Below are 72,089 nucleotides of genomic sequence, written 5' to 3' on the forward strand. Positions count from 1 at the left end.
GAAAATCTTTATTTCTTTCTTTTAGCATACTGTTGGGTTCATGGGGTTCATCATGGATCATGTTTTGATAATCCGAACCATTTAATATGTAAAGCTCGTTAAATACTTCATGCTTGCAAAAAATCACATTGATCAGATATCAGTAACCTTTTGATCACAATATTTTTTTTTTATCAAAGGCTATCGATATTCGATCAACGTGATTTTTTTACAGATATAAAGTACTCAACAATCTCTATATATTGAACTATTTAAATCAACAAAATGAAATATGGGATGAATCCCACAAATCCAACGATATGCATCTCCTTTTTCTATTCTTCCATAAATTCAAAAGTTTTGAGTAATAATTACACTATTTGGTCCCAATCGCTTATAGTTGATCGACTTTTCGAGAAGGTGGATCATGAATTGAGTGGAGCCTCGAATTTAATTTAGGGCTGGGCTTCCCTCATATCACGGATGGGAGGGTATTGTTGAATTTGTGGAGGCCCACTATAGATCTTATTTTAATAATTTAAATTATTTAATGTGTAAAATTTGTTGAGTGCTATATTCGTGTAAAAAATTATGTTGATCGAATATTGATAGTTATATCATCGAATCAGATTTCTATTAACTGTTTATTTTTTCACCGCCTATTTTTTTTTATACAAAACTAATTTGATCACATAACTATCGATATTCGATTAACGTGATGTTTTACAGATATATAGTACTCAACGAGTTGTGCATATTGTACGATTTAGATTATCAAAAAGGGAACCGTGATAGGTCTCCATAAACCCAACTGTAACCTCTAGTCTGATCACAGACTAGACAACCCCTTTAATTTACTATAGGAAAAATAATATGTATATAAAAAATTTATACTAAAAAAATATATAGAATAATGAAACGATAACATTTTTAAAATTATGAAAGTAAGCATTTTTATTGAAAATAAAGAAATCAAAAAAGTTCACATCATTTTTTATGAAAACTTTGTACAAAAATTTTATCTATATATTATTATTCTTTTTAAGTGGCCAAATAAAAATAAGGTGTCCCAAACTGGAGTGTACACGCTATAGTTCGGATAGTTTGAGAGTAAAATTATAAATTAAATGGTGGGTTAGTAAATTGACAAATTACGAATTTGACGGTTTTTGACAGATTGGCAGAATGAAAAATATTCTAACTATTCACCCAAAAAACAATATTCTAACTAATTATTATATATTTACAATAGATAATATTAATTTGTATAATATTTTATAGATATATAACACAATGTAATTTTGCATAATATGTTCATATTTATAACCATTAATTTGTAATAAATTTCATATCTTAAATCTCTCTCACACTCATTTTTACATTGATATTTCATTAGATGCTAAAAAATATATGTATTAACTATAGCGGAGCGGATAGGTTAGCTTGACGGATTATAAATTTTTAACTTTAGACCGCGATTAGCAATTTGAGTAATACGAATTGATGCAAATCGATATGATTTTAATAGATTGAACGGTATTTTACGCTTATCCCAAACCATTGTTTAATTTTTCCTTTCTAATTAATTTTTTTTTTATACTCTTCGAGTGAGACTTTTCAGCTACCATAGTGGGATAATTTGCAGGGCTGCAATTGGACAGGGCATCAAAGATCTCAAAACTTACGCCTTTTTTTTTCCCTCTTTTTTCTTTTTAACAAAAAGAAAGGATATTTTGAAGTGTCATCATGGCATTCGTGGTCTTAATTTCAGGTAATCAATTATCAGTTTGATTTAATCCAACCCATAAGAAGAGACCCACTATCGAGGCACCAACAGAACTCAACCATACGCCACAGACGAGCCCAGGATTTGAACGAAATACAAAGCGAGATCACCGGAATGAACTACAGGAAGGACTAACATTTCCCTCTCCCCAAGAGTCGAACCTAGGTCACGCCTATGGAGAAATATGCCTTCTCCACTAGGCCACCACCCCCGGTGGTAAAACTTATGCTTCTTGCAGTCATTTTTTCTGATATATATATATATATATATATTAAACGGAATGAAAAATAATAATAATCACTCAAAATGATGTTATAATGATTTTTTTTTGAAATTATGATACATAGTGGGTGATATTTTTATTTAAAATAAAATAATCACAAATAATAAATTTTATATAAAAATTATATTTGTTTAGTATTATTAATCAAAATCAAATAATTAAAGTAACATACTGAGATTAGATTGACAAAAATTAAAGGCTTTTATAAATTGTAAGTTGTCATCTATCACATTTGTATGAAAAAAGTTAGAACATGAAGTGATTTGTGTATCAAGAAATCCAATTTAGAGGTAGACAAAGAACATGTAACACGCAATTTTTTTTTGTTTTTTTTCTCATTAGCGATTTTGACAGGTTAGACTCACTCCTTGATAAAACACATTTGAGTAGTACTTGAAAACAATCACATAGATGAAATAAGAAGTGGGACCTTCATGTGGAGGTCACTAATCACTGTAATTGTTTTTATATTCTAATTTTTGTTCTTAATTTTTCACATAAAATTTGATATATATTTCAACATATAATTAATGATTGAGGAAGGTATTCCCCCATCCCACCACCACCCCCATGACCCAATTGATATTTTAAATTTGTTGAGAGAAATAAAGAGAAGGTATAAATCAAATTACTTTTATTTTTTTAATGAGCGAATATACAAAATATATATATATATATATATATTGAGTAATGCCGCCTATTTGTTTTTATGCCATTTTCTTAGTCTAATGCAAACAAAATATAAATCCTAGAACCAAACAAAAGCGTTAAAGAATTAAAATTTTACATCTCAGAGCAGTGGCCGAGGGGGCAAGGGAACAGGCAGTCACCGTGTCCCTGAATTTTGGGATTTTATTTTGTAAATATAAAAAAAATATTTTTAACAACAAATATTATTATTGTGAAATGTCAATGACATTTTAAAAATTATGAGAATAATAATGTTTATTTTAATTGAAAATGAAGAAACTATTATAAATAATATTATTTATGAAAATTTTATAAAAATTTTTGAATGTAACTTTGATGTCATTATTATTAACATGCAAGTATAAGTAATCTCACTATAAAAATATGAAATTTATTAGATTGTTAGTTATATTTGACATATGAGGTTCATTCTCTATGTGTTTATTTACTATTAGTTGGTGATATCATATACTAATGATGACGTGGTATTACCATTATATTGAATTTTTAATCAAATTTTATATAAAAAAATAATTTACCATTACATAATTTATTTTAAGACTTATATCTATATTTTTCTATATTGTCCATAAGATACTAATTATAAACAATATTAATTTTTTTGATGTTTCTCGAAATCAATTGTAAAAACTTGCGTGAGTAAAAAAATTTGATATTGTAATTAATAAGTGCTTCCTCTAATTTAATTTTCTGGTTCTGCCACTGTCTCAGACCATACCTTATCTACAAAAAGTACCAGAAAAAAATTAATAACATTATGGGTTGATTTGGAAAGTGGGTTGGCTTTTTGGCTTTTTAACTTTTTTGACTATTTTAGCCTGAGCTAAAAAGCTTGGTTTGGGAAGGGCTTTTTGACTTTTTGACTTTTTTTTATGAGAGAAGAGTGTAATGATTATGAGTTAGATGTGATATTTTGTTTATTGTGACTAAAATAGCCAAAAAAAATCCACAAAACCACTTCCCAAATGATATACAAATTAGTAGGTATTGACTGCTACAATGCTCGCATGAAAATCTTGTTGGATCATCCCATGTGAGCTCCCATTGGAGAACCCACTTTCTCCACCCAATGGAAGTGGCTCTCCCACTCTACCAACCCCACTAGAGAGTGGAAGAGGGTAGGTGGTGACCAATGAGGCTCTCCCTCATTAGTGTATAAATAGAGGTTGAGGGGAGAGTTGAAATTGTGAGAGAACCAAGAGAGAAGAGAGTGAGAGATGTGAGGTAGAGAGACCGTCTCTCTCGGTGTGAGAGAGGGAGACGGGTGAGTGGGTGAGTGAGGAGAGTGTGAGCTCCTCCCCTATTATAATCTTTCTGTAATCTCTCCATTGTTATAGTGATAACCGGTTACTCTCCCGTGGACGTAGGCTTTAAGGCCGAACCACGTTAAATATGGTGTCTCCTTCTGTGTGGGTGTGTTTTTCTACTTGGTATAATTTCTGGAAGGTCTTGGGCGGGATCCCCGATCCCAACAAGTGGTATCAGAGCCTCGTTGGTGGCGTTTCGGAACAAAAACAGCGTGTTGTTTGAAACTGCCCAGAAATCAAGTTGCTCAAAATCAGGTTTTGAGCATACCAGGAGCAAGGGCTCGAGAAGAGGAGTCCAGAAATATAAAGCAGACACCCAACGGAGGCTGGACGCGCCGTCACGCGCCCCTAGAAGTTGGCGCGTGAATTCCAATCTCGCCACGCGCCACCACGCGCCGTTAAGGCAATCGGCGCGTGGTCCCAGTCCCTCTCACGCGCCCCACGCGCGGACCAAGGAAGAAGACGAGTGGGGGATGGCGCGTGTACGGCACGCGCAGGCCATGCGAGCCCACGTCAGCAGCGACGTGTCATCATCAGCGCCACGTGTCATCCACGTGGCAGCCCCGTCAGCAGCCCCGTCAGCAGCCAGGTCATCGACGCGTGGCAGCCAGGTCAGCACCACGTCAGCACGGTTGTGCCATGTCATCTGCCACGTCAGCGTCAAGGGAGGGATCCAGTGCTACGCGGCAATGGTGCAGCCGCATGAGGAAGGATCCAGTGCTTTGCGGCGAAGGTACAGCCGCAGATCTGAGGCGTACAAAATGTTTTGGCTAGATCGAAGCCATTTGGAGTCCGTTTTTGGTGATCCAATAGTGGTTTCCGACTATTTGGAGTATTCCGGACACATCCATACGGTCAGATTTTGGAGACGGAGTTTCTGTAAAAGGAAGGCAGATTAAAGTGGCAGACGGCGTCAGGGGCAGTGTACGGAATATTCTGTTGGTACACGGAATATTCCCTGAACTTCTGAAAATTGCAATTTGGCCTAGAATTTTCAAAAAATTGTGGTGTGGCCCAGCTTTCGGGGATAGTTTTCAGTGAGGTCCCCGGAAATGCAGCAAAGGTTGGTTCTAGCTAAACGGACCGCTCCGGACGCAACCGCGAGGTCAGAATAGTGAAATTCTGAACGGTTTGGGAAGATTGTCAAAACATGGGTGTTTGTCATCTTCAATAGTCAAAGGAAGGTTGCCGGATATTGTGGAACGCTGCGGATTCACTGAAGAGGTTAGAATGGACAGATTCTGACCAGATTGGACAACCAGATACAGATTGAGATAGATCATTGAAGACCAGAAGAGATCAGGCTTGATTAAATGGCAGATCGAGGGAGATCATGATTGGTCAGGAGTAATCAGAGGATTGCAGAAATGATTATCTCCGGAGTTCGTCGGAGGATCTGGTTCAATCAAAAGAGAAGACCATTCATCGACGGATAGATGATTTGGCAACCAGTACAGGCTCAGGGAAATACTGTGGCTGTTGGAGCTACTGTATACGAGTAGGTACTAATGGTATGTGGACATGTAGAACAATAGTTGCAGAGGAGCATACTAAGCGCAGAAGTACAATTGCAGACGTGCAACAGTGCAAGGGTACGCTAGAGTATCGTACAGAGGCGCGAGAAGAATGTGCAGCAGCGGGTTGTTGACAGTTCACAGGAACTTCCAGACAGAGAAATTGAGACAGGTAAAACGCAAGAGTGCGTGCCAAGGAGTGGCAAGTCTTATTTCTCTATGGTGGTTTCTTTAGTTCCATGGCAGCAGATGATAGAGTTGATGCAGATCTCTCAAGCAAGCTTGACGCAGGGAGACCAGAAGCCATGGGTGCGAGCACTATGCACGGAGTTGCATAGTGGTAACTTGTACAAAGCGGTGGAAGTTGTCTTGGCAGAAGGGCTAACTGTCAAACATCAGTACGGACGTACAAGTGAGACAGAACCGAACATCAGGGATTGCAGCACAGACAACGGGCGTATGAGATCGCTGGGAAGTTGTTCTGAAGTGCAGAAAGCAAAGGCTGGTTGTTCAGAAATAAGCTCCGAGCAAGGAAAATTGAGGATGTTGATGTGTCAAACTCTGAAGTTTTCTAGTTGCTCCAGTGTTCATCATGCAAGGAGTTGCACGGTAATGCAAGGAGTTGCACGGTAATGCAAGGGTATCCCGAGCAGGGGGTGCAAGACATCCAATCAGGGGGTGTCAAGATATCTTGGTTGCGCAAGTTCAAGCATAGCAAGTGAAGACATCCGAGACAGGAAGCGTAGAAGAGATCTGAGGGAGATAGGAGCAGAGGCTCTCTCCAAATCAGAGAGTGGTATAAGTTGAGTTGAGGATGTAGGATTCCCTCATCTTCTTGTATCTCTGGTGTATTATCTCTAGCTTCAGGGGATGTAGCGTCTCAATGAGGAGATGAAGATTCTGTTGAAATTTGGGCGTGACAAGATTAGCAGCAGTGTGTGCAGTTTATCACCTCACATGGGTTGAGGGGGTGATTTGTTGGATCATCCCATGTGAGCTCCCATTGGAGAACCCACTTTCTCCACCCAATGGAAGTGGCTCTCCCACTCTACCAACCCCACTAGAGAGTGGAAGAGGGTAGGTGGTGACCAATGAGGCTCTCCCTCATTGGTGTATAAATAGAGGTTGAGGGGAGAGTTGAAATTGTGAGAGAACCAAGAGAGAAGAGAGTGAGAGATGTGAGGTAGAGAGACCGTCTCTCTCGGTGTGAGAGAGGGAGACGGGTGAGTGGGTGAGTGAGGAGAGTGTGAGCTCCTCCCCTATTATAATCTTTCTGTAATCTCTCCATTGTTATAGTGATAACCGGTTACTCTCCCGTGGACGTAGGCTTTAAGGCCGAACCACGTTAAATATGGTGTCTCCTTCTGTGTGGGTGTGTTTTTCTACTTGGTATAATTTCTGGAAGGTCTTGGGCGGGATCCCCGATCCCAACAAATCTTTTGTCACTTGTGTCAGCATGAAGAAAAGAAATGGATTATTTGATCAGATAACTTCAATTATTTTAGCTATACAAATATTTTTTGTTGATTGAATTCTTTAAACACTAAACATATATATATATATAAGATAATAAAAAATAAAAAAAAAAATTGACAAGTGGACAAGACTGATGCTAAAATGGATAAACTAGTATCTAGGAGGAGGTATATCAGCGGCAAACTTTACCGTAATTTTTCAGATGACATTTCTGTGATATAACATATATATTTATATGCTCAAGTGATGATGAAAGGTTTATATACGTTTTTTCAACGTTGAAAAACAACACCACCCCAGGGCAATGTGGTAAAATACGAATGTATTTTAACTATTGTGCATTTTATTTGGTCAATTGAAATGAGATGAGATAGAATAAAATAAAATGATTATTCTTTAAGTTTATTTATCAAATGATATTTTTTTATAATGATAAATGACAATTTTATTTATAATATATAGATTTACCTTTTTAATTAATCAAACATAAAAATAGGTTACACAATCCATTTTCATTTTCCAAGTTAACCTTCCAACATAAGTTACCTAGACGTGTAATATTTTTTATGCAATTGTACGAGTGGACTTCACCTCCATCAAATGTTTTGAGAGTTAGGTTAAAAATTAATTTTTTGATTTTTTTAATTTTTTTTGAAAAATGTGTAAAAAAAGAAAAATACAGAGATGACGTGACTAAAACAAAAATCAAAAGCTAAAAAGTTAACTTTTAACCTCTTCTCCAAAGAGGCCTCCGCATAGTGTGAATACAAATCAACTTGTTTGGTTTTAGTTTAAGAAAATACTTTTTAAAAAATTCTATTTTTTTTATTTTTTACATTTTTTTGTTTTCAATGAATTTTTAAAATATTTTAAGTAATTTTTTTAAAAAAAATTTAGACACATGTAACATGAATCAACTTAAAAAGTATAATATTTGTGGAAAAAAAAAACTTTGAAAAATTCACTAAATAGAATAGAAAAAAAAAATTCAATACATTTTTCGTATTTTTGTGTATTTATTAATTTTTTCACAATTATTTTACTATTTAGATATATTTAAGTAAGGTGCATGCAAAAAGTAAAAAAAATGCTTAAAATTTTAAAAATATCACTAAAAACAAAAAAAATAGAAAAATAGAAAACTCAATTTCCAAAAAACTGAAACTAAATACACTGAATATTCTTTTTTTTTTGTCAGTAAAAATAATTACAAATATTATTTAATATATAAGAAAATTTGATGATTCCATCAGAATGTGGTCCCATCATTTTACAGTTTTTCTAGTGAAAATATTATATCTAATTTTATGATTTGATGTAATACCTTATTTTTATTTTTTATTTTTTAGATAAATGGTGGAGTTGCCAAGGTGCTATTAGTCTGGTCTCTTGACCCCAAAGTTGGACATGTACAAACTACCATCGTTATCATCAACCTCAACACCTCCAAACATCCTAATCATCCCTATAACAATACTTACTAAAAAAATTAAGTGAAAATTGTTTTATTTAGATAACCATAAGATTAGGTTCGAATGATGTAGTTGGTAATTTGTTTATTCTTTTGTTGCGGTTCTATCTCCTCCTTATTTTGTATCACTAATTAAATAAAATTGTTTGAAAACCACTGCAAAGTGAAATTGTTTGGTTGTCCAAAATATATGACTTGGTCTGTTTTAAAACTAGTTTATCTATAAATAATTAGGAAAATGTTACGGTATGCACGTTCCTAGAGGGGTGCATATGTGTAATTTTAATATAAAATTTCATAACATTAATTATAAATGCGTAATCTCGTTACAGATTAATGTAACAACAAATATTGTAATCAAGCCATAAATTTTTACAATATCAACTACAAAATTTTGAATATTTTATTATGTCAATTTGTGATGAAATTATGTATTTATAAGTTAAAAAAATAAAAATAAAAATAAAAATAAAAGGGACTTGGCTAAAATAATTGCGCTTGCCATCAAATCTTTTAGGCCAAGTTTGGCAAGATCCAAAAAAGTCAAAAAGTTACTCAAAAAGCTAAAAAGTTAACACTATTCACCAAAAGTCAACAATTACGGCTGCACAACTCCCAATTCAAATTTTTCCCTACAAATCAATTTTTACAATTTTTTATTACACATTTTTCAATAAAAAGTCAAAAAGTTAACCCAAATATCCATGTTTTCAACCTCAATTTTTTAGTCCAAAAAGACAAAAAGTGCACTTTTTTAGTCTTCCCAAACTTGACCTTAGTGCAAGTTTTGGTCTAACTTATTAAAATAACACTTGCACCAAAATACATTTGCATAAAAAAGATTCTCATAAAATTGTAATTACTTTCTCATTCTACCATTAATTTGCAATTCAATACTATTATTTGCACATAAAACTATCACAAAATCAAGCACAACACTCCCTATGGTAGTGTTTGGCAAGTGGTTTTGGGGTTAAAATAGCCACAAAAAATAACATAGGCTATTTTAGTCACAACAAACAAAACATCACATTCAACTCATAATCATTATACTCTTCTCTCACAAAAAAATTTAAAAAAGTCAAAAAGCCCTTCCCAAACCAAGTTTTTTAGCCCAGGCTAAAATAGTTAAAAAAGTCAAAAAGTCAATCCACTTTCTAAATGGAGGCTAACTATAGTTGTGTACTCTGTGATTGATTACAACTTTTTTTCCTTTTTTTTGGTTCCTAGATCTTTGTTTAATTCGTTTTGAGTATAGAACAACATAAAAATGGGCAAAACGACGTCGTTTTGGCCATTTGAGCCACTTTTGAGCCACAAAATTTGAGCTACGAGACATTTTCCTTTAATTAAAATAAAAAATTCATGACAATCAAAAAAAGGATGGCTAAGCCCAGGTAGCAATCAAAAAGGTTAGCCCAAATCAGATGGTGCTTTCATAGTAGGTAATCAGGGCCGACAATCTAAATTGGACTGGGCTTTGGAGGCCCTATGTTATCACCACACAAGATTCTTATATTTTTATTTTGAGAAAATTCGAAATAAATTGTAAGAACAAAAAAATAATAATAATAAAAATTACAAAGTCATAAATTTTTTTATAATTTTAATTATTAAAGTTGATAAGCTTTATCGTTGATTTGAAATTTATTTTGAAAACATACAGTGAATTATAATTATCCTTTTTTATTTTTAACTTCTCACACCACCATCATTTTAGTGAAAAAATTAAGTGAAACAGCTATGCCATATGAATAAAAGTAAAACTGTTATATTTAATTAATATTTTCATTAAGATTCATTTATTTTGTGAGATTTCAAATAATAGAAATACTAATTGTGTTTCAAATTGTTTTTTTTTTCTTCAAAAATTAAAAACAAATTTTTTTCATTCTATCCCATCCAGTTGGTCCCTCCGTTTTGGAAAATTTTATTAAAAAATATATATGAATGTAATAATTAAAATTTAAAACAAATTTCACTTTATTCCTATTTGGCTCATATGCCAATTATTCCCACATATTTGAAATAATCACATAATCCCTTGTGGTTTATATATTGAAATGCACCGTTAGACCAATTAACGATTTAATAAAAGAAATTAAACTACTCCCATGTATAAGTAACTTAAGTGTGTAAATTATGAATATTTTCGTCATTTATTTAGAAGATACGTTGCACTTTAACCCATGTGCTTTATTTTCCATGTGCAATTTATTTTCTTTAAATTTTTTTATATGCAATTTATCTTTTTAAAATTAAAAAATGAACATATAACCTCTTATAACTAATACATATTTCATATTTACTGTTAAATTAAACTGAATATTTAAGAGAATTTTATAATTATTTCCAAATATAATAGGGTTATTGGCATACAAGACAAGTGAAATTTGTCCTAAAATTTATAAACCTGAAGGGAAAAAAATTCAGCCTTTTATTTTTTCAATTTTCAGGCGAAAAACTCCAGCCACTCGTAACTCCACGTGGCAGTGCGTCAGTCTAACACGTGCCGTTGTGCTGATTGCGCTTCTTTCCGGCCACAAATAAAACGCGATTGCCACACACACGCAAGCAAAGCGAGCGTGTGTTGGAGTGTAGTGTGTAGTGTTGTAGCTATTGGAGGCCTCTCTTCATTGCCGGTACGTTCTTCACATTCTCTCTCCAATTTCCTCTGATACTCCCTCAATTATTGTTGGTTTGACGATGATCTTGATGTTTTTGCTTTCATCACATCTTTCCTCTAATGTGTTTGATTAAATGCGTATATGAAAATGTATAAAAAATTGAGCCTTTTGTTACTTTTAAGACCATACCCATCTAGGGTTTGTTGTTGATTCGCGCATTAGATTGAAAATTCAGCACACCCTTCAATGTGATTAATCTCTATGTAAGTATTGATTTCCCTTGGGATTAATCTATTTTCTTATCCCTATTTCTCTATGCAAAGTGTGGGCTCCAATTTTTAGTTCAATTGGTTTTTATGCATTGTTTTTTAGACAAATTATATAAGGTATCTGTTTGCATTCGGAGAACCACCCACATGCTTGCTGGGGACATTTTTCATTCAGTGTAATTAGTTCGAAGGGTGGTTTTGATTCCTCTTCTTACTTGTAACATATGTAAACTCATATAAACTACCCTTAAAACTACAAAAAGTAGCTAATGTTCAATATCAGTTTATTGATTAAAATTATCAAAGATTATGCAGCTTTTGAAAACAAAATCATCAGTCATAGTATCATTATTTGTATTATCCATCAAAATGTAAATTTTTGGCTTCTCAATGTGTAATCATCAATAAAAATAAGATTCAAAGTTCTTGCAGGGAGAAGTGTGGCTTGTGATTCTAATGTGTTTCTTGTTTGGCAGTAGGAATTCTTTGCATGGAGTGTCATTTGATGGGTACTACACGGTAAATCTTATTTTCAACTTTCAAGGCAACGATTTTTACCTTACAACTTAACTTTATTTACTTTGACAGGCCATTTGTTTGTTTTCATGTATTTGATAACAGTTGCCTTATATTTTATTTATGTCATCTACCCTTAATTTGTTACTATTCGAATCTGTTTTATGCCAATAATATGTTTTTTGAAATTCAAAAGGTGAAAGTACTGTTGGTTAACACTGGATTCAATCATAGTACTAGCATCTTAACATCTTCAATTTTTTAATAATATTTGCTTGATATTGCTGTTGGTTTCAACTTATAGCTTTGCTTAAGCACTTCCCGTTATTATGCTCACTTCCTCTGTGTGATCTTGGCAGTTGTTGTCTTCACAACCGCATACAATGGTTTCCATGGCAATTGAGAACGTTAAATTTGGAGAAGGTTAACAGATTTCACTATGATGTGGCTGAATGTAGATCAAGGACAAGAACCCAAAGGTTCATCTATCCAAATTTAGCTTCTACTGGGAAAAATTATATGCATCATATTTCTTGGAGAACAATTTCCATGCCTGTTAGTCTGGATCAGGAATCTTCATCACCACAGTTAGAAGACTACTCTAGTGATGATGAGGATGCTCCCAAGACTTCTCCTCTTGAAAAACCATTGAGTAGTGATGAGGTAAGCTTAAGGTTCCCCAACTATTTGACACTGTTCTGTATTTTATTTGAAAGAAACAGAAAGTAGTTTTCCCTATTCTTATTAAATATATTATGAATGTTGGGTTTTTGTTGTCTAGTGTACATGCACTTTAACAAGGTTGTGCATCTTGTACATTGAAATACTCACAACTTTTATATTTCAAATTCAGATACTCAATAAAATGCTTAACATGGTTCCAGAGTCCTGAGAATGTTGACAAACATTGACCACTGGCTGGTTGCTGGAACCAATCAAGTGGATTCACTCATCCATGTAGATCTTGGACTGTGGTATAATATATGATCCGATATTTTGATTCTGAGCATCTGAATAATGAGAAAGCGCAGTTTGTGATGGATCTGTGGTCTAATATTAATATAACTATTTTAATCATTCAATGTCTCAAGAGCGTAACTCTTCATTGTGAGGACTGATCTATTTGGTGAATGATACATAGGTTGGGTTATAGATTTGGAGAGCTGTTGCCTGTTGGTAGAGATGAATATATACGTTCATTTGCAAAGTTTTCATACCTGTTAAGCTCGGGTTATTTCAAAATTCAAAGACCCCATGACCTCAATTTTAACTTCAACTAGAAGTATTGTCGTACATTTTTTACACTCTGAAATGTATATATTTGAATAAATCCATTGTCCTTTTTTCAGTTGCCTTGGATCTTCTTCACTACTGTTTTCTATTTTTGTGCTGTCTGTCACATTCCTCTTAATAGTCAATACTTTTTGCTTCAAACACAGAGTTTGAATCCTGCTATGTGGTAGTAGTGTAGTTTGTCTCCATAAACTGCTGTTATCTAGATGAAATAAGCCGAACAAAATAAAGTAATTTTGCACGTTGTTTCTGCTTTCTGTAAGAGTAAAAAAAGACTGTTTTGTGCAGACATTTGCATTCTCTCTATTCTTAATTAACTGCAGTTTCGTAGTCTTAGTGAAGTAATGTTGTCCTTTATTGTACATTGAAACAACTTGTTTTTTATCAGTTGTTAAATTATACTTGATTTTTTTTTCAGTACTGAATGTTCAATGTGGGCTGGCAGATGGCCTTACTCAATTCTTCAGAGCTAATAGTTAATATCTTTAACAGTTGAAGGCTTTGATTGCTGATTCCGAAAGAGAAAAACTTATCAAGAAACTGAGTGAAGCCAATCAACAAAATCGGTTCCTCAAACGACAGGTTAGTGTATATTCTTTCCTAATTACATAGTATGTAATCAACTATGAAGCACAGGTGAGGGTGCAATATGGGTACGCCACTACGTCAAATTCTTTAAAAAGTAAGGTATGGGCACGGCTGGGTTATGTCAATTTTTTTTTTTTAAAATTTATAGCTAAACATCCAACATACAAATTAAAGTTACACTATCAAAGCTAAAAAGAGAACAACTTGTCTAAAATGCTATAGTATGTATTAGGCGTACCCGGTACACGTGCTGCTGTACCGGTAGGTACTCGTACGGCACCATTTTTAGAGTACCCATGCTTCATAGGTAATTAACAAATCTATGCTTAAAATTGATGCAAACTTTTGTTCGTAATTATATTTATATTTATATTGTATTGCTGACAAATATATATTTGAAAGTTTTGGGCTGTGAATGATGGGACTTTTAATTGCACACCATGTATTGGAATACCCTAATTGATTGAGCATTCTATCATTACCTGGATGACGTCACGCAATTTATTGTAGAAAATTTAATGTATAAAGAGAAATAGAGAATTGTATTATTGATTGATTTTTTGTTGTGTTTACAATGAGTCCTATATATAGAAGATTAGAGGAGGTAGGTATGTAGTAGGTGGAGTAGTAGGTGGAGTAGGTGAAGTGGGTGGAGTAGGTGTAGTGGTAGGTTTAGGTGAAGTGGGTGGAGTAGGTGTAGTGGTAGGTTTTGGTACATTTTAACAGCCCCCCGCAAACTCAAGGGGGATAGGAATTAACCAACTTGAGTTTGGAGAGAGTAACAAAACAAGAAAATACATAAAAATAAAAGAGGATAGGAGACACTGTATGGTCGTGTCAGACCATTGGTGAAGACACTGGATGGTGGTGTCATAACGTTGTAGAGGACATTGTATGGTGGTGTCATAACGTTGTAGAGGACACTGTATGGGGGTGTCATAACGGTGTAGAGGACACTGGATGGCGGTGTCAGACCGATGTAGAAGACAGTTTATGGGGTCATGTCGGACCGTTGTAGCAGACAATGTGGTGACAGTGGTTGTGACAGTTTACAGAGTCTTGCTGGACCCTTGTAGAAACTAACCGGAATCAATGTCGGGACAGTTTACAGAGTCTTGTCGGACCCATGAAGGAGCTAACCGGAATCAATGTCGGGACAGTTTACAGAGTCTTGTCGGACCCTTAAAAAGTCGCACCCTCAAAAGGTGTGCCTAATTTTTCAAAAGGCGTGCCATCAAAAGGCGAGCCCAAGTCATAAAAAGATGTGCCGGACATGATGGCGAGGCACGTGAGTGCCTTGGCTGGCGCGCCCGTTTGTCGTCTGGCGTCAAGTGGCGTGCGATACGCGTGGCTGCCTCGGCTATTTAACCAAGGTTGATGCTGAGGCTGAGGCAGACAAAAAACTTCTGAAAATCCTCTGAAAAAAACTCTTCCTTTGCTGAGAGAGAAACTCTGTAATACTCTGTAACCAACCCGTCTCTGAAACACTCAGCAACATGGCCTCTTCTTCCCGTCCAGCTACCCAGAACATGGCCTCCTCTTCCCGTGGTCTGCTCACGCTCTTTCCAGAACTGAACGAGTCCACAAGAGAAATAACTGGTGCGGTGGCCAGTGAACCTCAACCAAACACCTCTGGTTTTGCTCCGTTGAACTTTCCGATGCGGTCGGTGGAGCAAAAAATGGCGGTGCAAACTGATATTGAGGCCAATCAGTATACTCTGAAGTCATGTGTGGAAACCATGACTGCGGTCACAAACTTGTCGCACCGGCTGCAGAGCAGGACAAATGAGGTGCAACAGTTAAACTCCCAGCTGGCTCTGCTCCAACGCATGTATAAGGATGCGCGAGCAGAGATAAGTGTGCTAAAGACAGAAAACAAGGAGCTGAAGCGGAAGGCCACCGTTATGTTCCGATTTGGAGGTACGCCATATGCTGCAGTGGAGGAGCAGGGTGGAGTGAACGTGCTCGGTGGAGTGGGTAGTATGGAGGCAGCGCCGGTAAGGGACACCCAAGAGAAAAGCAAGAAGAAGAGACCTGCAGCAGAGTAGAGAAGAAAAATCCCACTGTGGGTGCGGGTGTGTTGTGGTGGTTTGTTTGTTTGTTGGTTTTTTTTTTTTTTTTGTGTAAAATTGTGATCGGGGTTGATCCCTGAGATGAATAAAATATGATTTGGTGTGCAAAGCTATATGGTATGAAGGGAATTGGAAAAAGATTAAAAAGAATGTGAAAGAAAAATAAAGAAAAAATAATAAAAATATATTTGAAATCAAAAAATGAAAGATGGAGGAAATAAGGAAAGTGGTTTGGAGAAAATAAATAAAAATAAAAATAAAAATAATGGAGTTGGAAATCAAACGGAGGAGAGATGAAGATTTTTTTTTTTTTTTTTTTAATATAATATAATACAAAGATATATATATATATATATATATATATATATATATATATAATAAAGAAAGTGGGGAACAAGAGTGTAAAGAAAAGAAAAAGTATAGGTTGCATCGTGGGTCACATGGGTGAGTAAAAGAAAACAATAAAGAAATGAGTGGGTGCCCCCCATGTGCAAGGATAGTGCTGGCACTTCAATAGGTGGTACAGCCTGCTGAGCATCAGCTTTGACAGGAGCTGCCTTTGGACCTTTTCTCTAATAAATGCGTCAAACTGTTGCTGTTGGTGTTATCAAGAATGTGGAGAAGAGGGGGCTTGTCTGATGGCCTCTTGGGCTGTGTAATCATATCGAGGTTGGTGGACCTCTCAATCATGTTGTCACCCTCAAAACCAGAGATGGGGACAAAAGGAATTTTGTCAGGGTTGTAACCAACCTTCTTCAGATAGGAAGAGACTTCCTGCACAATTTCATCATACCTTGCTTTTGAGTACTTAGGAGTGGTAGCATCCATCTTGTTACAGCAGCAAATCATCTGCCTCACTCCAAGAGTAAAAGGAAGGAGAGCATGTTCACGGAAGAACTTGGGCTCCTTCTCAATCTCCTTGCCAGATCGACGATCAATCTCAGCAAACTTGACAGCAATGTGGGAGGTGTGGCAGTCAAGAACTGGAGCATACCCATTACCAATCTGACCCGGGTGATTCATAATAATAACCTGGGAGGTGAAATTTGCAGCTTCCTTGGCTGGATCATCCTTCGAGTTGGATGCAACAAAACCACGCTTGAGATCCTTCACTGCAACATTGTAGATGAAGACGATCGAGACGGTGGTGTATGGGAGGACAACAGTGAGAGGAGAGGCAGTGGTGGTGGACTCGAAGAAATTTCAAGGTATGTGTAGAAAATTCTAGCAGATTAGGTTGAGGTCCGGCGGGCGGCCAAGGCGAGGTTGCCGCCCGCCGGTGAAGCGAAAAATACTAAGTGCTTAACCTTGCTCTGATACCATGTAGAAAATTTAATGTATAAAGAGAAATAGAGAATTGTATTATTGATTGATTTTTTGTTGTGTTTACAATGAGTCCTATATATAGAAGATTAGAGGAGGTAGGTATGTAGTAGGTGGAGTAGTAGGTGGAGTAGGTGAAGTGGGTGGAGTAGGTGTAGTGGTAGGTTTAGGTGAAGTGGGTGGAGTAGGTGTAGTGGTAGGTTTTGGTAGGTTTAGGTGAAGTGGGTGGAGTAGGTGTAGTGGTAGGTTTTGGTACATTTTAACAGCCCCCCGCAAACTCAAGGGGGATAGGAATTAACCAACTTGAGTTTGGAGAGAGTAACAAAACAAGAAAATACATAAAAATAAAAGAGGATAGGAGACACTGTATGGTCGTGTCAGACCATTGGTGAAGACACTGGATGGTGGTGTCATAACGTTGTAGAGGACACTGTATGGTGGTGTCATAACGGTGTAGAGGACACTGGATGGCGGTGTCAGACCGATGTAGAAGACAGTTTATGGGGTCATGTCGGACCGTTGTAGCAGACAATGTGGTGACAGTGGTTGTGACAGTTTACAGAGTCTTGCTGGACCCTTGTAGAAACTAACCGGAATCAATGTCGGGACAGTTTACAGAGTCTTGTCGGACCCATGAAGGAGCTAACCGGAATCAATGTCGGGACAGTTTACAGAGTCTTGTCGGACCCTTAAAAAGTCGCACCCTCAAAAGGTGTGCCTAATTTTTCAAAAGGCGTGCCATCAAAAGGCGAGCCCAAGTCATAAAAAGATGTGCCGGACATGATGGCGAGGCACGTGAGTGCCTTGGCTGGCGCGCCCGTTTGTCGTCTGGCGTCAAGTGGCGTGCGATACGCGTGGCTGCCTCGGCTATTTAACCAAGGTTGATGCTGAGGCTGAGGCAGACAAAAAACTTCTGAAAATCCTCTGAAAAAAACTCTTCCTTTGCTGAGAGAGAAACTCTGTAATACTCTGTAACCAACCCGTCTCTGAAACACTCAGCAACATGGCCTCTTCTTCCCGTCCAGCTACCCAGAACATGGCCTCCTCTTCCCGTGGTCTGCTCACGCTCTTTCCAGAACTGAACGAGTCCACAAGAGAAATAACTGGTGCGGTGGCCAGTGAACCTCAACCAAACACCTCTGGTTTTGCTCCGTTGAACTTTCCGATGCGGTCAGTGGAGCAAAAAATGGCGGTGCAAACTGATATTGAGGCCAATCAGTATACTCTGAAGTCATGTGTGGAAACCATGACTGCGGTCACAAACTTGTCGCACCGGCTGCAGAGCAGGATAAATGAGGTGCAACAGTTAAACTCCCAGCTGGCTCTGCTCCAACGCATGTATAAGGATGCGCGAGCAGAGATAAGTGTGCTAAAGACAGAAAACAAGGAGCTGAAGCGGAAGGCCACCGTTATGTTCCGATTTGGAGGTACGCCATATGCTGCAGTGGAGGAGCAGGGTGGAGTGAACGTGCTCGGTGGAGTGGGTAGTATGGAGGCAGCGCCGGTAAGGGACACCCAAGAGAAAAGCAAGAAGAAGAGACCTGCAGCAGAGTAGAGAAGAAAAATCCCACTGTGGGTGCGGGTGTGTTGTGGTGGTTTGTTTGTTTGTTGGTTTTTTTTTTTTTTTTTTTTTGTGTAAAATTGTGATCGGGGTTGATCCCTGAGATGAATAAAATATGATTTGGTGTGCAAAGCTATATGGTATGAAGGGAATTGGAAAAAGATTAAAAAGAATGTGAAAGAAAAATAAAGAAAAAATAATAAAAATATATTTGAAATCAAAAAATGAAAGATGGAGGAAATAAGGAAAGTGGTTTGGAGAAAATAAATAAAAATAAAAATAAAAATAATGGAGTTGGAAATCAAACGGAGGAGAGATGAAGATTTTTTTTTTTTTTTTTTTTTAATATAATATAATACAAAGATATATATATATATATATATATATATATAATAAAGAAAGTGGGGAACAAGAGTGTAAAGAAAAGAAAAAGTATAGGTTGCATCGTGGGTCACATGGGTGAGTAAAAGAAAACAATAAAGAAATGAGTGGGTGCCCCCCATGTGCAAGGATAGTGCTGGCACTTCAATAGGTGGTACAGCCTGCTGAGCATCAGCTTTGACAGGAGCTGCCTTTGGACCTTTTCTCTAATAAATGCGTCAAACTGTTGCTGTTGGTGTTATCAAGAATGTGGAGAAGAGGAGGCTTGTCTGATGGCCTCTTGGGCTGTGTAATCATATCGAGGTTGGTGGACCTCTCAATCATGTTGTCACCCTCAAAACCAGAGATGGGGACAAAAGGAATTTTGTCAGGGTTGTAACCAACCTTCTTCAGATAGGAAGAGACTTCCTGCACAATTTCATCATACCTTGCTTTTGAGTACTTAGGAGTGGTAGCATCCATCTTGTTACAGCAGCAAATCATCTGCCTCACTCCAAGAGTAAAAGTGTAAAAATTTATGTATTATTGATTGTTGTGTTGATACATATTCTGTCTATTACAAATGGTTCCTTATATAGATGTAGGTGTAGTGGATGGTGTGTAGTGGATGGTGATAGTGGTGTAGTGGGTTAGGTTTAGTGGAGTAGGTGAGGTGGTAGTGGTGTAGTGGGTTAGGTTTAGTGGAGTAGGTGAGGTGGTAGTGGTGGTAGGTGATGGTAAATTCTAACAGCCCCCCGCAAACTCAAGGAGGATAGAAACTAACCAACTTGAGTTTGAAGAGAGGAACAAAACAAGAAAATACATAAAAAAAAAAGGATAGGAGACACTGTATGGTCGTGTCAGACCGTTGGTGAAGACACTGTATGGTGGTGTCATAACGTTGTAGAGGACACTGTATGGTGGTGTCATAACGTTGTAGAGGACACTGTATGGGGGTGTCATAACGTGGTAGAGGACACTGTATGGTGGTGTCAGACCGATGTAGAAGACAGTTTATGGGGTCATGTCGGACCGTTGTAGAAGACAGTTTATGGGGTCATGTCGGACCGTTGTAGCAGACAATGTTGTGACAGTTGTTGGGACAGTTTACGGAGTCTTGCTGGACCCTTGTAGAAACTAACCGGAATCAATGTCGGGACAGTTTACAGAGTCTTGTCGGACCCTTGTAGAAACTAACCGGAATCTATGTCGGGACAGTTTACAGAGTCTTGTCGGACCTGTAGAAAATTTAATGTATAAAGAGAAATAGAGAATTGTATAGATATTGATTGTATTATTGATAGATGTATTGAATGTTACAATGATTCCTATATATAGAAGAGTAGGTGGTAGTAGGTGGTAGATGGAGTAGGTGAAGTGGAGGTAGTAGTGGTGTAGTGGGTTAGGTTTAGTGGAGTAGGTGAAGTGGAGGTGATAGTGGTGTAGTGGGTTAGGTTTAGTGGAGTAGGTGAGGTGGTAGTGGTGTAGTGGGTGGATTTTAACAGCCCCCCGCAAACTCAAGGGGGATAGGAACTAACCAACTTGAGTTTGGAGAGAGTAACAAAACAACAAAATACATAAAAATAAAAGAGGATAGGAGACACTGTATGGTCGTGTCAGGCCATTGGTGAAGACACTGGATGGTGGTGTCATAACGTTGTAGAGGACACTGTATGGGGGTGTCATAACGGTGTAGAGGACACTGGATGGCGGTGTCAGACCGATGTAGAAGACAGTTTATGGGGTCATGTCGGACCGTTGTAGCAGACAATGTTGTGACAGTTGTTGTGACAGTTTACGGAGTCTTGCTGGACCCTTGTAGAAACTAACCGGAATCAATGTCGGGACAGTTTATAGAGTCTTGTCGGACCCATAAAGGAGCTAACCGGAATCAATGTCGGGACAGTTTACAGAGTCTTGTCGGACCCATGAAGGAGCTAACCGGAATCAATGTCGGGACAGTTTACAGAGTCTTGTCGGACCCATGAAGGAGCTAACCGGAATCAATGTCGGGACAGTTTACAGAGTCTTGTCGGACCCATGTAGAAGACAGTTTATGGGGTCATGTCGGACCGCTGTAGAAGACTGTTTACGGGGTCATGTCGGACCGATGTAGAAGACACTGTATGAGTGTGTATATAGGCTGCCCAAAAGATATACATGTAGATATATATATCGAGCCCGCAAAAGTCGCGCCCTCAAAAGGCGCGCCCACTTTATCAAAAGATGTGCCCGACAGAAATCATCGAGCGGCGAGCCATCAAAAGGCGCGCCAGACACGCGGCGATGCACGTGACCGACAGAACGCGTGTCGGCCTCTTCGTCAGGGTCTTTATAAACCGAAGCGGAGGCTGAGGCTTGGAAGCATAACAAACCAGTTGAAACCTCTGCATTCTCAGAGAGCTTGTCTCGAAGAGCTGCAAATCTTGAAACACTCTGTAACCAACCCTGTCTGACAGTACCAATCGGTAATCGCTGCTTCTCTGAAACACTTAGCAACCCAAAAACATGGCCTCTTCTTCCCGTCCAGCTACCCAGAACATGGCCTCTTCTTCCCGTGGTCTGCTTACTCTCTTTCCCGACCTCAACGAGTCCACAAGAGAGATAACCGGTGCGGTTGCCTTTGAACCTCAACCAAACGCCCCTGAGTTTGCTCCGTTGACCTTTCCTATGCGGTCTGTGGAGCAAAGAATGGCAGCGCAATCAGATATTGAGGCGAATCAGTATACTTTGAAGTCATGTGTGGAAACCATGACTGCGGTCACAAACTTGTCGCACCGGCTGCAGAGTAAGACAAATGAGGTGCAGCAGTTAAACGCCCAACTGGTTCTGCTCCAACGCATGTATAAGGATGCGCGAGCAGAGCTAAGTGTGCTAAAGGCGGAAAATAAGGAACTGAAGCGGAAGGCCACCGTTATGTTCCGATTTGGAGGTCCGCCATATGCTGCAGTGGAGGAGCAGGGAGTAGTGATCGTGCCCAGTGGAGTGGGTGCGGGAAACACAGAGGCAGCACCGGCAAGGGCCGCCCAGGACGGAGGCAAGAAAAAGCGACCCGCAGCAGAGTAAAGAAGCAAAATCCCGCCTGTGGATGTGGTTGTTTTGTGTGTGTGTTTTTTTTTTTTTTTTTTTTTTTTTGTTTTTGTTTTTTTTTTTGGTGTAAAATGCTGATCGGGGTTGATCCCCGGCATGAAGAAATGACAAGTTTGTAAAATGTTTTTTTTTTTTTTTTTTTTTTTTTTGGGAGTGTTGTGTTGAAAAAATAAAAATAAAATGAAAGAAAACAAGGGAGAAAGAAAAATAGATAAAAAAATATGTATAGATGGATTATATGAAAAATATCAGGGTGATTGTTTCAAAAATAAAGTGGGGGTATGTAAAAAGGAGGAAAAGTGATTTGGAAAAAATAAATAAAAAATAAGTGATTTTAAAATCAAATGGAGGAGAGTTTGAGTAATAGAATATAATAAAAAGAGATATATATATATATATATATATATATAAAGTAAAGAAGGTGGGGAACAACATGATAAGGGTGTATTTTAAAATGATAAATAAAAGAAAGTTGAAGACAACATGATACCGGTGTGTATGGATGTGATAATGAGAGTGAAACAAACTTGGTGAGTGTGATTAAATAAATAAAAGAAGAATGGGTGTGCTTTCCTTAGTGCTCCTCTCTCTGCCTTCAAAGTCGAGATTGGTCTCTCCAAACGAAGGCTCAACATTCAAATCATTGTAGTCCTCTGAAAAGGTTCTAACCATGTGCCACAAAATTGGCCCCACCATTATTTGCCTGATAGATAGATGGCTGGAAGCCCTTGACAACACCAGCACCACATATGGACAAATGCATACACACACAATCACAGCGCTGGCACCACCGATGAGTATGGTGGATAGCCTCCTGTGGGCCATCTCTAACACCTCATCATCTCTATAACCAGATACTGATATTAAACAGAATGTTAATATAAATATCAGCAGCCCATAATCGTATCTTGCTTTCATTCTTGGAAAAAATCTTATGAATGTCACTACTGCAGCTAGTATGAAGACGAAAAGCTCAAGTAGTATGGGCTCACATATTTCTCCAGAAAAACTAGCAATTCGATGAGCTCCAACGCCAAGAGTACCAGCAAGCAGTGTTGCAAAACCCCTATTTACACCCCTTCCAAGTGTTGCACCCACAGAGAAGTCAAAGACAACAACAATAGTAAGAACAGCCCACATTGCAGAGACACCAAAACCATCATAGAGAGGGTCACAGTAGTAGAACTAAAAGGTTGAGAAGGTGGTGTAGAGAGAAACCGAAGAGAGAGTTGCCGAGAGAGAGAGGTTGGCCTCTTCATCTCAGAGAGAGATGAGAATGGTTGATCTTTGTATGTAGAGAAGTCGCCTCTGGTGGCGGCGAACTGGAAGCTATATGTATTGTTAGAGATGACAGCGGAATAGGTTGAGGTCCGGCGGGCGGCTAAGGTGAGGTTGCCGCCCGCCGGGGAAGCGAAAATACTAGGTTCTAAACCTGCTCTGATACCATGTAGAAAATTTAATGTATAAAGAGAAATAGAGAATTGTATAGATATTGATTGTATTATTGATAGATGTATTGAATGTTACAATGATTCCTATATATAGAAGAGTAGGTGGTAGTAGGTGGTAGATGGAGTAGGTGAAGTGGAGGTAGTAGTGGTGTAGTGGGTTAGGTTTAGTGGAGTAGGTGAAGTGGAGGTGATAGTGGTGTAGTGGGTTAGGTTTAGTGGAGTAGGTGAGGTGGTAGTGGTGTAGTGGGTGGATTTTAACAGGACCCATAAAGGAGCTAACCGGAATCAATGTCGGGACAGTTTATAGGGTCTTGTCGGACCGTTGGAGATGCTAACCGGAATCAAATGTCGGGACAGTTTATGGGGTCATGTCGGACCGTTGTAGAAGGCTAACCGAAATCAATGTCGGGACAGTTTATAGGGTCTTGTCGGACCGTTGTAAAAGTTGCACCCTCAAAAGGCGTGCCCAATTTTATCAAAAGGCGTGCCATCAAAAGGCGTGCCCAATTCATCAAAGGTGTGCCGGACATGATGGCGAGGCACGTGGGCGCCTTGGCTTGCGCGCCCGTTTGTCGTCTGTCGGCAAGTGGCGCGCGATGCGTGGATCGGCCCTGGCTATTTAACCAAGGTTGAGGCAGAGGCTGTGCAAACCAGTTTGAAACCTCTGAATTTTGGCAGTCTGAAACACTCTGTAAACCCTGCTCTGAAACACTTAGCAACCCAAAACATGGCCTCTTCTTCCCGTCCAGCTACCCAGAACCTGCTCACGCTCTTTCCAGAACTGAACGAGCCCACAAGAGAAATAACTGGTGCGGTGGCCAGTGAACCTCAACTAAACACCTCTGGTTTTGCTCCATTGAATTTTCCGATGCGGTCGGTGGAGCAAAAAATGGCGGTGCAAACTGATATTGAGGCCAATCAGTATACGCTGAAGTCATGTGTGGAAACCATGACTGCAGTTACAAACTTGTCGAACCGGCTGCAGAGTAGGACAAATGAGGTGCAGCATTTAAACGCCCAACTGGCTCTGCTCCAACGCATGTATAAGGATGCGCGAGCAGAGATAAGTGTGCTGAAGGCGGAAAATAAGGAGCTGAAGCGGAAGGCCACCGTGATGTTCCGATTTGGAGGGCCGCCATATGCTGCAGTGGAGGAGCAGGCAGGAGGCAACTTGCTGGGTGGCCGAGGAAGCACGGAGGCAGCACCGTCAAGGACCGCCCAGGACGGAGGCAAGAAGAAAAGACCGGCGGAATAGGCGAAGAAGTGAGGTCGGTTGGTGGCCGGCTGCAGAAAAGAAAACAAAGCTGTTGTGGTTGTGATGTTTTGTGTATTTTTTTTTTTTTTTTTTTTTTTTTTTTTTTTTGTGTAAAATGTGGATCGAGGTTGATCCCGATATGAATAAAATGAGTGTATTGTGCTTTGTTGTTTTATGGTATTTTATTTTATTTATTTATTTATTTATTTTTGTTTGGGGAAGTGAAAACCGTGTGAATGGTTCACATGGGGCTGTCTCCCTTGTGTGATAAAATAATAAAAAAAAAGGTGGGTGTGTGACATATAGGCCTCTGTGGGAGTTCTGTGGAAGAATTATTTTATTGGAGAAGGGAAGGAATTAAAAATTAAAAGAAATAGATAAAAGAAAATCACGTGGGTGCAAGTGTGAAAGCTGGTTTGGTGAGGAAAGGAAAAGGAAGTGGAGTGTCAGATCCACTCACACTTGTTTTTGTGTTTTTTGCTTTTAAACAAACATGGCTCTCATAGAGAGAGAGAAATCGGTCAAGTGAGATTTGAGATTCACCAACTTGATCAAAGAATGTGAAGAGCGCATTGCAGGGAAAATGGTGAGGTACCCAGTCAATCGCTGGATCAAACTTCAACTAGTGCTACAGCCGGTGAAGCCGGGTGTTGGCGGAGATGTGATTGTGTCGGAGGCGTCGCTGGCGGCCTCCGCCTCTGTTGGTGGTTCTTTTGGCGGTGGCCGTGGAGTTCCGGCGACGGCATTGTTGGTTGTTCAGACCGAGAGAGAGAGAGAGCAGCCTGTGGGTTGGAAATAATGGAGGTAGCATGCTTTCCTTGTCATGGAACATTTTTGCAGAGAGGTGCCTGTTGAGGAACTCAACTCCATTCCCAATTGACTTTGAAAGAGTTGGGCGAGGAAACAATGCGGTGAATGGTTCAAAATCCAACTCAAGAACAAAGTTGCCATTGCGAGGTCCTTCAACAAGTTCTTCTTTGAAATGAAGATACTCCGGGACGCTCAACTCCTCAACAACAAGGGCATTAATATTCACTCGGATGTATTCCCAGACACCGGGCCTCAACCGAATAGCAAGAGCAACCCATGGAGGCAAAACTATTGCTTCCTGGGCAGATTTCAGAACCTCTCCGAAGGGTCCATCATGCAGTTTTTGTTGGGCATTGAGAAATTCAAGGAGTGGGTGAGGCTGAAGGTGATGATTGAAACTGGCAAGGTGGATCTGAACAGGGCTTGTGCCTTCACTGTGATGGAAGTCATGCAGAAAGAGTTGGAAGATGAGAGGTCCGGCGGGCGGCCAAGGCGAGGCTGCCGCCCGCCGGTGAAGCGAAAATACCAGGTTCTTAACCTTGCTCTGATACCATGTAAAAATTTATGTATTATTGATTGTTGTGTTGATACATATTCTGTCTATTACAAATGGTTCCTTATATAGATGTAGGTGTAGTGGATGGTGTGTAGTGGATGGTGATAGTGGCGTAGTGGGTTAGGTTTAGTGGAGTAGGTGAGGTGGTAGTGGTGTAGTGGGTTAGGTTTAGTGGAGTAGGTGAGGTGGTAGTGGTGGTAGGTGATGGTAAATTCTAACAAAAAGGAAGGAGAGCATGTTCACGGAAGAACTTGGGCTCCTTCTCAATCTCCTTGCCAGATCGACGATCAATCTCAGCAAACTTGACAGCAATGTGGGAGGTGTGGCAGTCAAGAACTGGAGCATACCCATTACCAATCTGACCCGGGTGATTCATAATAATAACCTGGGAGGTGAAATTTGCAGCTTCCTTGGCTGGATCATCCTTCGAGTTGGATGCAACAAAACCACGCTTGAGATCCTTCACTGCAACATTGTAGATGAAGACGATCGAGACGGTGGTGTATGGGAGGACAACAGTGAGAGGAGAGGCAGTGGTGGTGGACTCGAAGAAATTTCAAGGTATGTGTAGAAAATTCTAGCAGATTAGGTTGAGGTCCGGCGGGCGGCCAAGGCGAGGTTGCCGTCCGCCGGTGAAGCGAAAAATACTAAGTGCTTAACCTTGCTCTGATACCATGTAGAAAATTTAATGTATAAAGAGAAATAGAGAATTGTATTATTGATTGATTTTTTGTTGTGTTTACAATGAGTCTTATATATAGAAGATTAGAGGAGGTAGGTATGTAGTAGGTGGAGTAGTAGGTGAAGTGGGTGGAGTAGGTGTAGTGGTAGGTTTAGGTGAAGTGGGTGGAGTAGGTGTAGTGGTAGGTTTTGGTAGGTTTAGGTGAAGTGGGTGGAGTAGGTGTAGTGGTAGGTTTTGGTACATTTTAACATTTATCTTGCATGGAATTTTTATGAAGAATCGTGTACGTGTAAAGTTTGCTTTGATTTCTGTTTTCTGAAGGAGCAATCTGATTTGGCAAAATTAAAAGTACAGATTGTACTGCATAGTTTGTTTGATTTTCTAGAAAACTTTTCTGATTGACATCCTTTATTTCTTTGTTATCCATAGTTGCACGAAAAGGAGGGTGCATTGGTTAATTTCAAAAGTGAACTTGCTGTTATGGAACAGGAGATTCAGGTCTGTATCTTTTGCCAAGCTCTTCTCTCTTGTTCAATAAACAATACAGGGAGTCACTTTTTCTGATCGTTTTCTTCAAGACGGTCTGCTGAGAAGTTTCAATTTGATATGATCCCTTGCATGAGTATTATTTTAGTAATATATAACAAAGTTCAAATTCCTTGTGACTAGTTTCATTGTTCATCCAATAAAATCATCATATGCAGTTTATAGTTTGGGTTTTTCAGACTAATCAATCAGTTTCCCATAACAACTAGAAAGCACCACAAAAGCATCCTCTTAGGTGGTGTTTGTTTTGAGGGATTGAGCCATGGGATTAGACTAATAGTCCATCCGGATTAATAGTCCGTTGCTTGGTTCAATATTTTTGCACTGGCCTATTAGTCCCAAATTTGTTGGACTATTGTGTCCCATGGGAAGGGGGATGGGACACAAATGGGGGGATAAGGGAATATGAGATTAGGTGGTGAAATGACTATTTTGACCCTTTACTATTTAATTATTTATTATATTTAGTAAAATTCAATAAAATTTAAATGTCTCAATCTAAAAATAAAATAATTTTATTTAATTTTTATTGATGTTTTATTTATTTAATTTTTTATAGATATTTTATTGATGTTTTATTTTAAAGTTTTGTTTATATTTTATTTAATTTCATTATTTAAATTTTAATAGATGTTTTATTTAATTTCATTGTTTAATTATTATTATTTTTTAAAATAAATTTATTTAAAATTTTAATTAAAAAAATAACGTATATTTTTATTAATATTTTATTTATTTAATTTTTAAAAAATAAATTTATTTAATTTAGCTAAAAATAATTAAAATATTAAAGATATGTTTAATATTGCTATTACTTAATAAATAATTGAAAAAGGTGAAATAGTCATTTGAGCATTTATTCTTCTCCATAATATCCCAAATAAACATAGGATTTATATCTTATCCAACCAAATAATCCTTTCTTGACATTTAATTCCATGACTAAACAAACATGGGATACAAATCCAATCTAACCAAATAGTCCGGGAACAATGTATCTCAAAACTAACAGTCTGGTGGATTTCAATCCCCCCTATCCAGTCCGTCCAAACAAACACACCTTTAGTGATTAGGCAACTTTACAAAAAGTTGGTTTCAACTTGTTTCTTAATTTTAAAGACTAAGTGATGTAGGACCACTTTAGAAACTTGGGTTAGTGTTGCCTTCAAAAGGGAATTGTGGTGGGTTTTGGTTAAGAAAAGCTTCTAGGGTTAGGATTTTACGAGTAGAAAGTTTCTAGGGTTTATAGATGTAAAAGGTTAGTTTGGCCTTGATTTTCAAAATTTGTGGTTTGCAGAATTATTTGAGAACTTGGGCTTTTAAAGGTCTAGACAGCAACAAAACCGTGGATATTTGGGTTTAAATCAAAAGTCAAAGATAGGGGAAGAGATCAGGGTTTATTAGATCTTATGCATGGGTTTGGAATATGTGAAAGCGAAAAGTTGAAGCTTCTGTTTTGTGTCCTAAGAAAGCAGACTATGCTATATATTTGGGAGGGGTAGAAACTAAAGCAATTTAAAACCCTGGAAACTTTACAGTTAATTTAGTGTAGTCACTATCATGAACAATATATAGGAATAATATCATTTAACCTTTTACAAAAAAAAAAAAATTGGTGTCTGACCTTCTAGTTTTTATTTCACTTGTTTACCTTACAAATTTAATTACTTTCATGGGCAGGCTTTGGTTGCAATGGCAGATGAAATTGCAAAATATGGCATTCCAGAACGTTCAAGAAAGATTAATGGGAAATACATTCAGTCTCACCTTCTGTCTCGGTTAGAAGGTACAATTATTTTGCCCGATTTCTTTGGATTACTCTCTTCCATATGGTCAACTTGAGGTCCAAGGCCTTCTTTCTAGGCTGAGAGGAACAATTAAAGTAATTTGCAGGATCTTTAAAGTCACATAGCAATCTCATTTCCCTTCCTTCTGGTGGATAGAATATGGTCTTGTATTTCCTTCAGAATTGTGTGCACAATACATGAAGCATCAAGGGTCTTATTAGGTTCCTATCCTGAGCCAAAGTACTATGTCTTTAATATAAGACAGAAATTTCATAGAAAAATTTGAGGAAAGTTTGGTGGTCGTGAAATTGCTAGATGATAAGGCTGTTCTGTTTCTTATTACTATGTGTTTGCTTCTGTGAAGCTGTGCATGAAAAAGTGAAGGAACAGATAAAGGATGTGGATGCCGCAGAATCCAAGGAGGTGTCCTTGTTCTGGTGTGGCATGGCTGAGGTAAGCTAATGAGGAGAAACATTTATATGCCCTTCTTCATTTGCGTCAGTTTTCTCTTATACTTGTGTAGATTACCGTTTGGCATTTTAATGATTATGTCCTTCGCAATGAGATTACTGCAATACAATGGTCACCAATGAAACAAATTGTTGATATTCAGGGAGCATCTCCAAGAGCTTGTCAAAGTCCAGTATCCTGAAGTTCAACTTGAAACTCGGTTAAGATCTTGTTAATCGACCTATTTTTAGTTGGTTTGATCTAAAACTAAACAATGCATAACTAGATTGATTTACCAATAAATCTTGTCAGTCAATTTTCATGAAAATGACTGACATCAAAATATAAATAAATAAATAAAATAAAAAAAGTCACCTTTTCACCTGCTTTGCTTGTTCTCTTGGTATTCCACTTTATGTCTATTTGACAGAATAATTTATTTTCTTTGTGATATGAAATGATTTAACTTTTTCCTTGAAATGGTTTACATTTTTGTATGCTTTTTATTTTTTTCTTCTTTTTTTATTTATTTATTTTTGTTGTAAATTTCATACTAGCTCAGTTGGCGTTTGTTTGCTCTTTGAAACTCATTTTTGAACATGTTTCTGGAATTATGTGAATGGCAAGGTACAAATAGTTGTTTTGCGGCTGCATTGACATGGAAAAAAGGAGATTAGCCTGATTCTCATATAAATTTTACTGAAATAACTGCAATGTCTCTGCCATAAAGAATTCATTAGGATCGTATTTTCCAGTTGATGTCCAAATATCCTTGAGGCATACCTTAAGATCCTTTCTTTCTTTCTTTTTTCCTTTAAATTTTTTATATCCTCTTATATTTTTTTCATGTATTTTTGTATAAGAGCGTACAAGTAATGGGCACCTTTGATGGCTGGAGTCAAGGAGAAGACCTTTCACCGGAGTACAATGGTTATTTCACGAAGTTTTCCACGACATTGTTGCTCAGACCTGGAAGGTATGAAATCAAATTTCGCTCAAATTTCCGTTCTTTTTTTTGCTTCTCCTTTAACCAGCAATTTTTCGTTGTGAAGATATGAAATCAAATTCTTGGTGGATGGAGAGTGGCAGCTATCTCCAGAATTCCCGATAGTGGGAGAGGGACTAATGAAAAACAACTTGCTGATTGTGGAATAGCTCAATATTTGCTGATCTAATAATGTGTGAAGTTAAGAGAAATTGCCTAAAATATAATGTTTCTTCAGGCTTATCTAATGTTGTAGCTGATGTAGCAGTGAAGTAACTCTCAGTTTGAAGGTCAGTCTGTCAAAACTATAGAAATTAGTTTCTAATGTGTGCTGGATAAGATTTAATGTAGTTAAAGAAGTTGACAGCCAGCCAAGTGAGATTGGGCGGAATTAAAAAAAAGGTTATGTATTAAAATTAATTACAACTTGGACAAATTAACCTGATCAACTTGATTATTTTACTGAACTCTCTTTTTAATAATCATGGTGGACTATCAAGGACCTACTAGGTAGGGATCTAAGAAAAATTAAAAAAATTGACCAAATCAATTGAATCAAGCTGAATCAGTTATATGTCGTTGGTTTTTTAATGAGAATTGGTTTGTTCGGTTTTTTAATTTGATTTTTTTTAATTTTTAATTCGGTATCGGTATGAGTACCTCATGCACTAAATTAAAGCGAAATCAATCACTTCAACATATATTATATTTATAATATATATATATATATATAATATAATAATATAATGATATTAATAAGTATAATAAATTATTAATATCAATTAGGATACCCTTATTATACATAATTTTTAATTCTAACTCACTATTTTTGAATTCTTAGTATTTATTATTATTTTTTTGTTTGTATTCTTGTTAATATAGAAATTGTAAAGTAATTATTAAATTGATGAATTTGATATGTTTAAAATAGTTGACAAATGGTTTATTTAATATTTTTATATACCTGAGTAATTATACTTAAAAATATTTTAAATTTGAAAGATGCTAAACCAATTAAATCTTATCAAATCGAATTGTTTCAATTGATGCAGTTTAATATTATTGGTTTAATAAAAAAATTTACCTAAATATCGATCGGACGGAATTGATTACATCTCTATTACTAAGGACACCAAATGTTGAGGTTGCTTTAAATTTTTACAAACCCATCACCAAATGTTTCTAACCTTAATAAACAAATGAGTAATACCCAATTTCGGCTTGTGTAATAAATAAGTGGATTCAAACTCGCAAAATGATCCCGACGCCTAGACCCAGGGATGTCGTGAGGACATCTCCGAGCATTTTTTTTTTTTTTTTTTGATCAAAATAAAAAAAAACTCGCAAAATGACAGCCAGATATGGACAGGTCGGTTTGATATTGTCAACTTCAATTTTTTTTTTTTTTTTTTAAATTATCATTCCAGGTCTAAATTTTTTTTCTCAGAAAAGGGGGTGGGAGGTGTGAGGTCGGTTTGATATTGTCAACTTCAAAATTTTTTTTTCTTCCTCATAACAGTATTAGGAAAAAAAAAGGGGGGGGGGGGGGGGGGGGGGGGTTGGTTTGGGTCTGATATGATCTCCCTCCTAAGCTAACTGAAACTTGGGGAAGGGATGTCTCATAGTGCCTTCATCAGTTACTAGCTGCTGCTGTTTGTTTGTTTGCTTGCTTTTTTATTTTATTTTATTTATTTGTTCGTTGGTGATGGGTTTAAATCCCCATCAAAGTTGGTTAGTCTTAGACCTAGGTTCACAGATACCATGATAACATTTCAAAGCATTCTTTTTTTACTTGATAAAAATAAAAATAAAAAAGAGTTGGTGCCTATGATAAATGGATGATCAATTTGGTGTAGGATTGGTCAACTACCAAATCTAAAGGGTGTGTAGTCATTGTAGTTGAAAGTCAACTAATGAAAGAACAACATTGGGGGAAGGCAGAATTTGAAATTTCCTTTTCCATGAGGGCACGTAAAATAGTTCCAAATATAAGCATGCCCATAAATTCCAACTAAACAAGAAATTTAAATCATTGGCCCATACAAAAACAACTAAATCATGAGGCACAATTATTTATTGTACATTTGTATAATGGAATTTTTATTGATAAATTTCATTTAGAAGTGTTTTAACCCAAGAAATTCATGAAGGAATTTTTTAACCCATTTAGTCCCATGTATGTATAGTTTTATTCCATAAAGTCATTTTTCTTGATTTACATTATTTTCTTGGACACTTATGTTCTTATATTTAATTTTGATACCCTTATAAATATTTTTTGAACGGTTAGTAATTTTATGATGTGAACATTCATATTTTAAAATTCACATTGGTAGAAATGTAAAATTGGCCTGTGGGCGGCCCGAAACCCGCCCGCTAGCCGAGGCAGACTCGGCCTGTTGACAATGTGAATATCCACATTGACATGTTAACATTCACATTAATAGGAGTGTAAAATTAGTCCGCGTCCCGTGGCGGTGTGAAACCCGCCGGCGGCCCATGGGCGGTCCAGGGCGGGCCCGGTTCGCCCCGTTGACAATGTGAATATTCACATTGACATGTTAACATTCACATTGATAAGAGTATAAAATTGGCCCGCGGCCTATGGACGGCCAAAAGCCCCCCCGGCAACCCAAGACGGGCCCGGCCCGTTAACAATGTGAATATTCACATTGACATGTTAACATTCACATTAATAGGAGTGTAAAATTAGTCCGCGTCCCGTGGCGGTGCGAAACCCGCCGGCGGCCCATGGGCGGTCCAGGGCAGGTCCGGTTCGCCCCGTTGACAATGTGAATATTGACATTGACATGTTAACATTCACATTGATAATAGTATAAAATTGGCCCACGGCCTATGGGCGGCCAAAAGCCCCCCCCAGCGGCCCAGGACGGGCCCGGCCCGGCCCGACCCGTTAACAATGTGAATATTCACATTGACATGTTAACATTCACATTGATAGGAGTGTAAAATTAGTCCGCGCCCCGTGGTTGCCCGAAACCGGTCCACAGCCCTTGGGTGGCCCGGAGCGGGCCCGACCCAGCTTGTTAACAATGTGAATATTCATATTGACATGTTAACATTCACATTGATAAGAATATAAAATTGGCCAGCAGCCCAAGGCAGGCCTAACCCAGCCCGTTGACAATGTGAATATTCACATTGACATGTTAACATTCACATTGATAAGAGTGTAAAATTGGCTCGCAGCCCGTGGGCGGCCCGAAGCCCGACCGCAGCCCGACCCGTGACATTGTGAATATTTACATTAACATGTTAACATTAACATTGATAGGAGTGTAAAATTTGCCCTCTGTCCGAAACTTGCCCGCGGCCTGGGGTAAGCCCGGCCCGGCCCGTTGACAGTGTAAATATTCACATTGACATGTTAACATGCACATTGATAGGAATGTAGAATTGGCCGGCGGCCCGTGGGTTGCTCGAAGCCTGCCCACGGCACGGGGCAAGCTCGTTTGGGTCCGGGCCCGAGTCAGTGGGTCGAGCCTCGGGTCGGGCCGATGGGCCTAGGCCTAGCCTCAGGCTTGGGTCGGGCTTGGGTAGGCTTGGCCATTTTCTTTTAATTCTTTTTAATTTTTTCTACCAAAATTTTATTATTTTCCACAAAAAAGACACTAGGCCTCGGCGTGGGTCGGGCCTCGGACCGAGCCTTGAATGGGCCTTAACTGGGCCGATGGGCCGGGCCGGGCCGGGCCGGGCTTCAAAGTGATGGCCTAGGCCCTAGCCTAGGGTTTCAGACTAGGCTCGAGCCCAGGCCCAAACGAGCCTTTCCCAAGCTACAGGAGAGCTTCGGGCAGCCTGCGTTCTTTTTGACTATTCCATTAAGTCCTATTTGAGGTAAGAAGACCAAAATACCATTTTTATCTACTTATATTCTATTTAGTCTACATTATTTTCTTATGTTTCAATAAGTCCTATGGGAGACATAATTACCAAAATACCCATAATATGAATGTTCACATCGTCAATGTGAATGTTCATATCATCAATGCGTAGAGGCCTGGGCAGGCCCATATCGAGCCTCGTGGGTGTCCGAAAAAAATCGGGTCGGCCCAGCCCACGGGCCAAAAAATTAGGCCCAGGCTCTAGCCCTGACACAAGGGTATTCGGGCTTTGGATGGGTCGAGCCTCGGGTCGGGCCAGTGGGGCCTGGGCCTTGCCTCGAGCTTAGGTCGGGCTTGGGCGGGCCTGGCCATTTTTTTTTTAATTCTTTTTACCAAAATTTTATTATTTTTCACAAAAAAAGACATTGCGCCTCGGGCGGGCTGGGCCTCGGACCGAGCCTTGAATGGGCCTTACGCGGGCTGATGGGCCGAGCCAGGCTTCAAAATGATGGCCTAGGCCCTAGCCTAGGGTCTCGAACATGCTCGGGTCTGGACCCAAACGAGCTTGCCCCGAGCTGTGGGCGGGCTTCGGGCAGCCCACGGGCCGCGGGCCAATTCTACATTCCTATCAATGTGCATATTAACATGTCAATGTGAATATTCACATTGTCAATGGGCCGGGCCGAACCTACCCCGGGCAGCGGGCAAATTTTACACTCCTATCAGTGTTAATATTAACATGTCAATGTGAATATTCACATTGTCATGGGTCGGGCTAAGCCCGCATCGAGCTGCGGTCGGGCTTCGGGCCGCCCACGGGCTGCGAGCCAATTTTACACTCTTATCAATGTGAATGTTAACTTGTCAATGTGAATATTCACATTGTCAACAGGCCGTGGACGGGTTTCGGGCAGCCACGAGGCGCATACTAATTTTACACTCCTATCAATGTGAATATTAACATGTCAATGTGAATATTCACATTGTCAACGGGCCGGGTCGGGCCCGTCCCGGGCCATGGGCGGGCTTTTGGCCGCCCATGGACCGCGGACCAATTTTGTACTCTTATCAATGTGAATGTTAACATGTTAATGTAAATATTCACATTGTCAACGGGCCGGACCGGGCCCGCCCCGGGCCGCCCATGGGCCGCGGACGGGTTTCGCGTCGCCACGGGACGCGGGCCAATTTTACACTCCTATTAATGTGAATGTTAACATGTCAATGTGAATATTCACATTGTCAACGGGCCGGGCCCGCCCCGGCACGACTCGAATTTTTTCGAGCACCCACGAGGATCGACATGGGCCGAGCCCCTGCACATTGACGATATGAACATTCACATTGACGGTGTGAACATTCACATTAGGGGTATTTTGGTAATTATGTCACCCATAGGACTTATTGAAACATAAGAAAATAATGTGAACTTAATGGAACATAAGTAGATGAAAATTGTATTTTGGTCTTCTTATCTCAAATAGGACCTAGTGGAATAGTCAAAAGAATATGGGTTGGATGGAATAAAACTCTTAGAAAGTGGATTTATCAAAAAAGCTCCCTTATATAATTAACTAAATAAATAGATTCATGATTAATCCAATTACATTACAGAATAAAAAAATATGCTGAAATTTACAATCATATTGTACAGAAATATGCAATACAATAAAATGATAAGGAAAGCAAACCGAAACTTGTGTGATACCATAGTTTCCTTAAAATAGATTAGCCGCCTCACCGTGAGTGCTGGAGGTACGTCGGCTTCTGTCTCTCAGGATACGACGGTTTAGACTGGCTAATGCAGAAACACCTTTTAATAGCTTTGGCGAACCGACAATGGCAGCACTCTCTCACACAGGAAGAAAATTATAAGCATAAGAAAACTAGTTGTATATATTCTGGAAGCAAAAAATCTGTATCAAAACCAAAGGAGATGGGTTTCCTTTTATACACCATGGAGGAGAGAGGAGGAGCCTTTTACTAGGAAGGCTAGCAACCAATGCCTATGAAGGCTGGCAACTAAAGCCCATTACTCCTGCAAAACTGCTGGAGTAATGGACCAAAACTGATGGGACTATTATATGAGATATATATTCAGTATACACAAGTGTGTATATCTGCAGCAAACTTGGCCCAAAATGTTTAGGTTGGTGGACCACCAATTCGATCTAGCCCAAATTTAACTCATTCCAGCAAGCCTCAAGCCCAATCCCAAAATCCATAATTCACGACCCATGGACTAGGCCCGGTCTGGGCTAGTGTCGCGCGTGTGTAGCAATTTTTTCATAACCAACTTGGACCATAGTCTTGGCCCAAGCTCATACTTGAAGCATCCATAACTCCCTTCCTTCAAAAAATTTAGATGTCATAAAGGGCTCATGCCCTTATCAAAATTTTGAGATTTAAATACCTATCAAAGCTTTCCTCTACAATCAATATGAGATTGGTAGTTATACACAATTTTCAATACCTTATTCATGAGGCCATCTTTATGAGACAATTTCTCATTCAATTCTTAATAATTTTTTGTCATTCTTTTTGTGGTGTAAAGACCATGTTACAAAGAATCTATACTCATTTAATCCCACCTCAACCAATGGTTGGGACCTACTTTAATTTCACATTTTTTCCAACAATCCCCCAAATGAATAAAAATTGACCAAATAAAGAAAAAAGAACAACATTTACAACAAAGGCTCGGAGAGAGAGAGCACAGACTAACCCTGCATCAGAAAAGGTAGTTGTTGGCCTTGAACCCTTCATTGTGAAAGCCTATCAAATTTATTGGCTGACCAATGAACGTGATGTCTTGAACTGTTCTGCCGTATGTGTAAACCGAGACGATAGACCTCACACAGGAGTTAGTCCAACCATTGTTCTTGTTCTCGCTAGTGTGTCCGCTATGGCACCAGAACACTAGCCTGATTTAGTGAGTGGCTTTAAAGAATTCAGCCTTATTTACCAATTCTTAAAGAAGCGGCCCTACTTCGCACTCACATAGGTGACCTATATAAGGTATCTCATTATACCACGATTGACTATTCATATCACTTAGGTCATTAAAAGCATTAGCTTGACTTTCTACCCCCACAGGTATCACTGTACAAAGGAATGGGTAAAAAGATTTACCTCTTCAGTGATTCACTCATTACACAAAATTAGGTTGTCCCTTTGAACCTAGATCTTGGGATCTCCAGTCAACTAGGTTGGGTTTTACGTTCTGGTAACATTACTAAAGGCCTTAACCCTATTCCTCTAGACGACGTTTCTACTTACTCTCAAGTTATCCCTTTGGTTAGTGGATCCACAATGTTATCCTTAGACTTTATATAGTCTAGAGAGACAACTCCATTAGAGAGTAGTTATCGTATAGAATTATGTCTACGATGGATATGTCTAGACTTTCCATCATACATATGACTCGGTGCCCGTTCAATCGCCGATTGGCTATCATAATAAATACAGATAGCAGGCACAGGTTTTGGTCAACATGAAATATCTTAAATGAACTAGCAAAGCCATTTAGCTTCTTCAGTTGTTTTATCTATAACTACCCCGACCCATGATTAACGCTAATTCATATTTAAGTATGCCAAATGAGTAATTAAGAAGAAATCCTCAGTTAATCATATGTGCATTGCATCATTTTGTGTTTATATCTGTTTAACGTAGAAAGACATGTTCGTGTTTTTGTTTCGGTTTGCAAATTGAAGGCCTTATCGGCATCCGATTCAGAAATTGATTTGATTTATATGTTAATTAGGATTTTTAGAATTTTATGGTAGGTTTAATTGAAATTCGATTCGGAATAATTAAATTAGATTAATATAATGACCATTTGATTAACTTTAAGTTATAACTCCAAGCGAGCCTATGTGAACTCCCTACATACTCCACTTAACTCCTTCTTGGGTTGTCAACACATTTTTGAGTCTACTCACACATACAAACGTGGAAGAGAGAGAGAGAGAGAGAGAGAGAGAGAGAGAGAGGGGAAGGGAAGGAAAATTGAGATCAAAGTTGGGATATGAAAGAATTGCTAGGAGATTGGGTGAATTGCTCAAGATTTTGCTTAAGGGGAGTTCAATTGAGCAGCGTAGGTAAGAGCTTAACCTTACAACCTTGAAATTGAGACATTTAGTACATGAATGTAAATGAAATAGGTGAATTCACATGGAGTTGAGCTAGAATTTAAGAAAGCAAAGTCATTCCATACATGCATGCATAAATTCCCATGTTTTGACTTTAATCTTCAAGAATTCCCTCATGCATGCCTTGAATTCACTTTAATTTTGGGAAAACATTGAGTTTTATGTTGTTTTGTAACACTTGATCATGTTTTAAGAAACTTGAGTTCAAAGAAATGCATGCATGTCATGTTCATGGATCATTCATGAATTTTGAGATGAATTTTGCACAATTGACAAGCTTTTGAGCCATGATTCTTTGAAATCAACTTTCATTCTTTTTGTTTTAAGAGTTTTCATGTATTTCCTCAAGTTTTGACCTAGAAAAATCAACTTTGATGCTTTAAAGTTTGAGTTTTGAGCTTGAAGATGAATCTGAAAATTCCAGAATTTGCATCCACGCTCGAGCGTAGAAGTTCACGCTCGAGCGAGCACTCTGAGTGTGTGCACTTCCACTCGAGCGACCCGAGGCCCGCTCAAGCGTGAAATGCATGTATCCAGAAGTTCATATGTGTTGCAGCACACTCGAGCTACAGAAGTCACACTCGAGCGAGGAACTGAGTCTCACGCTCGAGCGGAGATCAAGCGTCCATCGAGTGTGAAAAACAAGTAACCAGCACTTTTGCCAAAGTTTACAGGCTGCTCGAGCGAAGGAGATTACGCTTGAGCAGACCTTCACATTTTGTGTGTCCGCTCGAGTGAGGGGAGCCACGCTTGAGCGTGGACCTTGTTTCCAGTAAAATTTGAAAAATGTTTTCAAGTGCATTCTAGCATCCTTATTCCATCCTAAGCACTCCTAGGCCATGTTTAAGACTCCATAATGAGGTTACAGGCTAGAAACACACTAAGAATAAATGAAATAAGTTATGTACAATTCGAGCGTGTGTATTCAATGTATAAATCTGCCATGTTATGTAGGTCACGCACCTCAGGATAGGTGAATTGCCTATTTTGCCGTCAATTTGGAGCTATCAATTATCTGTGAGTAATAACTTCGTAAAGCTATGTTTAAGTAAATTATTTTGTGCTCACGGAGGTCTCGGCCGCGCGCCCTGCCTCAAGATCTCTCAACTTGTCTGTTTTGTGCTTGGTTATGGACCAAGGACTTGTGTTTTTGCTTCTTAGAGAAGAGGGTGGCTTGTTGGCTATCCCCTCAACCCATCGGCTAAGACATGAAGCCATCGGCCTTGTTTTCTTGATATCGGCCAAAAGTTTTGGCCGATCGGCACTCTTTTTAGTCGATCGGCCCTTGTATTGGTCGATCGGCCATATTTTTTGGCCGAGCCCTGTTCATCTACTTTATGCAGATATTTTATGCCAGCTGTCATAGCTGGCATGCACAATTCACATCCTCCATACACGTGTATGGAGGGATTTGCACCTTATTTTAGCTTGCTTAGGAAGCTTTGGAATTGGATTCCTATAAGAAGGGAGCTCCTCCTCCCTTCTCAGAGGTTCTGAAATCTGAGATAGAAGTTCTATATCACTCTCTCTCTATATTTCCTCTCTCTATAGTTGTGTGTGTGTTTGTACTCTAAAGGGTGTTTTATTCACACTATTGCACACAAACACCAAGCAATACACCATCCTCTTGTCGCTGAAGCACTAGGGAGTCGGTTTAGAGTTCTTGGGCTGGTTTTGATCAGAGAAAGGTGCTGGTGTGGTGTTCTTGAAGGTGGTCTTCAAGGGTGAGTTCCTTGCTTTTAAATCCCCATTCTTGCTTAAGATTTTAGACCCTTTTGCTTATTGTTTTAAGCTCGACTCTAAACTACAATAAGTTCTGATTTTTTATGCTTTAGATGTTTGTTCAAGGTCACTTTTTGGTTGGGGGTCATCTCCTCCCTCCAAGGCCTTTTTAGGCCTTGTTTTAGGCCATTCCTTTTGGCCCTTGTTCTTGGCTTTGCATGACCTTTCTACCACTGAAATCCAAAGGATTTTCAGTGGTGGAAAGGTAGTTTTGAGGTCTTAAATAGGAGAGGGTCATCCCCTCTCCTTGCTGTCTTGTATGCTAATATAAATAGCTTATATTAGTAGCATGTTTGCTTAGCTTGTTTTAGCTCCATTTCAGCAAGTGTTTGGTGTTATTTTTCCATGTTTTACCTCTGTCTAAGGTTGGTTTAATGGCTTCTTGCATGCACCATGTACTCGTCTTGTAATCCTCTCTATTGCCTTAACATGCATCTTGTGTTTAGACCATCATGCCTGCATATTTTGGCTCAACTCAAAGGAGCTTTTAGTCATGTTTTACCATGCTTCAGCTATGTTTCATGTTGTTTTGGTCATACTTGACTTGCTTTGTATAGCCGTGGTTCAATCTAGCTTGTTAGCTTTGATTATTGAGTCCTCTAGCATGCTTTATTTGGACTATTATCATGATTTGGCATCATTTGAAATGTTATTTCAATCCATGTGTCATGCTCATATACTTGCACTTATCACTCCTTTAATGTTTTAAAGAGTTGATGTCTTATGCCTCATGAATGGACCATTGTGTATGCCTCCATACTTAGGTCTTTGGGATACCAACTAAGTGGATTTTTGGGCTTATTTTGATATGCCATAACTCTGTTTTTATTGGTTTAAGTCATGCCATGTTTGGTTTTGATAGGTGTAGTGTAACACCCCTTTGTAGTCTTGCATGCCTCATGTTTTCGGTGTTGTATTCTAGCTTGTGTTGGCTAATTCCGAGCATGTTTTTGGTCTCATATTGACCTGCTTTAGCACTGTTTTGGGTGCCCTTGACCCTTTGGGGCTTGCCTTGCATAGCCATGGTTTGAGTCCCTTAGTTAGCCTTAAGCTTTAGGCTTGCTTGCATGCTATACTTGTTTTGTTTGGTTGATTTGGCATCACTCCTCACATATTTTCAAAGCCTATTGCATTGCCACATTCTCATGTTTGTCATACCTTGCTCATGTTTGAGAGTTGTGCCTTGTTGCCTAGCTCATGGGCCAATTGGCATGCATGTTTGTTTTGCATTTTGGTACCATCATTTTAGCACTTTTGGCCACTGATTTCGGGCATTGCTGAGGTCTGTCCATCTTTAGTTTAAGTCCATTTACCATGCTGTTTAAAGTTGCTACTTTACATCATGCTTACATGCTTGTTGCATGTTTGTCATATTGCATGTTGTTACATGCTTGCTAATTGACATGTTGTTGAATGCTCACCCATCTTGCATACTTGTTGAATTACAGGTTGTCACATGCTTGTTGTTGGTATTGTTGTCACATACCTATGCCATGCATCTTTACATGTTTAGGTTGTATGCCTATTGCATATTAGATACATTGCATGATCTTGTTGCATGCTTGAGTTGTTCGCATCATGCTTGCATATTTGCATTGTATTATGTGTGCATCCCTTGCCTCTTGATCAAGCATGATAGAGGTTAAGGTCCCTTATATGTTTTGTGCATTTCATTTGATATTGAATTGCACACTTGCTTCTTTGGCCATCATGCATTGGAATGCGTGATAGGCGGCCCGAGGGTCGAGAGCCACACACCTTTGAGTCTTAAACATGATAAGGGGTGTGGTTGCAAACATTTTCTTGCAAATACATTACCATGCTCTATTTGTCCTCTGTTGCAGCAAAAGGAGCAGTCAGTAGGAATAAACGGCCGATCAACCATATTCAGTGCCGATCGACTAACAATGTTTGGCCGAAAGCCTTATTTTTGGTCGATGACCTTCATCTCTTGGCCGATGGCCTCTCAGCATGACCATGAAGTGGTTCTGGAGCATCACAGAGACTTGTGCAGTTTTCAGAGGTGCAAAATAGTGCAAATAGAGGCAACATGTGGCATGGCAACGGATTTCCGAGCGAAGCCGATAGAGCATGCATTTGTCCCTCTTCTCGAGGCCTCTTTACTGCTTTTCGTAGCTTAATTAATTTGTTAATTATTTAAGTGTTGTAATAATTAGTTGTACCTAGTTATTCATTTGATTGTGTAATAATTAATTAGCTTGTTAGTTAGTTAATTAGATGGTTTGTATTATTCTTTCGGACCCTCCGTCAAGAGGGGCAATTGTTATAATAAGTGTGCGTGTATGTGATGCATGTCTTCTAACCCCACATCTTTCTCCCTTTTACTTAACCGCTTACAATGGTTAGTTTTAGGTCATATTTCAATTAGCATCCTTATACTATGCATGTTTGTATCATTCATCTGTATTGCATGCACCGGGCTCGGCGCATCATACTAACTGCATTGCATTTCAATTCCTACTTGAATACATGATTATCAAGTTGCATTTCATATGCCATTTTAGAATAGCCGAGCCTCTTTCTAGTTGCATTTTGCATGTGTTGCATTAGCCATCTTAACATAGCTAGAATCATGCATTGATTACTAACTAGCTATTGTTTTGGCTCGGAGTACTAGGTAAACTTTTATGCTTTAGCATATTGCATGAGTGTGAGTGTTAACATGACAGCATGCTTGCTATGAGTCTAACTGTTTATGTGTTTAACTGCCTGAATGCCTGTGGGTGAAGGTTGGATTACTTGAATTGGACCAATTCATTGAAATGCTAGTTTTAAGCCCACTTGAGAGTGGCAAAATCATATTTTCTTAAGCCCACTCGAGGGTGGCAAATCCACGTCTTAGCCTACTTGCGAGTAGCACCTTCAAACCATTTTCAAACAAACATGAGATGTTTTGTTCCAACTTAGGCGATCTAGTCTATGATTGTGTATTGTGCGCATCACATAGTAATTCTAGGCTAATAACCAGAATAAGAACGCATGTGTTTTCAAAAACAAAATATTATGTTAGTAAAGGTCGATCCTTTGATCGGGCGAGCAGGGGTGCTCATTGCATGACCTTTCCCTCTCGTACCCAAGTTCCCAAGCCGAGGCAACTTTGGTGATGACGGACATGTGGCCTTAGGCACGAGTCAGGGTTTCCTAAATTCTCCCAAAATAAAATATTTAGGTAGCAACTCTGTATTTGGCAAAGCAGTCCATGTTTGACACTTCTTTACAAAAATCAGTTTTCCAAAACGATTTGCCGGATTTGGACTCTTTGGTGATTTATCGATCTTGCATTGCACTTTGCGAGATTAGATTCAGAACCGTAACATTTGAGTCCGAATTGTAGTAGCTAATGAACAAACCGGATTTTCGCGCCATTCCGCGCGCGGAGCCAGGACGTTCGGGCGGTCTACAGTTTCTGGCGACTCTGCTAGGGATTTAGAGAACTTGACTCGAACTCATGATATCTTGTTTTGATTACACTTATGTGTCTCTTTGCATTGCATTTGCATTGGTACGCCTAGGACACCGTGTTTGCTGTATGCTATTCCTGAATGGTTTACTGGAGGCATGCTTTGAGAAGCGTGCCATAAGGCTGACGGGTTGCGGGCTCTGCCACGACGGGAACACAAACCTCAGTTTTTATCGAGGCACCCTTTTTGACCATTTGACCTAGTGCATATTCGGAATCCATAGTGACTATTCCAAACTAGGACAGGTTGCTTACCCGATTGTAGGTTGTTTAAAACCGCTGTGTGCGTAGTGAAACCCTAGCTCCTGACAATAGGACAGTGAAACCCTACCCCAACATAAGGGTGCTTTGGCTCTCATTTGCTTGCTATGTGCTTTTAGAGTGTGCCTCTACAGGAATGCATATATCAGTTTCCAAGTCTGGGTATCAGGCCTGCGGGCATTAGCATCAATATTTTGGAGGAATCAGTTTTACCTGAGGGTATCAGTTTACGGGCAGAATTCAGTAAAAAGTACAGTCATTCAGTTATGCTCATATTTGTTCTGGTAAATTTGGGCTAAGATCCGGCTGGTTTTCTCTTTTGCAAGGTCTTGGAACCGTAGCTTCAGAAGGCTCCAATATCCCTCGGGCTCATTAGACTTGTGCTAATAGACTTTGTCGGGTCAGAGATTCAGTTCCAGAGCAGTCGATATTTTCCTTTGCTGAGGAAAGGCAGAGAAAGGCCAGTCAAGGCTCACCGGTTCATCTGATCCGTTAGTCGCCAGTTACATCACCTCTGTTCAGTTCAGCAGACTCATGATGGCGCAAAATTCAGAAAAAATTGTGGTAATGACAGCAGCATTAAACGAAGGAATCGCCATGCAGGATGAGACCGATGTTGAAACGCAACGCCCGCCTAGGTCACCTGCCGCACATCCAATCTGGGAACCCCAATTATTCCAAACTCGTGAACCTACCACTTTTGAGCTGATGGGAATGATCGACGATCTTCAGAGGTCTGTGGCTGATCTAGCCTTCAGAATGTCAGCCCTGCCATCGATCATATCACATGCTGGAACTTCATGCCCGAAGAGCCCCCATTATTGGGGCGAATTGTAATCGAGCTCAGTCAACCCGAAGCCATCCCAAGTTCCGGCAATGACATGTCAACAATAACAGGGCTCCGCTCTGATGTAGCAACCCAAACCTTCGACCAAGTTGAGGCAAGTGGTAAGAATAAGGTAGAGGTGGACGCTGATCCCTATGAACAACTTCTACAGGCCGTTGAGGCTTTGAAAGCTGGGGGACTGAACAAACAGCAAGTGCTCGCAGTTGTTACAAAAATTGTGCATGACACTTTTGTCACTCAGAACGAGGGCAGTTCGAGCCAAGGAAAAAATCGGGAGAAGAGCCGTCATACCAGAACTGTTCCTTCCAACCCTAATCCTACACCCGGGAAAGATCAGCAGACCAAGCCAGTACCTGCTGACCCTTTTTCTAGTGCACCCAGCAAAAATTCATAAACCTCGAAGTATCTACCCCGAGGTCGCAGGGTCTTTCATGCCCTCTATATGCCTTTGTCCATGGCTCTTCAAATCCTTGCTGAAAAGGGACATCTCAAACCCCTCGAGCCTCGGCCTCTCCCTAGTCGTCTTCCATCTAGTCATGATGCCACCCAGTACTGCGCATACCATCAGCAAATTGGTCATAGCACCGACAACTGCTTCCGTCTTCACCACGAAGTACAAGATTTGATTGACATCGAGGTCATTCTCCCACCAAGCTCAGCAAAGTCTATCGTCACTGGATCAGTGAACCTGGAGGATAGTACGAGTATGTGATCGGGGGTTGAACCACCTGCGAACGGCGTTCAGTTTACCTCAGATGTAGCGTATGGCACGCACTGTTTTGAGCATTTGCGAATGCTGGTTATTTTACTTTCTGACTTGGGTATTGAGTCAGTTCTGTTGTTTTGTTTTGAGTCTATCTTGTTGTTTTGAGTTAGTCTTTTTTAGGGTCTGTCTTGTAGTATCGAGTCAGTCCTGTTGTACAGAAGTCGGGTGATTCCGGGGGTGTTACCTCGGGCATCACTATTTTGTTTTATGTTTGTCTTTTCACTTTCTTTTGAGTCTGTTTCTGCCATGGAGCCAGTCGTACCAACAGATTTTGAATGAAACAGCAATGATTTTCACACTCTTGTGTTTGCTTCTGCCTTGCGCCAGTTGTGCCAGAAGTTTGAATGAAACAGTAAAAGTTTGCGCCAGTCTGCGCCTTTAAATCATTGCATTGACCTAAGTTTCTCAAAACTTTTTCTAACGCTGTGGTGAAAACAAAGAGGAAAGAATTCCTCGGGATTTGCAAAATTTGATCAATTGAGAGAAAGAGAGGCATGCTAAGCCCTTAATGATTAAGATCATGCTTGTTAATGTGAGTACTGAGAAGGATCTTGGCTTGATCCAAATTGGTCTTACATTGTCTTCAGCGCGAGTGATTTGTCGCTTTCTTAAAAGATTTCAAAAAAAATATTTTGTGCAGTCCTGCGAAGACCTGTGTGGGATCGCTCTTGAGATTACGCAGCCTGGGATCGCTCTTGAGATTACGCAGCCTAGGATCGCCCTCAGCCTCGCGACTCGTCCCCTTACTTTCGAACCTTGAACTTGGATTCAGAATGTTCAATCGTCAACTACAATGTAAGGCCTATGTGGTCGAATCAGAAGCAGCCCATGAATTAGGGACGAGAATATCAGATGTGATCAAAAGAAAGCTTTTAAAGCTAGATCAGGAGCACCCCTCGAATTAGGGGCAAAAATGTCCGATGTGCTCGAAGAGCCGAAAATGGATCATTCAGCAAATCAATGAAGATCGGCAAGAATGCCAAATCCCAGAAGGGAAGAAAGAAGACAGTATTGTTGAAGGACAACCGAGTCCCCATCTACAATGCTAGGGGCAAATTCAACCCCCATAGGATGGACTCTAACATCATCAGCGAACAACAGCCACTCTCTTGGATTTAGATGGCTTCGAGATCTCAAAACCATTTGACATGGACAAAGCTACACTTTTACCCTTGAGAGGCTCGCTGGGCCGAAAATCCGAAAGGACGACCCAGGCAAAAGTTAGAACAAGAAAAAGCAAAAAGAAAAAAAGAAGAAAAATGAAGAAAATGGAAAGAAAAGATAAAAAAAGAAGAAAAGAAAAAGAATGAAAAGAAAAGAAAAACAAAGCTCGCAAGGTTGAAAACCCGAAAGGGCGGTCTTGGCAAAAGTTAGAGTGTAAAAGGAGAGGTTAATACCCGAGTGTACCTTAACCGGAACTACGTAAGGCTTGATTCCTATGTTTGGGATACGTAGGCAACTTCATTCTGAAATCTAGCCATAAACACTTCCAAATCGATTGTGTCCATGTAATGGTTCTGACCATCTTTGCTTTCTCTGTATCCAAGAATTCAATTGTGGTCACTGCTTTGAGAACTGGTTACAGTGTGCTGTGGTACTATTCAAACAAGGGGCAACTTTAGGCTGCCATACAGTGCCGTTCAAACAAGAGGCAATTTTTCATTGCTTCCGATTCCAGGTTGTGCATCTCAAGAGTAAGTTCCATGCTTGTTGAACAGTGGCCGTTTGCAAAAACAGTTTTTGAGAATTTTTACTGAGGTTGACTAATTTTTTCGAAAATTATTCCATTTTTCTAAAACTGGACCATATCTTGGACCCAAAAAGGAAAATTTTCAGTGCTCACAATCTAACTTGCATGATTTTGAATCAGAAAAGTTAAACAAGCATGTTAATCTAACTCTCATATTGGTCAAAATTGTTTTAGTAGAAAGCCAAAACAAAAAATGGTCAAAATGATGAACTAGGAGCACAGTTAAGTTAGGTGTTCTGCCTTTTCCCCATTGTCACCACACTTGCCAAAAAGGACACTCTACCTGCCAGAAAAGGGCACAATTGAAGTCAACAACAAAGGGCTGAAAACTCTTTTACTCTCCAAGCAGCGAGGTATCAGGCTAGGTGCGAAGCACGAACTGGATTGGATCAAGATATTCCACTCCCTCGTCTGGACACATCTGATCATGTCCAAACTTCCCAGCAGAGCATCGTCAACCGATGTTAGCTGCAGACTGGCTACACACCCAGTTGTAACGCGACCCCTCTGTGGGGAGAGTTCACTGCTGTGAGCAGAAGAAGAAGAATCTAGCAGAATGCTAGGCGCAGGAGCCCGCAATATCTTGTTTATCCATTAATCACCCAGGGAGGAAAGGATTAAAAATGAGAGATTGAAGAATAGAGAGATGTGCGCTGAGAGAAAAAGTGAGAAAAAGACTTTTTCAGAAAAACAGAGCCTGAGGGCCGAGTGATGTGAGAACCACAAATGAGAAAAGGTGGGAAACAATGCCCAGAGAAACAGGCTCCCTATGCACGTTTGAGTGTCGTGTCTTTTGTTTTGTCTCGACTCTTGTTTTGAGTCATCTCGAGTGTTTCTCGCTGTGTTTAGGTTGTCTACCTTTTGTTTTTCTTTGATTGAGTCGTTTTGACTATGGTCAGTTGTAGGCTCAATACCCGGTTAAGAACTCTCATTTCAATTTCAAAAAATAAATCGCTTTGTGCTCAGAGTGCTGTGTCATTCTCTGCGTTTATGCAAAACAGGATTCGTTCTTTCATAAAACCGCAGGGTTCAACCCAGGTCACGTCAGAACAGTTGAACCAGGACCTATCTGAAGCTATGTAGGTTCCGGGCTGCGAAACAAAAGAAAAGAGAAAAATTTGGAGCATCCGAGTTTGTTTTTAACTTTCGCATGTTCCGTTTTCGCATCTTGTCTATTCAGATTGAACTGTTTGTTCAGAATTCACCATGTGCAGAATAAACTGAGTACTGTATTATGAGCCGTCTGTTCAGATTGAACTGTTTGTTCAGAATTCGCCATGTGCAGAATAAAATGAGTGCTGTATTATGAGCCGCCTATTTAGAATGAGCAGTTTGTTCAGAATTTGCCGTGTGCAGAATAAACCGAGTACTGTGTTATGAGCAGTGTGTTCAGATTGAGCAGTATGTTCAGAATGAGCCGTGTGCAGAATAAACTGAGTACTGTGTTACGAGCTGTGTGTTCAAAATGAATAGAATACGGTGTCGACTATCCTCATGCCAGAATGGCAATCAGAAGTGCTATCCCGGAGTACCAATCCCTGCCAGAGGCATCTCGGCTGTGTTTGCAATGAATTCCTAGGAGATCAACTGCGATGGTGGAAACTAGAGTTCGAATGGCTGATGCCTAGAACATAAAGGTTTGGAATTTCCAAGACTAAAGTCTGGTTTGAATACCCAGGGGTGTATCCCCGGCTTGAAATCTGTATAGAAGCCCCATAGGTTGAGGTAGCGGGTATGCACCTCGATTCTGGATACTGATCCAACCTAGTCCGTCACCCCGTTGAGGAATAGGGAAAGTTGTGAGTATGATCAGAAAGAAAAGCGGCATCCGTGGTTTTCCCAGCAAATGTCGCTCCTTGTCAGCATTTCAGCACCTTTGTACTATGAGTTGAAGGTAAGAGATCGAAGAACACAAGGGGAGATCCCCGTCAGAATAGAGCGGTTTATCGCCACTCACCCCATGAGGTGCTTGCTGAAGCGCCGCTTTGTTTGTTTATTACATTCCCTAAACATCATGCATTGTGTTGTATTTTTACCTATTTAGTTTCTTTCCCGTTCTTGCACAGTATTGTATGTATTGTTCATTCAAGGACGTTCCGGTTCAGTTCAACTGATACCTTTCTCCTCTTGCATCTGGCATGCGTTTGGACCTATCTTTCTCCTCTCGCGTTTGACACGCGTTTGAATGACTGCGCTTTCTTGCACAGTCCTTTCCTCTCTTGCGTGTGATACGCTGAGAGATTTTCCTTCTTTCCGAAACATGGGGGTATATCCCTATGTTTCTCCTTCTTTCCGAAACACGGGGATGTCTCCCTTTGTTTCTCCTTTTCTAGTTTGGAGTATTTAGAAAACGTTCCAATGCCTGTACCATTCTGAAACAGCGGGGATAGGTCCCTATGTTTCTCCCTGTCCCCATTCCTCACACGATTTCAACGTGTTTGGAATTTATCTCAAGTTGTGTTTTGAACACACCTGGGCGGGTTGTTTTGGACCTCTTCTCACGATTTTAGTGTGGTTTGAATGTCCCCATTCCTTACACGATTCCAGCGTGTTTGGAATTTGATTCAGGCTGCGTTGAATACGCGCCTGATTGTTTGTTTTTCCTCCTCTCATGATTCCAGCATAGTTGGAGTATGTCACCCTTTTTTTATCTACTATACTATCATTTCATCGCACTGTTTTGTGCACTTTACTTGCATTTTGCGTGCATTGCATTGCATTCGCGCTATTTTGCGCACCTCATATGCACCTGTTAGTGCATTGCATTTCATTCGCGCTATTTTACGCATTGCGCTATTTTGCGCACCTCATATGCACCTGTTAGTGTATTGCATTTCATTCGCGCTATTTTGCGCACCTCATATACACCTGTTAGTGCATTGCATTTCACTCGCGATATCTTGCGCATCGCACTGTTTTGTGCATTGCATCGCGCTATCTTGCGCACCTTACCTGCATTTGTTAGTGCATTACATTGTCATGAACACTTAGGTTGCATTGTTTTGCATCCCTTTCTGCATTGTTATGCGTTACACTTAGGTTGCATTGTTTTGCATCCCTTTCCGCATTGTTATGCGTTACACTTAGGTTGTATTGTTTTGCATCCCTTTCCGCATTGTTATGCGTACACTTAGGTTGCATTGTCGTGCACCCCGTGGCTTGTGTTGTCGCGCATGCCCCTATCACATTGTTATGCGTACACTTAGGTTGCATTGTCGTGCACCCCATGGTTTATGTTGTCGCGCATGCCCCTATCGCATTGTTATGCGTACACTTAGGTTGCATTGTCGTGCACCCCGTGGCTTGCGTTGTCGCCCATGCCCCTATCGCATTGTTATGCATACACTTAGGTTGCATTGTCGTGCACCCCATGGCTTGCGTTGTCGCGCATGCCCCCCCTCACATTGTTATGCATACACTTAGGTTGCATTGTCGTGCACCCCATGGCTTGCGTTGTCGCGCATGCCCCCCCTCACATTGTTATGCATACACTTAGGTTGCATTGTCGTGCACCCCATGGCTTGCGTTGTCGCGCATGCCCCCCTTGCATTGTTATGCGTACACTTAGGTTGCATTGTCGTGCACCCCATGGCTTGCGTTGTCGCGCATGCCCCTATCACATTGTTATGCGTACACTTAGGTTGCATTGTCGTGCACCCCGTGGCTTGCATTGTCACGCATGCCCCCCCTCGCATTGTTATGCGTACACTTCGGTTGCATTGTTATGCACCCTTGCTTGCGTTGTTGCGCATGTTCTACTTGCATTGTTACGCTAGTTCTAGTTGCATTGTCTTGCATCTTTTCACTTGCATTGTTATGCACCATCTCACTCGCATTGTATATGCATGTGTTTATCTCATATTGAAATGATCTCTTGATCTAACGTTGAACATGTGTTTCTACTATACTGTACCTGTTGAGTTTCTTTCTTTTGCAAGCACGATATTGTATGTATGGTTCATTTGAAGTTGGTGAAACCCGCCAGTACTATGTGTACCGGTCAATCGGAGGAATTTCAGGTAACACCTTTCCTATCCTTTGAATTCGCTTTGTTAGAAGTATCCAGGCGCGCTCGGTGTTTACGCTATACCCTTGTTAGAAGCATTAGGACTTACTCCTTTTCCTCTCATACGTGTGCCACGCTAAGAGATGCTCTCTTTTCTCTCATGCGTGTGCCACGCTGAAGGATGCTCTCTTTCCTCTCATGTGTGTGCCACGCTGAGAGATGTTCTCTTTCCTCTCATGTGTGTGCCATACTGAGGGATGCTCTCTTTTCTCTCATGTGTGTGCCACGCTGAGAGATGCTCTCTTTCCTCTCATGCGTGTGCCACGCTGAGAGATGCTCTCTTTCCTATCACGCGTGTGCTATGTTGAGAGATGTTATGTTTAAGACTCCGGGTGTCCTCGGTAGTCGCTTTTAATCTTCTCCGCGTGAGACGCAGTGAGAATTGCATAATTTTTCTTACATCCTTTCTGTTGGAATGTGTAGGACTACTCTTTCTTATTCGCTTGCTTAAAATGCTGTATTTGTTTTGCATAAATGCTTCATTACAACTCTCTTTGCATGATCATAAGTTATGCTCGGCGTTGTGCATACCCTTTGCATTTTGCCCTTACCTGCAGGTACATATCTTGCTATCTTGTATGCTTGTCTAAGTCTTTGGCCTTGTCAAAAATGGGTCGTCTCTGGGCTTTGATATTCACTCTCGTCATTTTTATGACTTTCGAGTTCTGTCAAAAAGGGACAACTGTAGACACCCCATTTTTTACCATCCTCAAGATTTGGACGTTATCGTTTGAACACTCGATGATCATCCATGTTTGTGTTCATTTTGAGTTCCCGGAGGTGTCGGCCGCGCGCCTTGCCTCAAGATCTCTCAACTTGTCTGTTTTGTGCTTGGTTGTGGACCAAGGACTTGTGTTTTTGCTTCTTAGGGAAGAGGGTGACTTGTTGGCCATCCCCTCAACCAATCGGCTAAGGCATGAAGCCATCGGCCTTGTTTTCTTGACATTGGCCAAAAGTGTTGGCCGATCGGCACTCTTTTTAGTCAATCGGCCCTTGTGTTGGTCGATCGGCCATATTTTCTGGCCGAGCCCTGTTCATCTGCTTTATGCAAATATTTTATGCCAGCTGTCATAGCTGGCATGCACAATTCACATCCTCCATACACGTGTATGGAGGGATTTACACCTTGTTTTAGCTTGTTTAGGAAGCTTTGGAATTGGATTCTTATAAGAAGGGAGCTCCTCCTCCCTTCTTAGAGGTTTTGAAATCTGAGATAGAAGTTCTATATCACTCTCTCTCTATATTTCCTCTCTCTATATATTTGTGTGTGTGTTTGTACTCTAAAGGGTGTTTTGTTCACACTATTGCACACAAACACCTAGCAATACACCATCCTCTTGTCGCTGAGATACTAGGGAGTTGGTTTTAGAGTTCTTGGGCTGGTTTTGATCAGAGAAAGGTACTGGTGTGGTGTTCTTGAAGGTGGTCTTCAAGGGTGAGTTCCTTATTTTTAAACCCCCATTCTTGCTTAAGCTTTTAGACCCTTTTGCTTATTGTTTTAAGCTTGACTCTAAACTACAATAAGTTCTGATTTTTGATGCTTTAGATCTTTGTTTAAGGTCACTTTTTGGTTGAGGGTCATCTCCTCCCTCCAAGGCCTTGTTAGGCCTTGTTTTAGGCCATCCCTTTTGGCCCTTGTTCTTGGCTTTGCATGACCTTTCTACCATTGAAATCTAGAGGATTTTCAGTGGTGGAAATGTAGTTTTGAGGTCTTAAACAGGAGAGGGCCATCCCCTCTCCTTGTTGTCTTTATGCTAGTATAAATGGCTTATACTGGTAGCATATTTTCTTAGCTTGTTTTAGCTCCATTTCAGCAAGTATTTGGTGTTATTTTGCCATGTTTTACCTCTATCTAAGGTTGGTTTAATGGCTTCTTGCATGCACCATGTACTCGTCTTGTAATCCTCTCTATTGCCTTAACATGCATCTTGTGTTTAGACCATCATGCCTGCATATTTTGGCTCAACTCAAAAGAGCTTTTAGTCATGTTTTACCATGCTTCAGCTATGTTTCATGTTGTTTTGGTCATACTTGACTTGCTTTGTATAGTCGTGGTTCAATCTAACTTGTTAGTTTGATTATTGAGTCCTCTAGCATGCTTTATTTGGACTATTATCTTGATTTGGCATCATTTGAAATGTTATTTCAGTCCATGTTTCATGCTCATATACTTGCACTTATCACTCCTTTAATGTTTTAAAGAGTTGATGTCTTATGCCTCATGAATGGACCATTGTGTATGCCTCCATGCTTAGGTCTTTGGGATACCAACTAAGTGGGTTTTTGGGCTTATTTTGATATGCCATAACTCTGTTTTTATTGGTTTAAGTCATGCCATGTTTGGTTTTGATAGGTGTAGTGTAACACCCCTTTGTAGTCTTGCATGCATCATGTTTTCGGTGTTGTATTCTAGCTTGTGTTGGCTAATTTCGAGCATGTTTTTGGTCTCATATTGACCTGCTTTAGCACTGTTTTGGGTGCCCTTGACCCTTTGGGGCTTACCTTGCATAGCCATGGTTTGAGTCCCTTAGTTAGCCTTAAGCTTTAGGCTTGCTTGCATGCTATACTTGTTTTGTTTGGTTGATTTGGCATCATTCCTCACATATTTTCAGAGCCTATTGCATTGCCACATTCTCATGTTTGTCATACCTTGCTCATGTTTGAGAGTTGTGCCTTGTTGCCTAGCTCATGGGCCAATTGGCATGCATGTTTGTTTTGCATTTTGGTACCATCATTTTAGCACTTTTGACCACTGATTTCGGGCATTGCTGAGGTCTATCCATCTTTAGTTTAAGTCCATTTACCATGCTGTTTAAAGTTGCTACTTTACATCATGCTTACATGCTTGTTGCATGTTTGTCATATTGCATGTTGTTACATGCTTGCTAATTGACATGTTATTGAATGCTCACCCATCTTGCATACTTGTTGAATTACAGGTTGTCACATGCTTGTTGTTGGTATTGTTGTCACATACCTATGCCATGCATCTTTACATGTTTAGGTTGTATGCCTATTGCATATTAGATGCATTGCATGATCTTGTTGCATACTTGTTGCATGCTTGAGTTGTTCGCATCATACTTGCATATTTGCATTGCATTATGTGTGCATCCCTTGCCTCTTGATCAAGCATGATAGAGGTTAAGGTCCCTTATGTGTTTTGTGCATTTCATTTAATATTGAATTGCACACTTGGCTTCTTTGGTCATCATGCATTAGAATGCGTGATTGGTGGCCCGAGGGTCGAGAGCCATACACCTTTGAGTCTTAAACATGATAAGGGGTGTGGTTGCAAACATTTTCTTGTAAATGCATTGCCATGCTCTGTTTGTCCTCTGTTGTAGCAAAAGGAGCAGTCAGCAGGAATAAATGGCCGATCGACAATATTCAGTGCCGATTGGCTAACAATGTCTGGCCGAGAGCCTTATTTTTGGTCGATAACCTTCATCTCTTGGCCGATGGCCTTTCCATTTGGCTGATGGCCTCTCAACATGACCATGAAGTGGTTCTGGAGCATCACAGAGACTTTTGCAGTTTTCATAGGTGCAAAACAATGCAAACAGAGGCAACACGTGGCATAGCAACGGATTTCTGAGCGAAGCCGATCAAGCATGCATTTGTCCCTCTTCTCGAGGCCTCTTTACTGCTTTTCATAGCTTAATTAATTTGTTAATTATTTAAGTGTTATAATAATTAGTTGCACCTAGTTATCCATTTGATTGTGTAATAATTAATTAGCTTGTTAGTTAGTTAATTAGATGGTTTGTATTATTCTTTCGGACCCTCCGTCGAGAGGGCCAATTGTTGTAATAAGCGTGCGTGTGTGTAATGCACGTCTTCCAACCCCATGTCTTTCTCCCTTTTACTTAACCGCTTACAATGGTTAGGGCTGGTTTGGCTTATCCTAAATAAGTCAAAAAGTTACTCCAAAATCCAAAAAGATATCACTATTCACAAAAAAAAAAAATTTAAAAAATCAATTTTCTTCAAAATCACTATTCACCGAATTGATGTGTGCGGCAGTGCTGTGTGCGGCAGTGGAGGAAAAAGAAATGATTGGGTGTGGTTTTTACACACACCGTTGTTCGTCCCATGGGGGTCATCACGGGTCCCGTTTTGATAATCTGAACCGTTCAATGTGTAGAAATCGTCGAGTACTATATGTCTGCAAAAAATCACATTGATCGGATATCGATAACTATATGATCAAATCAGTTATGTACAACAAATGGATGGTGTTATAATTAATGATTGAAAAATAAATAGATCTGATCAGATAGCTATCGATATCCGATTAACGTGATTTTTTATAGGTACATAGTGTTCGACGAGTTACACACATTGAACGGTTCAGATTATTAAAATGGGACCCGTGATGAACCCCACGGGCCAAACAAAACCGTCCAATGCTTTGTACAAAAATTAGCCAATAATTTTCAACTCCAATTAAGTCTGCCGGTTGTACAGCCGGTTGTATGGCTGGGGCCCACTCCTCTCTTATCATCTCTTACACACTTTTTTTATACAATTTTTTAATACACATTTTTCCATAAAAAGTCAAAAAGTTAACCCAAACCTCCAATTTTTTTTTTTGTCTTTTTTAGTCCAAAAAGACAAAAAGTGCACTTTTTTAGGACACCCCAAACCAGCCCCTTTTAGGTCATGTTTCAATTAGCATCCTTATGCTATGCATGTTTACATCATTCATCTGTATTGCATGCACCGGGCTCAACGCATCATACTAACTGCATTGTATTTCAATTCCTACTTGAATACATGATTATCAAGTTGCATTTCATATGCTATTTTAGAATAGCCGAGCCTATTTCTAGTTACATTTTGCATGTGTTGCATTAGCCATCTTAACATAGCTAGGATCATGCATTGATTACTAACTAGCTATTGTTTTGGCTTGGAGTACTAGGTAAGCTTTTATGCTTTAGCATCTTGCATGAGTGTGAGTGTTAACATGACAGCATGCTTGCCATGAGGCTAATTGCTTATGTGTTTAACTGTCTGAATGCCTGTGGGTGAAGGTTGGATTACTTGAATTGGACCAATTCATTGAAATGCGAGTTTTAAGCCCACTTAAGAGTGGCAAAATCATATTTTCCTAAGCCCACTCGAGGGTGGCAAATCCACGTCTTAGCCTACTTGCGAGTAGCACCTTTAAACCATTTTCAAATAAACATGAGATGTTTTGTTCCAATTTTGGCGATCTAGTCTATGGTTGTGTGTTGTGTGCATCACATAGTAATTCTAGGCTAATAACCGGAATAAGAACGCATGTGTTTTCAAAAACAAAATATCATGTTAGAAAAGGCCGATCCTTTGATCGGGCGAGCGGGGGTGCTCATTGCATGACCTTCCCCTCTCGTACCCAAGTTCCCAAGCCGAGGCAACTTTGGTGATGACGGACACGTGGCCTTAGGCACGAGTCAGGGTTTCCTAAATTCCCCCAAAATAAAATATTTAGGTGGCGACTCTATATCTGGTAAAGCAGTCCATGTTTGGCACTTCTTTACAAAAATCAGTTTTCCAAAACGATTTGTCGGATTTGGACTCTTTGGTGATTTATCGGTCTTGCATTGCACTTTGCGAGATTAGATTCAGAACCGTGACATTTGAGTCCGAACTGTAGTAGCTAATGAACAAACCGGATTTTTGCGCCATTTCGCCCGCGGAGTCGGGACGTTCGGGCGGTCTATAGTGGCTTTTTCCTCACCCCTGAGGATTGGCTATGCTCAACTACATTTGCCTTTACAATTGAGGTATTCCCCCATTTCCTTCTGTTGTCTTCCTCAATTCGGAGTCTGACATCGAGCTCTTCAACTGTCATCTTCTTTCATTTATGCTTCAAGTAATTCTTGAAGTCTTTCCCGCCGCTAAGTAGCTTCTCAATCAGAGCAGCGGCCTGGAATGATTCACTCGAGAACATTCCCTCTACATGAATTTCGTGCAAAATTACTTGGAACTTTTGGACTTAATTGATGATGATTTTTGAGTCCACCATCTTGAAGTCCAAAAACCGGCCAATGACAAATTTCTTTGCCCCAATGTCCTCGGTCTTGTACTTCGTGTCCAAGGCATCCCACAGCTCCTTTGCCGATCTCTTGGCATAAAACACGTTGAACAGTGAATCTGTCAAGCAATTCATAATGTAGTTCCAGCAAAAGAAGTCTGACTGCTTCCAAGCATCTAGAGCCATGATCTTCTATTTGTCTTGCTCATTCTCCTCCACAGCTGGTGGATCCTCACTCAAAACCCTCGCAAGGTTAAGAGTAGTCAGGTAAAACAGCATCTTCTGCTGCCATCTCTTGAAATTCACTCCCGTGAACTTCTCCAGGCGCTCATGATGGTTGAGCGGGCCTCTAGGAACAGCAGGACCAGCAACAGCGTTGACCATAGAGGTCACAACAGTAGGGGTTTGTAAGCCAGTTACCCCAAGGTTTTGATCCCCACAAACATGAGCAGTAGCAGCAAATCGGTGATAGTTGCCATTTCTGAAAATTACAACATAATTTCACTTTCTGTGTTTCCAGAAATTAAATTTAACACTAAAAAATCTCACAGTTGGAAATTTAATTCAAAACTAGTCTCACCACTTAATATAGAATTGAACATGGTCAAGAATATTCTCAGGAAGACTGGAGGGGTCACATCGATCCCACTTAAAACCCAGTTAACTTTTTGAAAAAACTTTCAAGAGCATGTTGACTCCTAGTCCATGGGAAATAATTTTTTAGAATAAAATTTTCCAATGGATGAACTAGGTTAAAACGAACCAAGGTCCAAACTTACACAAATTACAAGTAATGTAAAAAATTGCTACAACAATACAAGCAAATAAAACTTGCTTAAACACATTGGTAAACAAACCAAATAAATCTCAAGCAAAAATTGCTTCAAAATAAAATAATAAACCAATCCAATTAAGGATTTTATTTAGTCCAAAAATGCTTTCCACGCTTAGGCATTCTTGTTCAACACAAAAGTTAGTAATCTAAAATTTTGTTTTATATTCCCAAATCCTATTCATTTGATTTTGTATTTGTTTTTCCAATCCCTTTCATGTAGGTATTCCTGTAAAGAAAGTTAGCGGAAAAATACAAGAAAATACAAATCAAATAATCTAAAGAAACTTGAAACCAACTAGCAAACTATTTAATAATAAAATTAACTAATTAAAATGCTAGGTGAGTTACAAAAATAAATCTATAACTTTAGGGATTAAATTAAAAGTTAATAGACAAAAGTTATATATAAATTTAATTCACAATGAACATGTAAATAAATATAGACAAGGTACACAATTAAAATTTATAACTTCCCAATTAAATTAAAATATGAATAGGCAAGTGTAACAAAATAAACTTTTTAATTGGAAAGGGTTTTATATGACCTCATTACATATTAAACATATATATAAATATAGACAAGTTACAAAACTTTATAACTCCAAAACCTTCAATTAAAATTTTAAACACCAAGAGTTATGTAAAATTGTTACAAAATAATGATCATGTAATAATTCTAGCAATTAACATACAAATAACTCTAGAGATTAAATCATGTAAGAAAATAAAAGCTAGAAAATAATTAACATGTCAAACTTGCATAATTTACAATCATTGAATTTCCAAGAAAGAAAAAAAAATCTAGTGGACTTAATAGATATAAAATTGAATACCTATAAGCATGCGAATTATATTGAAGATGAACAAGATAAAAATAAATAAATAAATAAATAAATTAAAACAGTGGGCACAATGGTAAAAAAGAGCATGCAAATATGGTCCTTTGTTTATTTAGCATGCAACAGTAGAGGTTTATATTTTTTCTTTCAATGAATGAAGCAGTGTACCAAAATATTATTTCCGTACATTAATCTAAGCCAAAGCCCTATGCTACAGGTGGTTTGGTTGTTGGAATAAACAGTATACATATATATATATATATATATATGTATTAACAGTGGGCTACAAATCTTAATCATGGATTTCATGTATGCAATTTGACTACAGAACTAGACATAAATAGCTTTGCATATATTAATTTATAATCCTGCATTATACCAAACACCAAATAACAGCATGCAGAATGCATAGTCTAAGACTACAACAGTGGAAAGACCACCCAGAACTGTTTTCCAGGTGATAGATCCGAGCATTGTATACAATTGCAAATTATTATGAATCTATTCATTCTAATTCAGTGGAGAACAAATAGTAATTTGTTTTAAGATTGTTGTACAATTATATAATTAAATAAATAAATAGATTCATGATTAATCCAATCACATTACAGAATAAGAAAACATGTTGGAATTTACAACCATATTGTATTGAAATACACAATACAATAAAATAATAAAGAAAGCAAATCGAAACCTGTGTGGTACCATAGTTTTCTTAAAACAAATTAGCCGTTTCACCGTGGGTGCTGAAGGTACGTTGGCTTCTGTCTCCCAGGATACGACGGTTTAGACCGATTAATGCAAAAGCACTTTTTGATAACTTTGGCGAACTGACAATGGCAGCACTCTCTCACACATGAAGAAAATTATAAGCAGAAGCAAACTGACTATACATATTCTAGACGCAAAAAATCCGTACCAAAACCAAGAGAGATGGGTCTCCTTTTATATACTATAGGAGAGAGAAGAGAAGCCTCTAGCCATGAAGGCTAGCAACCAATGTCCATGAAGGCTTGCAACTAATACCCATTACTCCTGCAAAATTGCTAGAGTAATGGACCAAAACTGATATGATAATTATATAAGATATATATTTTGTATACACAAGTGTGTGTATTTACAGTAGATATCTTATATATTTTGTGTACACAAGTGTGTGTATTTGCAGTAGATATGGCCCAAAAAAGTTTAGGTTGGTGAACCACTAATCCGGCCCAACCCAAACCCATTTCAGCAAGTCTCAAGCCCAAGATCCACAGACCCTCCTAGCAAGCCTCAAGCCCAAGATCCACGGACCTGCCCGGGCGGGTGTCCCGCGTGTGGTAATTTTTCTTGGATTATAATCTTGACCCAAACCCATCCTTGAAGCATCCATAACTCATTTCCTCCAAAAAATTTAAATGACCAAAAGGGCTCATCCACTTATCAAAATTTTGAGATTTAAACACCCATTAAAACTTTCCTCTACAATCAATGTGGAATTGGTAGTTATACACAATTTCCAATACCTCATTTATGAGGCTATCTTTATGAGATAATTTATCATTCAATTCTTAATGGTTTTTTGTCAATCTTTTTGTGGTGTAAAGATCCCAGTACAAAGAATTTAAATCCATTTAATCACACATCAACTAATAGTTGAGAGGTACTTTAATTTTACATTAAAGTTATCAAAAAAAAACCATTTTTTCCAACACTATTAAAAGATTTGTGCTCTGTTAGGTAGATTATTATGGAGAGACATGCAAATTTCACAATCTTTCAAAGGTTTTATTTTAAATGGTGAGTTCTTCGTTTAAAAATTGTATTTATTGTATTTAAAACTGTGGATCTTGCTGTTCTCAATTCGTGCAGTCTATTGTGATTAGTCAAATGTAAGACTTTTGTTTGGTGCTTACGGCAATAAGCAGGTAAAAGACTTGGGTTAAGAATCAAAAATTGTGTAGTAGTTGTATTTTTTTTAAAAAAAGTTTGATCGATGTTTTGTTTTAAAATATTTTGTCAGTTTGATAAGAGAGAAAATTATTTGCAGAAAAGACTTGGGAAGTGAAAATGGGGGATGTTTGGGAAGGATTTTTTTTTTGAGTTTTTTGAGTTAAAATTTATAAAAAGATAAAATAAGTTAAAATAGTTAATAAGACAAAATGTCATATCAAATCTATAATCATTTCATTTTTTCTCTCACAAATTCACATCCAACTACAAAAAAAATTCAACTATCTTTCCAAACATAAAAATTTTAGCCTATTAAAATCGTTAAAAATTAAAATAATTTACTAAAATAGTAACTTTCCAAACACCCACAAATGGGCAATAAGGAGAGACTTTTGGCTCTGATTCTTAAATCATTTGCACAATAACAAAATAACTATGAAATTCATTTATGATTTTTAAAACAACAATGATTCATACCACTAAAAAAAAATCACTAATAGCACTAATGCATTGAGAATGTTTAATAAAAAAATAAAAATAAAAATAAGACATAGATAGTGGCCGGGGCCCACTGTCACATCATTAGTGGTGCTATTAAAACACCACTTTTAGTGCTCTCAACTATTTTTCTTTTTAAAATATGTATTTTGGGTCATTTTAGTTCATAAAGTTATAATTTTATCGATTTCATACCTCAATAGTACTTATAATGTTATATTGTTGCCTTTTCTTCATCTTCATCAGTCTTTAGTGATCAAAATAATAAAATTAAAAATTTTAAGAATTAAAGTGATACAAAACTCAAATTTCAAAAATCATAAATGCATTTCATTTACAATTACATTAATGCTTTAGATCTGACTCAAATATGAAACCTTTAAAAATGGCTAAATTAATATAAAACGCATATTTTAAAGACTGTGAAACCTACCATATTAAAAATCCAAAAAAAAGGGCAGAGAGAAATGGAATCTTCTCCCATTTAAAACTTCTTCCTTATTTATTCGCAAAGCAAGGTATATATTGATTGAAGAAGTAGCTGAGGCGCTAGGAAACTGAAAGGAATTTATTAGGGAGACAAGCAAAACTATCTCTACCTCTTTTGTTTTGTTTTGTTTCGTTTTGTTTTGTGTTATAGCGTGCTAGGTTTGGTGTCTGGTGAAGTGTAAGGATCATATGTCCCTAAATAATTCTCTCTCACGGTATCAATTCATCCACAATCATTAGATATGTTTTGAGATTTTCATATCTTAGGATTCTCATATGATCCAATGGGATAGGAGGACAAGGTTATTTGGGGACAGGGAATCCTTTCATGTCTGGTGAATTAGAGAGTTACTTTTAAAAATTGAAATCTCTCTCACACACACCTCCTCAGTTACATTCACAACCGGTTGTAAACTTTGTGAAATTTCTCTCTATTCTACTTATTTTATAATAATGGCATACAAACAAACAAACAAATTAGGAGTGTGCGTGGTGCGGTTCGAGCGATTTCAGAGTAAAATTACAAATCGAATAGCGGGTTAGTGAATTAACGGATTGACAAATTACGGTTTGAGCAACTTTTCGCGGATTGGTGGATTGAAAAATATTTTAACTAATTATCATATATTTACATAATATATAACACTAACTTGTACATTATTTTTTATATATATAACACAAAGTAATTTTACATAATATGTTTCATATATATAACTACTAATTTGTAATAAATTTCATATCTTAAATCTCTATCACGTGTATTTTTACATTGATATTTTATTGGAAGTTAAAAATATATATGTATTAACTATAACAGGGCAAAACGATTTAGAAAGCGAATTATAAATTTTAAAGTTTAAATTGCGATTAACAATTATAACAATACGAATCAATACAATTTTAACAAATTAGACGAAATTTTGCATTGCCTAAAAACAAACTCACCTACATCCATGTATGACTTGACTGCCCAAGCCAACACCATGTGGATGAGTTCAATTGTGTTTGTCACTCAGGAGACTTTTGGAAAGTGGGTTATAATTCACTTTTCAGATTATAACATATTTTCCTCTCTAAAAAAAAATTGATTATAATCAGCTTATAATTAGCTTTTAATCAAAAAGTTGATTATAACTATCTTTCCAAAATAGCCCTAAATTGTGTTTGTCCACTCTTACTCAATTTTTTTTATTTTTAAATGGGATTGTTTGGGCTATCCTTAGGCCTCGTTTAGAAACATGCTTTTTTAGTAACTTTTTAGATTTTTGGCTAAAATATGATGTAAAAAAAACTAGTATGTTTGGAATGACTTTTTGATTTTTTACGAAAAGATGTGCAAAAAGTAGAGAGAAAAGAGAATCTTTGACTTTTTGGTATAAGTTGTTGACTTTTTGGATTTTTTTAGTAACTTTTTGCTGGTGTTTGGGAACTTGGGTTTGGGATTTTTTTTTTTGATTTTTTCCACTAAAAGACAAACTTTTTGCAAAATCAAAAAAAAACACATCCAAACAAAATATCACATCCAACCCCATAATCATTTCACTTTTTCTCTCACAAACATCACATCCAATCACAAAAAAAACTCAACTATCTTCTCAAACACTAAAAAAATTTTATCCAATAATATCATACAACTGAAAAAAAAACTTAAATAAAAACCCACTTCCCAAACACCTACTTTGGCTTTTTGGCTAAAAAAGTCACTTGCCAAACGAGGTCTAAATAAATGCACTTTTTGACTTTTTAGACTAAAAAATTTAGGAAAAAAATATAGTTGTTTGGGTTAACTTTTTAACTTTTTACGAAAAAATGTATATTAAAAAATTGTATAAATTAGTGTGTAGGGGAAGATAAGGATTGTAAGTTGTATAGTCGTACCGTTTGCGCAGGCTGAATTGATGCTAAGAAATGCTTGCCTACTTTTTGGACATTGTATTGGATGGTACTGTTCAACCTGTGGGGGTCATCACGGGTCCCACTTTGATAATCTGAACCGTTTAATGTGTAGAACTCGTCAAATACTATATGTCTATAAAAAATCACGTTGATCAGATATCGATAGCTATCTGATCGGATTAGGTTTTTTTTTCAACCGTTAACTATAACACTATCTATTTTTTTATACAAAACTGATTTGATCATATAGTTAGCAATATCCGATCAATGTAATTTTTTACAGACATAAAGTAATCGACAAATTCTATACATTGACGGTTTAGATTATCAAAACGAGACCCGTGATAGGCTCTCATCGACCGAACATCACTGTCTTGTGTAAAATTGTTGTGCATCTGTGTGTAATTTGTACCGGGACAGACCCATCACTGTGTCATACCTTATGACTTGTACTTTGCATCAATAAATTTATTTTTTTATATTTTTAATTTGTGAATAGTGGTAACTTTTTTACTTTTTTAATAATTTTTTAACTTTTTATTTTTTTTAAGACGTACCAAACCAACCTGAAGTCTTAAGCATTGCCTGGCTAAAAACTTAAGCCTCGCTCAAGTGGTTATCAGAGTTTTAGATTTCATTTGGAAATAACATATTTTAGTAATTTTAATTTTTTTATAAAAAAATAAAAAGAATAATGTGATAACTTATAAATTTGTTAATATTTTACTTTCAATCACACCAAAAAAAATTTCAATAATACTATAAGAAGAAAAAAAATATGATCATTTATGATTATTGATTGGGGCTGAGCTCCTCTCCAATTTGAATATTAGCCGATGCTCACCAAGTCGACATTCTTGAATAAATTAGTGATTCACAAAAAATTCATACATAATTTTAAATTCTAATATATAATGGGGTGGTTCATTATGAATCAATCGTTTTAAAATAAAACATCGTTAAAGATACATTTATTTACAATAATAATATTATCACATTATTTTTGTGGAGTTTTTTTATTTAAATTTTATGTTTGAATAAATTTTTTTTTTTTTAATATTTAATAGGTCAATGAATAGACAAAATCTAAACATTTAATTTCCAAAAAAAAAAAAAAAGGAAAAAAAAAATTACGATGTGGCACAATCTTAAAGTCCAAACAACAGTATTCAGAAGAAACCTGCACCGAAAGCAATCCACTCTCTGTTGATTATTGATCATTTAATTTCCAAAACAAAAAAAAAAAAAAAAAAAAGAAGGAAAAAAAAATTACGATGTGACACAATCTTAAAGTCCAAACAACAGTACTCAGAACATACCTGCACTGAGAGGAATCCATTCCCTGTTGATTATTGATTATTAAGTCTTGTTAATCAGGGCCCAATAAACATTGGTTAAGCTTCAAATACTATCCAAAAATTTTAGTTTTGGATTAAAAAGTTTCATTTGAAATAGGTTTTTAATTTTTTTTAATTTTTATGAGAGAAAAAATAAAATGATTATGACTTGAATATGACATTTCGTCTTATTAATTTTTTTAGTCTATTTTATTTTTTAATGACTATTTTAATCCAAATAGCCTATGCCAAACATAGCCTAAAATATATAAAAAATGCCATAGATCCCAAATATTTTACCAATATTTCTACTAAATATTTTAAAACTCATACTATGTGAATCTCATGTAAGTCCTACATCCATGTAAGACATTTGATAAAAATATTAATAAAATATTTAGAATTCATAACATTAGTCTTAAAATATATTGGACATATTCTTATATTATTTTAGTGGGGTGATTCATAACGGTATTGAATGTGTACCATTTAGGGTTGTGCAAAATACCGTCCAATCCGTTAAAATCGTACCGATCCTCATCAATTCGTATCGCTCTAACCGCTAATCACAGTTTAAATTTTAAAATTTATAATTCGCCAACCGAATCGCTTCATTCCGCTATAGTTAATACATATATATTTTTTAACTTCCAATAAAATATCAATGTAAAAATGAGTGTGAGAGATATTTAAGATATGAAATTTATTACAAGTTAGTGGTTATATATATAGAACATATTATGTAAAATTACTTTGTGTTATATATATAAAAAATATTATACAAATTAATGTTATATATTATGTAAATGTATGATAGTTAGTTAGAATATTCTTTAATCCGTCAAAAATCTCCTAAATCGTAATTTGTCAATTTACTAATTTATTAATTTATCATTCAATTTGTAATTTTACTCTCAAATCGTTCAAACAGCACCGCACACGCCCTAGGACCATGTATGATAGGACTATATATATGCGACCCTAACCGCCCTACAAGCATAGATAGAATCAAAACACATCTTCTTTTCAAGTACAAAGCGAAAAGAAAGCTTCACAAACCGCCCAATCCATTCCCTCACCAAGTCACAACACCACCACCACTCTGTTTCATAAACGTCTATTCTTCTTATTCTTCTTCTTCTTCTTCTTTGCAGAGCAGAGTCAATTAAAAATCCCGTCTTGAATGGTAGAGACCGTCTTCACTTTCATGCTTTCTTCTTCCTCCTCTGCGCGTACGCAACCCGCGCAGCTCTATTCCACTCATTCGATTCTCTCTCTCTCTCTTCTTCTCTCCTCTCTCTCTTCCTCTTTCGGTTCTTGCAAACAAGCCTGGTACTATCGCTGCCTCGGCCTCGACCCCTAAATCATATCACCAGTCAGATCATCTTTATCGACCCTTTTGTCTTTTCGTTGGGTATAAGTGAAAAAAAGCCCAAAAACAAAAAACAAAAAAAACCCAAAAACAAAAGTTCAAAAAAATAAAAAATGAAGAGGAGTGTATCTGAGAAATTGCTGTCCCAGAAGCAGAAGAAGAAGAGTGAATCTGAGAAATTGCTGTCACAGAAACAGAAGAAGAAGAATGAAGAGAGTCAGAGTGGGAAGAAGAATCGATTCTTGATCACTGTCAATGTTCTTGGAAGCGCTGGACCCATCAGATTCGTGGTGAATGAGGAAGACAATGTTGCTACTGTTATTGATACTGCTTTGAAATTGTATGCCCGTGAAGGCCGCCTTCCTGTTCTTGGTTCCGACATCACTAATTTCCTCCTTTATCCTGCCAATGCTGGATCCGATGGTATTCAAACTCACCCATTTCTCAGTTTTGATCTTCTCTTCCTTTTTATGCCTACCCATTTGAGAATGTTTTACTTTTGTATTGAAGTTTTGGACTTTTATTAGTTATCCCTAGGTCTACTACCCTAACCAATATCCAAGTTCTGAGTTCTGATTAATGCAAAAGTAGATGTCTTACTTTGTTTTAGGATTGGATTAAAGGCTAGTTACTACATATATATATTTGTAGCTTTATTATGGTAGTTTTGTGATCTTTTTGAAAGATACACATTAGTGAGATTGTGTGTGAGATACTTGGTGTAACTCATTTATTCTGATATTGGCAAAAAATGCAGTGAATCCATGGATGCAGCCCTTTGATTTGGGTAAACGACTCTAATCTCTTGTGTTGCTTGAATGTGCTTTTGAACTTTTTCTTCTTCTCCATCTCTAGATTCGTTGTAACAGTGGTTGTTTGCTCATGTCGTGGATATTGGAATTGTTTCTATATACCATAACACTTCGCACATATCCACCTGTGAATTTTGAGGTTTTGTGAATTATAATTTGAAGGGTTTTTGAATTTTCTGCAGCTCTGAATCCATCAGAGGCGGTAGGTTCAAGTGGAGGAAGGAATTTTGTGCTGTGCAAGAACCAGAAGCAACCACAGATGACAGAAGGTAGGGCAGAGATGATTGCTGGGAAGGGAAGGGGAAGTGGAAGTTGGAAGGCATGGCTGAATAGGTCCTTTACCTTCAAGATATCATCTCATTAAATTATATATATGCTTGGTATTGTAAGGTCAGTTGTGTTACTGATTCCTTTTAGTGTCCTTGTGTTCAGGTGTGTTCTCTGTATTATTATGATTATGATTGTGATTGTGATCACATATGATCTTCTATTGACCTTTATGCCATATTGTATGAACAATATGTTTTACATGAATAAAGTCAGTAGTTTGTCTTACAATTATTTGAAGCGCAATGGGATCACCTTGTCTGGCATATTTTTCTTCTCTTTTTCTTTTTTTTTTTTTTGGGTGGGGGGGGGGGGGGGGGGAGGCGCAAGTAAGAAATTTTGTTACCATAAAGAAATGAAGAGCTAAGCCAAAGAGGCAAAGCCTTGAACAACCCAATATGCTAAGAACAACAATCAAAAAATTAAAAACTTCTCCCTAGCAAGCTTTAGTCTGCAAATCTTTTGTTCTAGATTCTTCTGGTTTTCATTCCGCGATGATGGTATGTTACACGGACTCTTCAAAATAAATAAAATACCCATGTCGGACACCCGACACTCGGACAAGGATATGAGATACGTGTTGGATACTTTTCAACGGACGCTTCTTATATAATTGTATATAATATAACACTATTATTATATGTACATATTGTTGTATAATTGCTAGGAATATCTTTTTGACACTGTTAGTTACATATAGCACTATTTTATCTCACATACCTTATTAAAAATATAATTTTTTTTGTCGAGTCCACGTACTCTTAAATTTTATGATTTGACAAGTCCGACATTTAGATACATACTTGCACCCAACATCCAAACCCGAGTCCATGTAACATAGGCTACTATTATTTCCCTTTAACTCCGTCTTCTGATGCATTGAATGGGGATCAAGAGGGGTAAATTAGGTACGAACTTAACTTTTGAAATTATTTGCGCAAAGCCTTCGAACTGACAATTTACCCTCTCATCGACTTGGCCCACATCCTTACATTGTAAAGGTTTCTCTCTTTAGACTTTTTGATATATTTTTTTTTGTTGCTTTTACTTTTTTGATTTTGAAAGTGATAAGTGATATATATTCTAGTATATATATTGTCTTGGCTAGGGCACATGGAGAGAACTACCTAAGGAAGGTGGGAGATTAAAGAGGTGTGTCCTGTGTTATTGCTTTGCTTTTGCTTAATTGGAGAATAAGGACAAGACTTTCTCAAAGTAGAGGCTCATGTTTAAAGAGTGGTCCAATGAATATATAAATTATTCTTTAATAACAAAAATCTGAGTTGCTTTTATTTGATTAGTTGGATACTTAGGGTTGAGGTTTCAGCAGTATAAATTTGTTCACACGCTTTGAGAGTGTACGAGTGTGTGAACAAAATGCAAAATTAATTCGTTTGTGTTGATTGGTTTAAAACATGAATCTCATATTACATTAAAAAAGTGTATTGATTCTGCATATATTTTGAATTGAGGTTTTATTAATGTCCTACTGCTGCTGTATAATGATTTATTTTAAACCCTTAATTTTAGGCATTCAAAGCATCTATATTTTAAATTCATCAAAAATGGTGGGGGGCAATGGTGACTTCACATCCATGTTTAGTTTAGTCCAGAATGATATATTTAACTGCTTATAATCAATCAAAGCATCTATTTTAATTATTTGTCAACTATGGTGCGGCTATGGTGACTTTTTATATCCATGGTTGGATAATTAGTGGATTCATTGCATAAAGTCTGTTCAGCTTAGTAGGGCACAACCCAGGTAGGTAATATGCCTTCAATCTATGAGACACTTGCAGGAAGTTTTCAAAGAAATTTTATGGGTAAAGACTACCAATAAATTATGATGGCACTTTTTCTAATTTCTTTTGAATTTTATTTTGTTCTCTCTAATTTTACATGTCGTTTGTTTTCGTTTAAAATGTTAATAACACATGACGAAAGGATCACATTACAACAAAATTGAAAATACTGAGTTCAAATTATTCAATTTGAAATTATTTTGACTAAAGTAAATTTCGCTCGAACTAGAAGGACTAATGGTGTAATTACCCAAAATTTATTTCAATTTGGGAAATGATTTAATGTGACACAACCAATGAATGACATATCAAAGATAATTTTACAAGTGAAATAATATTGATCTACATTTATTTTTTATAAAGTAAATGAGAGATAGAAGATGACCCATCATATTTTATAATTTTTTATTTGCCAAAAATGTTTTACAATTAATGTCGCATATTATTTCGGGATTAGGGAATAATTTTTTGTGAATTTGTACAGCAGTGAGAGAGAAAGGGTGAATGTGTCACAATTGCTGTTTTTAGACTGGGAGCTTTGACATGAGTGGCTCTTGTTTCTTTCTTTTTTTTCCTTTTCTTTTTAGTGTACGCTCTCTGCTCGAAAGTTTTTTAATTTTTTATTTTGATGATCGAATATCTGAATCATTTTATGTGCGTCTCAACTAATTTCAAAATTCATGCAAAGCGCCTTTCCACGTGAATTGAACAAATTTCAAGTAGAGCCCGTAGGCGTGACCCTAAGAAGTTGATAATACCTACTAAGAATTGAACTTGAAACTTTGAAGGAATACACTTCTAGGCCCCAAACTACACCCACTAAACCAATTTTTTTTGGAGTTTTCTGCTTAAAGTTATAGATTACAATAGACATTTTCTTTTTTTAAAGACCCAAATAATAATGGGAAAATTACATCCCAATGATGACAGGGGAAAAAAAAATACATATTCATAAAAAAAAAAAATTACAATTTTAATTATTAATATTTATAAACTTTGTTATTTATTTATAATTATTTTTTCTAAAATTCACTGATGTAATACTTTCCCAATAATAATTCAAAGATACAACTTCTAAAAAAACAAAAAAGTACAACTTCTTTTCAGTTGAGAGAAGAAAGAAAAAAAACTTGCTGGATCCATCATTGGGTCTATATTGGTTGTGTCATTTTCTTTTAGATATTTGTAAAATAAAATTAATTTTGTGATTGTCCTCACATGATTTTATCAATTTTGTCTTCTAAAAATTAGACATAAGGTATAGCTTTAAAAACACACTATCCGTCATTTTTAAGAACAATTTGATGGAACCTTGTGGCCATTATTATTCCATAAAATTAATTTTTTTCATAAATGGTTTACATACTAATACCTAAAATATGAATAGTTCAAATTCGCAACTTGTAATTACTCCTCTCCTACTAGGATTTTCAATAGGGGTTAGAAGGAGAAGGTGGAGCTATAAGTGATGATGGAGAGAGTGAATGACGAAGTGGGTGAGGGGATGGAGAGAGGGATGGCGACGGTGATAAGCAATGAAGTTAGGATTAAGCTTGGGGTATGAGTTTAGTAAAGATGGAGGCAAAAGATAAGACTAGAAAAGAAGGAAGCTATCATGATTTATAGCGGCGGAGACAAAATTGAGAAGAAGGAAAATGGGGCGACGAAAGAGAGAGGAGGTCGTGGCTTGTGGTGCTGTTGTGGTGTGTACTGAGATAGCTAGTTGTTTGTATTGAGAGATTAGATTTTTGTGTTGTGTCCAAAAAAATAATTTATTTGATAGACATAATTATTATTAAAAACAATCAAAAAGTGGTGTACACTAAAACATGTAATTGTTGCTTTGACTAGAGCTAGCCCAATAGCTGTTATTGTTATTATACCCAAAAAGTTTGGAAGCAGCTATTGTGGCCCAACATTTAATAGGCCCAATAATTTTTGACAAGTTTGTTGACAAAAGTTGACGAAAAGGTTGTTTTATTATTTTGGGCAACATTTGTTGGGCCTTAAAAAGTTTGACAACAGCGGACAAAAAGTTTGGAAGCAGCTATTGGGCACCTGTTAGTATCACATATAAACAATTTTTTATAATTATAACTTTGTAAATTATTAGTTTAAAATAAATTATAAATTTGGTTGGTTCAATTTTTGATAATTTGTGGGAAAAAAAAATTTCACATAGATTTTTTTGTTCTGCAAATATCTTAAATGCCCTCAAAAGT

At 38.1% G+C, this 72,089-nt stretch overlaps 2 protein-coding genes, 1 long non-coding RNA gene and 1 pseudogene across 9 annotated transcripts; 3 read left to right on the plus strand and 1 right to left on the minus strand.

The window, feature by feature from the left end:
- Window positions 1-10,904: 10,904 nt before the first annotated feature.
- Window positions 10,905-31,215, plus strand: LOC114277165 (PROTEIN TARGETING TO STARCH (PTST)). 5 transcript variants are annotated; one of them, XR_014343655.1, is made up of 9 exons: window positions 10,905-11,169; window positions 11,900-11,942; window positions 12,299-12,602; window positions 13,725-13,814; window positions 27,410-27,478; window positions 29,207-29,312; window positions 29,678-29,766; window positions 29,927-30,739; window positions 30,816-31,215. XR_014343655.1 is itself a non-coding variant. In XM_028219020.2 (9 exons), the coding sequence occupies exons 2-9, from the start codon at window positions 11,914-11,916 to the stop codon at window positions 30,916-30,918; spliced, it is 903 nt and encodes a 300-aa protein (XP_028074821.1). In that variant the 5' UTR covers window positions 10,905-11,169; window positions 11,900-11,913; the 3' UTR covers window positions 30,919-31,215. The 5 variants fall into 5 exon arrangements, 4 of the variants coding, with proteins under 4 accessions (XP_028074821.1, XP_082749799.1, XP_028074822.1 ...); XM_028219020.2 differs by having other exon boundaries at window positions 30,627-30,739; XM_082893673.1 differs by having other exon boundaries at window positions 11,109-11,169; window positions 11,900-11,967; window positions 30,627-30,739.
- On the minus strand, window positions 14,347-27,064 carry LOC145790848 (elongation factor 1-alpha pseudogene; annotated as a pseudogene). The gene is made up of 2 exons (XR_014330108.1): window positions 19,334-27,064; window positions 14,347-17,097 (listed from the first exon to the last, which is right to left on the minus strand). The product of XR_014330108.1 is annotated as an elongation factor 1-alpha pseudogene (transcript).
- On the plus strand, window positions 17,273-17,792 carry LOC145801884 (uncharacterized). Its single transcript, XR_014343658.1, has 2 exons — window positions 17,273-17,349; window positions 17,432-17,792. It is a non-coding gene; the product is annotated as an uncharacterized LOC145801884 (long non-coding RNA).
- Window positions 31,216-66,545: 35,330 nt separating the features above from the next.
- LOC114277166 (uncharacterized protein At4g22758) lies at window positions 66,546-68,296 on the plus strand. 2 transcript variants are annotated; one of them, XM_028219025.2, is made up of 3 exons: window positions 66,550-67,346; window positions 67,681-67,710; window positions 67,918-68,296. In XM_028219025.2, the coding sequence occupies exons 1-3, from the start codon at window positions 67,037-67,039 to the stop codon at window positions 68,097-68,099; spliced, it is 522 nt and encodes a 173-aa protein (XP_028074826.1). In that variant the 5' UTR covers window positions 66,550-67,036; the 3' UTR covers window positions 68,100-68,296. The 2 variants fall into 2 exon arrangements, with proteins under 2 accessions (XP_028074827.1, XP_028074826.1); XM_028219026.2 differs by lacking the exon at window positions 67,681-67,710 and having other exon boundaries at window positions 66,546-67,346.
- Window positions 68,297-72,089: the final 3,793 nt, after the last annotated feature.

This window comes from Camellia sinensis, chromosome 1, assembly GCF_055761805.1.
Source record: "Camellia sinensis isolate YWXY chromosome 1, ASM5576180v1, whole genome shotgun sequence".
Taxonomy (NCBI): Eukaryota; Viridiplantae; Streptophyta; class Magnoliopsida; order Ericales; family Theaceae; genus Camellia; species Camellia sinensis.

Excerpts from the sequence above, each read along its gene's own strand:
- LOC114277165 (XM_028219020.2), top strand. The coding sequence starts at position 11,914 with ATGGAGTGTCATTTGATGGGTACTACACG. Across the intron at positions 11,943-12,298 it reads CATTTGATGGGTACTACACG|TTGTTGTCTTCACAACCGCA; the intron begins GTAAATCTTATT and ends TGATCTTGGCAG. Across the intron at positions 29,313-29,677 it reads CCTTCTGTCTCGGTTAGAAG|CTGTGCATGAAAAAGTGAAG; the intron begins GTACAATTATTT and ends GCTTCTGTGAAG.
- LOC114277166 (XM_028219025.2), top strand. The coding sequence starts at position 67,037 with ATGAAGAGGAGTGTATCTGAGAAATTGCTGTCCCAGAAGCAGAAGAAG. Across the intron at positions 67,347-67,680 it reads TGCCAATGCTGGATCCGATG|TGAATCCATGGATGCAGCCC; the intron begins GTATTCAAACTC and ends CAAAAAATGCAG. Across the intron at positions 67,711-67,917 it reads GATGCAGCCCTTTGATTTGG|CTCTGAATCCATCAGAGGCG; the intron begins GTAAACGACTCT and ends AATTTTCTGCAG.